The sequence below is a fragment of the Humulus lupulus genome, chromosome 5 (assembly GCF_963169125.1).
Source record: "Humulus lupulus chromosome 5, drHumLupu1.1, whole genome shotgun sequence".
Lineage (NCBI taxonomy): Eukaryota > Viridiplantae > Streptophyta > Magnoliopsida > Rosales > Cannabaceae > Humulus > Humulus lupulus.
This window is the reverse complement of record NC_084797.1, coordinates 116,184,506-116,256,594: the sequence shown is the minus strand read 5'-3', so window position 1 is coordinate 116,256,594 and position 72,089 is coordinate 116,184,506. Positions and strand designations below refer to the sequence as shown.

The window sequence follows — 72,089 nt, the reverse complement described above, 5'->3', positions numbered from 1 at the left end:
CAAAAGCCAATAGTTGGCTTGAGGAAGGAAAAGGTGAAACATTTGCTACATAAACTCACAAGTTAGAGCTGAAGTTCCCATATTCAGTGAGAAAAGAATATAGGGACAATAAATAAAGGTTTTGGAGCTGTGCTATCAATTAGAAAGTTGTAATACTTCAAGTTCAGACTAATGAACGCAAGAAAAATAAGTTTGTACACAATTGAAGTCCATCTAAAACATAGTTATGTAAAGACTTGAACAATATGCAACTTCAGAATGGCTAAACAAAATACAATTTCAGGATTTAACATAGCAGAGATGAGTGCCAAACTAAATTATATCTTGAAATTGAAACTATGTGGCAGATTTGGATAGCTACAAATTCAAAATCTTGGGAACTTACCAAACTCAAAACTCCATTAGATTCTTTGAGGGAGAAAGTCAGTTCTTCATTCCAGACTGGATTAAGGCAACTATTTATGACCTTTGTTTTTGCTATCTATTACAGAAATAAAGATTAAAAAAAAATACAGAAGTAAACAAACGTTTAAGTCATTCTTGTGCTTAAGAGTCTAGAGGATTGCAACAGTCTCATCAAGGCAAGGTAAAGAAGACCAAGGTCCCAAGTATTTTTAAACACCAACTATGAATAAAAAATGCCATTTTAGGTACTCAAATAAATAAATAATAATAAAAAAAATTTTAAAAAATCTAAAGCCAGGTTGAGGGTAGAGTAAAAGAACGATAAAAAATGTAGGCCCCTTGTGCTGTCATCTTCCAAAAGAATCAAGAATCAGTGGAGTTCAGCCAAGATTGGCGAGGAATATCAACATCATAGGACTGACAAAGTGTACCAGGTTGGGAACGAATCAAAAGAAGATTGTAGCTCACCTGATTGCCTAATTTGACTACAACGTAAGGATCACTACTCTTGAAATCCCGGATGACCAGTCTTTTCCCTTGCACAACAACAACTTTTAGCAGCCCCAATTGCTCCTCCATAATCTGCTTAATTTCCACACAAATAAAAGACTTCCAACTTAACCAAAGATTCAACCGGATTATGTAAAAAGAAAAAGGAGTGTCGGTTTGTAAACCAATGCCACATTAACTTGTAAATTTAGGAAAGCCTATTTTTTCGAAGAACCATATCATTACCAACTGAGAGATATATCAAATACATTCGGGTATATTTATATTGTGATACATCTCTCATATATATAAGTATACATGTATAAAGGAGAATGAGGAAACCTTAATGAGTGCGAAGCACAGAAAAAGAGGAACTTAATTTACAAAAATAGCCTCCTGATTATGCAGGAATAGCTTAAATTAGAGCAAAGCTTGGTGATTTTCCATGAAAACCAGAAAAGAATGTAGTCCCAACTTTGCAATAAATCAAAAGGAAGCAGATTTTATCACAACTCAAAAGCTACAACATATAAGATCTAAACCAAACCTTCCATAAATAATATCAAAGCAACGATAAAAGGCAACAGATTTAGCATAACTACCCCCAAATCCAGTTTCAGAACCGGCTCTTCCTCGTTCTCCTTCAATTCCAACCTCGCAAGCTTCTGATGAATAGAAGCTCCGCTTACCTCCTCTTCCTTCTCCTTCTCGACCGCCCCATGACTGAGATCAGAAGTTTCAGGATCGGAATCACCATTGTTATTAGAAGAAGAAGAGGAAGGCGGTGGCTGATACTGAAACCCTAACTGGGTATAGCTTGAGGGATGGTCAGTAGTGTGTTAGAAAACTGTTTAGAGCTTTGGAAATAAAAAAATAGAGGCAAAAAAAAAGTAAAAAGTAGAAGATAATTTGGCTCCAAATTTTTGGTACCCCCAATTTTGATACCGAGAATTTTTTTTCCCACATGTTATTTTATTATTTCATGTATTGTAATAATTTTTCAATACTATTATATTCATGTGTTATGGAAAGGGGTATTTGGTGTAGTGCTGATGTGTCGCAACCTCAAAGGAGGAGGACGACTGGAGTGATAATCAGGGAACCCTCCAGCACCCCTCGAGCAGCTGCTCCCCCTCCCTCTATGGGAAAGGGAAAAAAGAAAACTTTCGAACCCTTTACACCCATCAATGAGTCTTTAGATGAGAACAGTATTGTCTTCTCATTCATAGATAGTTTGCCAATTCCCTGTCACTTATTTGACGGGGATGACAACTTAAGACGTGTTCGATCACTACACCGCCGCTGCTACTCCCTTGAGTAGGAAGAAAGATAGGAAGAAGGTTTGCAGAGAAAGCAGCAAAACTGCTTCAAAGAAGGCCCGGACTGAGGGTCCTTCAGCAGCTGCTCCTTTGAAGGAAACCACACCACCTCCCACAAAGGAAACAACGCCGCCTCCTTCTCCACTCGACCAGCCGTCTTCAACTACACCGGTCGACCAGCACTCTACTCCTCCAACGCCTACCGACCAGCCACACCACACTCAACTCGAAGACACTCTGGCCAGCACCGTTGTCAGTTCGTCCAGGGAGAGAATATACAAACTCTCCAAGCACAAATGCAGTCAAGAGGCCATCGTCGGTACTAGCTCCATGGAGGCCAACCAAATAATAAACCGAGGCCTGAACGAGATAGCCAGTGTAAGTTGTTTTCTGTTGTTGAGTCATTTTACTCTGTTGATTTCTGCCATCATCTTATTTCTATTATATGATTACAGGGATAGCTGACTATCGCAGCTGGTTGGCGCCGCACGGGTACTTTGGTTACCCAAACCAAAGACTTTGACATCAGGCACACTGAGGCAGTGACGGTGCTCAAGGGGAAGAATGCTTACCTGCTCGAGAAAAACACAGAACTGACCAACCAAAACGACGAACTCGCGAGCAGAAAGCCCAGTTGACCGAAGAGTTGTTGGAGTGCCAGGCTGCCCTGAACAAATCTAATGAAGATATAGAAAAATTCAGGGAGAGTGCCAAACTCAACTTCCAAGAAGTCAAACAGCTTAGGCTCGATCTGATTGCAAGTAGGAAGGATATGGAGGAGCTGGAGGGGCGCATTAAGGAGCTTGAAGAGACTAATGCCAAAAACTTGGAGAAGTATAGGGAAGCCACCCACCTTTGCTTCTACAAGTTTTGGAAGCATAATCAAAAGGCCGACTTCAGCTATCTTTCTGAGCGCTTGAGACGAACTCAAATAACCTGATGCACCATTCGCCTGGAGGAAGAAGAAATAGCCAAAATTCCTGCTTCCCTAGAGATTTCCTTGGCAACGGGGATTAACGACGCGGACAATGAAGCTGGCGCTACTGTCGACCAGAACACTCCTCAAGATCCTCCAGCCTTGTAGTCTTTTATTTTTCTTTTTATTTTATTATCTTTTGAATACGCGACCTACGAGTCATGATGTAAAGACAATTTCTTTTTAAATTTTTATTGTTGCATGGGTAGCTTTTACTTTTAACAAACAATTACATCCAAGCAGTTACTGCTCGCAGTGTAAAGGGATTACTTTTGATATCATAATATTTGCATTTTATTATAACATCTGTTCGCATGACCGAACTTAGCATAGTACTTTGGTTTGATTTAACAAAATACAAAATTTTGAAAAATACTCTAAGTACCCTAGCATGTTTTCACTTATTTTGCTCATGTGTTTACATACCTTTCGATATGCTTTTCTTACTAGATGCCTTATATTCCCCCCAAGTGATTGATGAGCTTTAGGTCCTCGATCACTTGCCTTGACCAAAACCTGTTCGAACATTTCTGCTCACAATAGAGAATTTAAAACGATAATACAGCAAAACAACACACGTAATGAGCAAATACTAGTAATAAATACAATAATTAGCAAGAATGACTGGCTGCACATAGTCCCTTATATTTCTCGTAATAAATGGACAAATCGTGTCTGTACGAGTGATCACCGAAATGATCTTACACTTATAAGCGATCAGTCACACAAAATGACCAACCCTTTTTCATAACATGTAAAAAGTAAAATTAATACAAGCCAATTCTTTAAGAAGAATTGTTTATTGATAGTACTTGCGTAGGTGTTCTCCATTCCAATAGCGAGGAATGAGATCTCCATTCAAGTGAGCAAGTTTATAGGTGCTTGGTTGAAGGACTTCCTCAATTTGGTACAGTCCTTCCCAATTTGGTCCGAGTACTCCAACGGCCTGGTCGCGGGTGTTGAGGAAAACCCTCCAATGTACTAGGTCTCCGACATTGAACTTCCTCTCAGGTACTTTAGAATTGAAATACCGGGCGACCTTTTGCTAGTAAGAAACTACTCAAAGTTGGGCTTGCTCTCGCTTTTCATCGATCAAATCCAGAGACTCCATTAATGGCTGGCTATTAGAGCCTTTATCGTACGTCATTCTCCGATGCGATGGCGAATCTAATTTGACAAGCAACATAGCCTCATATCCATAAGCTAAGGAGAATGGAGTATGTCCTGTTGCTGTTTGATGGGAAGTTCTGTATGACCAAAGGACTTCAGACAATTACTCTGGCCATGCCCCCTTCACTTCCTCAAGTCTTTTCTTCAGAGTATCCTTTAGCGTTTTATTGACTGCTTCAACTTGTCTGTTTTCTTGAGGATGAGCGACTGAAGAAAAGCTCTTGATAATTCCATGTCGTTCGCAAAAATCTGTGAACAGATCACTATCAAACTATGTGTCGTTGTCTGAGACAATTTTTCTTGGCAATCCATAGCGACACACGATGTTTTTAACCACAAAATCTAGCAATCTCTTGTTCGTTATGGTTGCAAGTGGCTCGACTTCGACCCATTTTGTGAAGTAATCAATGACCACCACAGCGTACTTGATGCCACCCTTTCCTGTGGGTAGAGATTCGATTAAATCTATACCCCAGACTACGAACGACCACAGACTTTGCATCTGCTTTAGCTCATTAGGGGCTGCTCGTGGAATTTTTGAGAACCTCTGGCATTTGTCACACCTCTGCACGAATTCCATCGAGTCTTCATTCATTGATGGCCAGAAGTATCCTTGCCTTAGGATCTTTTTTGATAAGCTCTGCCCCCCCAGCATGGTCCCCACGAAAGCCTTCGTGGACCTCTTTCATCAATTCTTTGGCCTTCTCTTTCGAAATACATCTGAGGAGTGGCATTGAGTATCCCCTTCGATACAGGATTCCGTCGACTAGGATATACCTAGCAGCCTGCCGCTAAAGGGTCCTAGCTTTGTTTCTGTTCGTCAGTAACATGCCTTGTGTCAGGTACTCCATGTAAGGTGTCATCCATGTATCCACTGCCTGGATCACCAAAGAGGTCTCCTCTGCATGGATGCTTGGTGCAGATAGTCGTTCAACTGGCACTATGTTCAAAGTGTCACCATCCTTGGCACATGCCAGCTTGGCCAAAGCATCAACGTTTGAATTTTGGTCACGAGGTACTTGCTGGAGAGTGTACTTATCAAACTACACCAATAAATCCTTCACTTCATTCAAGTAAGCGGCCATTTTTAAGCCTCGGGCCTGATACTATCCAATCATCTGATTGACTACTAGCTGATAGTCACTGTATATGTCAAGTGACTTTATGTGCATACTCCTGGCTAACCATAATCCAACGAGCAGTGCTTCGTACTCAGCTTCATTGTTAGAAGCAGTGAAGTCAAACCTGATTACGCAGTGAAATCGATGCCCTCAGGCATTATCAAAATCACTCCTACTCCTGCGTGATGTTCATTAGAAGAGTTGTCCGTGTACAACTTCCATGAGGGAGTTTGGTTTTGAGGCTCAAGCTCTTCAGGCGCTTCTGGCTGCTCGCTATTTGGAAGCCCAGTGAATTCTGCGATGATGTCCGCCAGGGCTTGCCCTTTTACTGCTGCTCGTGGCAAGTAAGAGATATCAAACTGCCCAAGTCCGATCGCCCATTTCAATAGTCGGCCCGCGGCCTCTGGTTTCTGTAGAACTTGTCGTAGAGGTTGGTCGGTCAAAACTGTGATTGGGTGAGCTTGGAAGTAGGGTCGCAGCTTCCTGGAGGCTAAGATTAAGCAATAGGCTATTTTTTCAATAGGTGGATACCGCAGCTATGCTCCAATTAGCCTCTGGCTGACATTATAAACAACCTTTTGCATGCCTTCCTCTTCTCTTACTAGGACAACACTAGCAACGTATTTAATGATCGCCAAATAGATGAACAAAGTCTCTTTATCAACCAGTTTTGATAGAATCGAAGGTTGCGACATGTGAGTCTTTAAGGCTTGAAAATCTTGTTCGTACTCTTCAGTCCATTCAAATTTCTTTTTTCCTCTTAGTAGATTAAAAAATGGGACGCATTTGTTCGTCGATTTGGAAATAAATCTACTGAGATTAGCAATTCTTCCGGTCAAGCTTTGAACATCCTAGATCTTTGCTGGCGATTTCATACCGACCAGGGCTTTGATCTTCTCGAGATTAGCCTTAATTCTTCGCGAGTTTACTATGAATCCCAAGAACTTCCCTGATCCTACTACGAAGGAGCACTTGAGGGGGTTCAGCTTCATCTGATATTTGTTCAAGACGTTGAAGCATTCTTGCAAGTCCCCTATATGCCATTCTGCCTTCTTTGACTTAACCAGCATGTCATCGACATATACTTCCATGTTTGTGCCGATCAGCTCTTTAAACATGTGGTTGACCAGTCGCTGGTAAGTTGCACCAACGTTTTTCAAACCGAATGGCATTACTTTGTAACAGTAAAGCCCTGTGTCAGTCTGAAAGCTAGTGTGATCCTCATTAGGAGGATGCATACTGATCTAATTATATTCGGAGTATGCATCCATGACTGAGAGAATCTCGTGCCCTGCAGTGGCATCGACAAGTTGGTTGATTCTAGGGAGTGGGAAACAATCTTTAGGGCAGACTTTATTAAGGTCTGTGAAATCAACGCATGTTCGCCACATGTTCGCCACTTGCATCGACAGGAGGATGTATTTGTATGACCAGGCAAAGACTTCCTAGTTTTTCCTCAAAAATTCCACCAGTGCTTGCTTCGTTGTTTTCTCTAAGTTTTTACCGACTTTCACAACCCTGTTCGAATTTTCTTCATCGAGTTGGACCTGCTCAAGGTCCTCGATGGGTCCTATCTCTTCATCAAAATCCCCAAAGCGAGAATCTAAATCTCTATCCTCACTTTGGGCAACGCCCTATTTGGTGACATCATCACCTGATTAGGCTTGTACATCAATTTCCATTTGCAATTCTTTTCCGGCAACTTCCCTCGATACACCTTTCTTCGCCTTAGATACCGAGGCGTTGTAGCACTCCTTCATCGGTTGGGAACTTCATTGCAAGGTGCCATATCAAGGCAACGGCTCACAGGTCGACCAAAATAGGCCTCCTAATTACAACATTATATGTAGAAGGATAATCAACTACTATGAAAGTAGTGAGTAACGTCCTGTTTGCAGGTGCAGTTCCTGCTGTAACTGGGAGCCTAATCGACCCAGTTGGGGCGAGCCCTTCACCAGAAAAACCATAAATGGTTTGGTTGCACGGCTCCAGGTCCTTGACGGACAATTTCATTCTTTCCAGTGAAGACTTGTATAAGATGTTGACTGAGTTTCCTGTGTCAACCAACACCCTCTTAACCATCATGTTGGCGATTTGAACATCAACGACCAGTGGATCAGAGTGTGGGAATCGTATGTGCTGGGCATCGTCTTCATAGAAGGTTATCAATTCCTCCTCTGTTCGAGCCTTCTTTGGTGTTCAGTTCTCCACACTCATCATCTCCATGTCCTGGTCATGGCGTAAGGTTCGAGCGTATCATTCCCTTGTCTTCCCACTGTCCCTTGTAAGGTGTGGGCCGCCACAGATGGTAAGTAATGTACCAGCCATGGGAGCTGGCTGTAAAGGTGGCGAACACTGACGTGCAGGCGCCTGCTCCTTGCCACCTTGAGCCTCTCACTGAGACCCTCTCGCAGCACGCACATATCTCCTTAGATGTCCCTGCCTGATCAGGAACTCAATTTCGTCTTTCAACTAGTTGCACTCATTGGTGTCATGTCTGTAGTCGCTATGAAAATGAGAAAATTTTGTTGTATCTCTCTTGGAGATATCCTTCCTTATAGGTGCAGGTCGTTTATAAGGAACATTAGAGCTGGTCGCCTGGTAGACCTCTCTCAACTTTCGACAAAGGTCGTATAGTTGATGAATCTTAGCTCGTATCTATTGCCTTTGGGGCGTTTATTCTCAGATGTTGACGGCTCATTGCCTGCCCTTTTTCCACCATTTCTGCCATTTTTGTTCTCGTTGCCCTTGCCGTTGCCATTGGGTTTATCCGACCCGTTGGCAGCCTTGGCGAGTTCTTCTTTTGGTCCCTTGTCTTTAGTAGGCGATTTCCCCTCGTTGGCAATCACGTCTTCGAGCTTGATGTATCGATCAACTCGATCCAAAAACTCCTGGGTACTCCTTACCTCGTTCTTCCTTAGGCTGCTCCAGAGGGGAGAATGACGTCTGATCCCGGCAGTTAGGGCCATCATCTTTCCCTCATCGCCCACTGTTTTGGCTCAAGCTGCTACTCGCATAAAGCGTTGGACATACTCCTTTAGGGGCTCTCCCTCCTTTTGGCGTATCTCGACTAGTTGGTTGGCCTCAGTGGGGTGTACGCGACCCGCATAAAATTGTCCGTAAAATTCCTTCACGAACATTTCCCAGGATACTATGCTAGCAGAAGGGAACTTAAAGAACCACTCCTAGGCGATGTCAGCTCATCGTGCCTCTCACGACGGTCGTTGAGTACGTCCCTCAAATCATCATCCTTGCGCCTCTGTTCGCTAACTCCTAGCCAATCAAAGACATTATTTTTTCGGGGTTGCCCTCTAGCATTATCACTCGTCGGCCTATTTTCTCTAGGTGGGGGGTTTCTATCCCCACCTCTTTCTTCATTGCTCCGACCAGCATTAGCGCTACCCAAATCGGCCTCATTATAATCATGGCCGTCTCTAAACTGTGGTTGGTTATGGCGCGATTGGTTGTTCACACTCTTTCCTCCTCAGGCTGGCATCTCTCGAGCGTCAGGGGGAGGCCTGTGCTATTCGTTGGGTCCCCGGGCATTATTATGCCGTGGGGGGCCCTTGACCATAGAGCCTGACTTTTTGATCCTTCTATTGGCCGAAGGACGCTGCCCCCTGCTCGGTGGATTTGGCTTTTCGTCCCCTGGGCGTCTAGGGCTACGGGGTGGCTGCCCGGCCCTATTCTACCTCTGGCGCTGGGGATTGCCTCGACCAACTTGAGATGGAGGCTGCTGCTCAGGATCCTGAATTAGGACATCATCTTGAACCACAGGTGGCTGCTCCTACCTTTGAGGGCTTGCTCGCTGGAGTGGAGGACTTGGATTTGGAGCTCGCTGAGGTGGCACACTTGTTGGCTGGTCCAGTTGAGAGGCTGGTGCAGCCTGCCCTCGAGCTAATTGAATGGCTGCTTCAAGAGTGGCTATGGCATCCCTCTGCCGATGGTCCATGTTCGCCTGCTATTCATTCAGCTCCTGGCGCTGATGCTCAATCTCCCTTTGCTGCAGCACCAAGGTTTCCGCTGCAATCTCCTGATTGGCCTTTAGACTGGCCAACTCGTCCTGCAACACCCCCAGTGTCGCCCTCAGCGTCTCTGAATCTAATTCCTCCTCTTCGAATTCCAAATGTTGTTCATTCTCAGCCACATTTGGAGGAGGAGGTTGAGATGGTGCAGCGCCAGCGGTCGGTCCAGCTTTCTTGGATGTCTTTGCCATTTGATCTTCTTAAGACTTTTTGATCAAACTCTCAATGAAAGCACTAGAATGTTGACCCTTGATTTGGCCAACGACACGGAGTCAGAATTATGAGAAGAAATGAGATGATAGTCGAGAATGGAATCAAATGGTAAAGAAATGACATAGATGATTTATAGTGGTTCGGCCCCAATGAATGGTAATGACATACGTCCACTTAGTGTTATTATTGATGTTGAATCCCAATGTCGTGATCAAAGAACTAGGCTTCTTGAGTTTCACAAGCTGTATGAGAATTACAACAAAAATGGTGGATAATCACCCTTACGCTCTTGCTATGAGTATTCAGAAAAAAGATTCAAAAGTCCCTTCCTTGAGCCCTCTCATTCATATTTATAGGCTTAAGGGGGTTACATGGGCCAATGGGCCTTAATTATCCTTAATATCAGCGTATCAAGGCAATAAAGAGGAAATAATAAATGTAGTTATTACAAGATTACAATATTTAAAGGAAAGAAACCAAAGCATGCAACTAGACTGGCCGCATCTAACCGCGAGATCTGATGAAGCGACAAGGAGCTGGTCGATAGGCGAACAACACCTCTGCACCGTGACGTTGCCACGTGCCAACCACGTGTAATAAGTTCTTGCCACGTCATCAAGAGCCATTTTTGGGTAAACAGTGTCTATCTCATTAATAGAACTCCATCTCATCTATTAAAACACAAAACCCCTTTTGAGTTACTTAACAAAAACCTCCATAATTATGAGCATCTCAAAGTTTTCCATTGTCTTCCTTTTGCTTCCACTTTAGATACAAAAAGACATAAGTTTTCACCTAGATCTAGAGCTTGTGTTTTTATTGGCTATCCAAATGGAATGAAAGCATATACATTACTAGATATTCAAACTCAATAGATATTCTACTCAAGAGATGTTGTGTTCTATGAAGATAATTTCCCTATCAAGAATATTGAATCTTCTTTTTCTATTGATGATATATTCTCCACTTCTTTGCCACCAACTAAAGGTTCAACAAATGACTACGCTCAAGAAATAATTCCAAACAATGACAAACTAGATTTGTTGTTAACTCATCATAACTCACCCGTCATTGAAACTACAACAATTTCAAACGCTGGAAGACATTTAGTTTGACCAAAACATCTTTGTGAATATCAATGTTCCTTTTCTATAGTTTCTTCTTCTACAACTCACCCTTTATCAAAATTATTTTCTTATGATAGATTTTCTTAGCCTTTCACTGCTGCCATACTAAGTGCCAATGATATTTCAGAGCCTACCAACTTCAAGTAGGCCAGTCGAATAAAAGAATGGCAAGAAGCCATGCAAGCTGAAATAAATGCTCTTGAACAAAACAATACTTGGAAAATCGTTCCTCTTCCACCTGGTTGTCACACGATTGGAAGTAAGTGGATATTCAAAATTAAATACAAGTCTAATGGTGCAATAGAAAGATATAAAGCAAGGTTAGTTGCAAAAGGCTGCACTAAAAAACAAGGTATTGATTATCTTGACACTTTTGCACCTATAGCTAAATTTAATACTTTAAAAATACTTCTAGCAACTACAACCATTAAACAATGGTAATTACACCAATTAGACATTAATAATGTTGTTCTTCGTGGAGATTTATATGAAAATGTCTACATGAATACACCAAAAGATTTTCATCCTAAGGGGGAGATCCCTAAAGATGTTGTATGTAAACTTAACAAAAGTCTATGGCTTAAAATAAGCATCTAGACAATGGCACGCTAAACTTAGCACTACCCTTCTTCAAAATGGCTTCAAGAAATCACACTCTGATCATTCATTATTCATTAGAAATATTTCAGGTGTGTTTATTACTATTCTAGTCTATGTTGATGATATTTTGATAGCAACTAACAATAATACAATTGCCACTAAATTTATCAAACACCTTAACTCTATCTTTCAATAAAAGGATCTTGGTCCTTTAAGATTGTTTCTTGGGTTAGAAGTTGGTCATTCTACTAATGGCACATTTGTGTCTCAAAGAAGTTTTACTTTACAACTCTTAAGTGAAACATGTTTTTAGGAGCTAAAGCTTCATCAACACCTATGGAGCCAAATACAAAATTGAGCAACGATGAAGGAGAGATACTTTCTGATCCTACAACCTACAAAAGTATCCTTGCCAAGCTTTGTATGATCTAGGAATTTAAATCTAGATGCATGCTTCCTATTATTTTTCCAAACACATAATAGAAACATAGAATAACATGACATACATATGAACATCAAATTTGTAAATTAACATAAACACAAAGATGTAGAAACTTAGGAATACGTAGCGGAACTGGAACAACTCCTTCCTTCAACCTCTCTAACCCTTGATTCCTTTCTGTAGCAGAGTATTATCAATAGATTGAATTAGATCAGTAAAACAGTCTTCCTCACCAAGCCTTTGATCAACCTAGAACTAGTGTGGGCTGGTTCTCAACACATGAGATAGAGATTTAGAAGAGAAGAAGAGATAATGGCTAAGAAAGGATTAGAGTGTCTAGGTTTTTACTTACCCAATGAATCAACTGAGACTGACTTATGAAAACCTTAGACATCACATTCCTTATATAGACAACTTAATGGGCTTTATTTAAATTTAAATTAATTAATATAATAAACAAAAAGATAAAAGCCTTGGGCTCCGACAAATGGACTTGGGCCCAATCTCTTTGTTTTGAATTTATATCCTAATTGGGCCTAAATTCAAAAACTTTTATTTATTTATTTTTTATTTAATTAATTAAATCCTTAGTCAAATGAACTAATTATAATTTAAAACTTGATTTAATATTATTTATTTATATTGACACCAATTTATCAATATTAATAAATTTACCCAAAGATTCTCTTTTATTCTTAAATTCTCATATCTCTGTAAATTTTCCAAAATTGACCTAGTCAACTTTAAAAAATCCTAATTGATAATTAAATAAATTAATTGAGACATTCTAGATGATTTAATTAAAGGTGATGTGGGGACCATGGATCCATGAAATCAAGCTCCAATAAGTTACCGTGAATTTATTTACGAATAATTTCACTACCGCATTAATTCCTCGTGACTCCACTATAGAACGTATTTTCCAAACCATAAATACGTTATCTGTTGTTATAACCATTACAGTTAGTCAATAATCTATCGATGACTTACTAACGAGTTGGGTGTAAATTACCATTTTACCCTTCATTAGTATTTTATCCTTAACTCCCACTAAGTTCCCTATAAATGATATTTCCGTGAACTTAATCACAAAAATGAGATCTCAATCATTTAACCTTTTGAACAAAGCAATTAAGGAAATCATCTTTTCACTTCTCATACAGAAGTTATAGATTTCATATTTATGAATAATACTCCCACTCAATTACACTACTAAATCTCTGAGATGTAAGTATTGGCTAGATCGTAGGGTAAGCTGGTAACGAACAAGTCAAAAGATTTAAATAATATAATTAGCAGAATATTATCACTCAGAATTAAGATCGACTTAACCTATGGTCAACGTTGTGACATTGATTAGAATCGATAACAACGATACTTATTTATCAATCAATAATCAGTATCGGTCCTAGTCCGATGTAACCAAATACATCCGATCATATCTACTTGGTCAATGAGTTGGACAAGACATCACAACCTGAATGTGTAAGTAGATCATATCGTAGATTTCCTAATCAGCGAAAATCCAATGCCTGATCTAATCTAAGGAGTCGTTCATTTGAATATATAATTACAACTATAATCCACTAAGACCTAGTAACTATAATTGTAACTATCAATATGTTTGATATTTTATGAATGTTTGTATTAATTGAATAAACATGTAATAAAATAAGCGAACAATGTGATTCAATAAACAAAATGATTTATACTTCTTTTATTGATAATAATAACTTGTTACATAAGAAATATTGTTTTATTAAGGGCATAAAACCCCAAAAGCTCATCTATTTGACAATTACACGGCCTGATATAATAATTGTTATCAACAAACTCAACCAATACATGACTTGTCCATGACTTCCTCATCTTCAAGTTGTTGACCATGTTTTACAGTATCTAAAAGGTCTCTTCTTCTATTCCAGTCTCATGCTCAGATAAAAGCCTATGACGAGTCCAACTTCTCAGCTGAAGACATTCCTCTTAAAAAAAATTCTGATGCTAATTAGGGTGCTTGCGTTGATACAAGGCAGTCTGTTTCTGGATATTGTGTTTTCCTAGGTCAATCTCTTATATCTTGGAAATAAAAAAATAGCCCACTGTTTCTACATCTTCTGTTGAAGTCGAATATGGAGCGATGGCCAATGCTACTTGCAAAATTACTTGGATCATAGCTTTCTTGAAGGATTTGGGAGTTCAACATCACACTCTAGCCATTCTATATTGTGACTATAATGCAGCAATTCACATCTCAAAAAATTTTATTTTCCATGAAATAACTAAACATGTTGAGATAGACTATCACATTGTTAGGGAAAAAGTTCGAGTCGACATCCTCAAGCTCATTGATGTCTCTTCCAAGCTCAACCTTGCTGACTTACTCACTAAACCACTCTTTCTAGCTCAGTTTAGAGGCTTGTTATCCAAGATGAATGTTCAAAACTTATACATTTCATCTTGAGGGGGAGTGTTATGACATATATTATTTTATGTTAAGACATATATTATTTTCTGAGTTGTTATAAAAGACTTAATGCTATTTTGTTATTGGTTGGGCTTTCTCATATATAAGAGGCACAACCCTTTGTATTTGTAAGGTTTTTTTTACTGAGAATAAAGAAAATACACAAAGCTCTTTATCTCCTAATAATATATGAACACTGTATTATATTCTTGCACTTTTGTTAGTAATTTGGTCTCAGTTTTCCATTTCTAGCGCTATAACTATAATGTGTAATGCAATTATATTCAAACAACTCTAACTATGATCGAGAAACAGATTCTGTTAGAAATATATAAATATATATCGGTGACAACACTAGCTAGGCCTTCTATCGATGAGTTCCATATGATCAACAATTTTCTTGCAAATTCATTAATTTTTCTACGACAATTAATTATACTTCCACAACACAGATTTAATGATTACAAAGCATTTACGTGTCACCCATCAGCCTCCAAAAGCACTCTTCTTAATTATCATCAAGTTTTCTAGTACCCTCAAATCCTAGATTGAGCCTCGATCACCAAGTGTTGATCGATAGTAGAGGAAATCTGTTAAAACTTTATGCTCTTAATCATCATTTTATGATGCATTTGGAAAGCCACCCTATAATTGGAATTTGGTGTAATTGCTCAATTTGACGTGTTTGTGTGATCGTGTAATTACGAAGTAACTATGTAATTGGAGGTAATTGAGGGGTCCCAATTACACTCTCCAATTCTCATAGCCCCCATGAGAATTGGGTGTAATTACTAATTACTATTAAATTTAAATAATATTTACTACATACTATTATTTTTCTGGGTAATTACGAACAATTTTTTCAAACATGACAATATGAATTCATAGGTAATTGTCAGTTGACATCCAAACACATCTTGTATTTTAAAATATAGTGTAATTACTCAGATATGTAATTACTACCCTTGTAATTACATGACCTAATAATTACATAGTATTAAAACTAATGAAAGAAATCAAATCTTTGTGAAGAAGTATATTATTTCTAACCATGTAATGTGTACAAGAGAGTATTTATACAAGAGAACAAATGAGAAAACAATTGCAACTAATTACAACAATCTATAACAGAAAACTAAAGAACTACTAATAGCTCTAACAAAATCTGTTAATGAGGTTTCTTAAAAGCCCCCCTAAAACTCATGGTTGAAAGAGACTCAACTCTAAGTTTGCTTCTAAGAACTGGAAATTGAGAGCTTGAAATGGCCTTGGTTAAGCAATCTGCCACCTGATAAAAAACTGGAACATGAAAAACCTCCAGTTGTTTGTTGGAAACTTTCTCTTGTACAAAGTAGAGGTCGAGCTCGATATGCTTAGTCCGAGCATGGATAACTGGGTTAGCAGGGAGCATGACAGTGTTGAGGTTATCACACCAAACCACTAGGGGTCAAGGCAAACCAACTCTGAGTTCATTGAGTAATGACTGTAACCAAGTGAGTTCAACTGTGATGTTTGCATGGTTTTGAAACTCTGCTTCAGTGGAGGACCTTTATACAGTCTACTACTTTTTAGACTTCTAGGAAACAAGATTGTTGCCAAAAAATATACAAAAGCCACTTGTTGATCATCTACCATCAGTATTGGCTGCCCAATCTGCGTCACAGAAGCCCACAAGCTCAAGAGATGGACATTTCTGAATATGTAATCCATAGTCAACTATACCAGAAAGGTACCTTAGGATTCTCTTCACTGCTTTGTCCAATGGCTTTGCAAAGGATTTTGCATGAACTGACACACCGTGTTAAAACTATAAGAGATTTTTTGCCATGTTAATGTTAAGTACTGTAGGGCTCCAACTATTGAGCGATAGTAATGAGGACTCTCAATTGGGTCACTGTTGTAGGCTGAGAACCAAAGGCCTGGATTCATTAGAGTAGAGTGAGGCTTTGCAAACTGAAGCTTGGTGCGTGCAAGGAGATCTTTGAGGTACTTGGCGAGAAAGATGCATCCCTGTAGCAGTATGTTTCACTTCAATGCCAAGAAAGAAATTAAATTTACAATATCTTTGAGGGAAAAGCTCTTGTTCAAGGTTGCAATGAGTGAGGCATTGTATGTAGCAGAGCTACCTGTTATAAATATATCATCAACGTAGACTAAGACAATAATCATGTGAATGTTAGCAACACAAGTAAACATTGAATGATCAGACTTAGATGAAATGAAACCAAGAGAGTAGAAGCAAGTTTATAAAACTAGGCCTTAGGTGCCTGTTTGAGACCGTAAATATCTTTGTGTAGCTTACATACTCCAATAGTGACAACTCTACAAAATAGAGTTATTTTACCACATTTTATACGCTAATTGTTGCTTAGTTCTTGAGTTTTTAATTGATTTATTAAGTTTTTATCTAATTTTGAATATTTTTATCCTTATTATAATTTTCTAGATTTTTATAAGTTATTATAGATATTTTATTGTAATATGTTGTAGTTTAATTATTTGAAATTAGTGTTGTTGGATTAAAGGTTAAAAAAGTGATTTTATTGAACTTTAATGTCAAAATAAATTAAATTCTAATTAATATATTCAAGGAATTTATGTGATATATTTTATTATTGAAATTATTTAATTTTGATTTAGTTTATAAATATTTCGTAGAAAATAAGATGCATTTTTGGGTTGAAAATTTAGAAAAAAAAAGAAAAGAAAAGAAAGCCGAAAAAAGAAAGAAAAGTGGCATTTATGACAACTCCTTTGGGTTCGACATCCTTGCTTACACAAACTTTATATTATATATACGATTCGTGCACTTGCGATTTACATATTTAAAACATACCCATTTTTGGACAAACAAGATTTTGGCGTCGTTGCCAGAGAGTTGCAAGAAGAGAAATGAGTTTTTTCTCAAGGTTAGTAAGTTCTTCAACTAGTTATTTTAATTTTTTGCACTAAAAAAAACTACAAAAATATAAAAATATAAAAAGAAAGGATAAGAAGAAAATTTGGGATGGTTCTACCACCCATAAAAAATCTTATATATTTATATATATATATTTTAACATTTTTTTAGTTGATGACACTTGTGCCTCCTAATTTTCTTTTTGTAACTTTTGTTGTAATATTTTTTATTCTTGATAAATTTTTGTTAGTTGATGGCACTTGTGACTCCTAACCTTTGCTGTAATTTGCTTTATTTATTTTTGTTGTTAATTTTTGTGCAAATTTACTAGTTGATGATAATTTTTGCCTCCTAGTTTTTGCTTTATTTTCTTTACGGTTGATGGCATGCTATGTCTCCCAACTCTTTTCATTAGTTCATGACACTTATGCCTCCTAGTTTTTTTTACCTTATTTACTAGTTGATGAAAATTTCGCCTACTAATTTTTACTTTATTTTTGTTATGGTTGATGACATGCTATGCCTCCCAACTCTTGTTCAATTTTAGTTAACATTATCTATTTTGTCTTATTTTATTTCTCTTATCATATCATTGTGTAATTGTGAAAAAGTACTTGAAAAAAAAAAACCAAATCTTGTCATTTCACCATAAGCGATCTTTGCTTAAAGGAAACTTGAAAAAAAAATCCAATCAGCCTCTGCTAATTAACCTCGGGTAGTTGTTACTAGTGTGCGAGTAAGTGGAATCAAATAAGCATGGAGACAAGTAAACCATAAAATTATATTGTTGTGAAATCTCTAAAAATTCTAACTGTGCTCTGTGGTTGTCGTTTTAACTGATCTTCCACATCAGAAAATTGTTAGCTTAAGATTATCTTTGTTACTTTGTTTGTGAAAATTGTATACATCATTGGGAACGTAATTCTAAAAATCGATTAGTAAAAAGACGTTAATCTTTATTTGAAATTGAAAGTGTTATTAAAAATTTAAGCATAATGGAAACAATTGCTAATATTGATAGAAATTCGGTTGATGAAAATGTTGTGCATGAAAAAATCTTACTTGAATATTTTGCACCTATTTGATCTAATGCTTCTTCATTTATTATTTTTCCTACAACTTCTGATACCCATTTTGAGCTTAAACCATCAATCATTCAATTGTTACCATCTTTTTATGGGTTAGATAGAGATGATCCTTACATGCATGTAAAGTATTTCATAGAAATTTACTCAACATTTAGATTTCAAAAAATTTCTGATGAGTGAGTCAAACATAGATAATTTAGTTCTTCATTAGAAGACATCAAAAGCTTGGTTAAATTCCCTTCCCACGGGGTCTATAATCGCATGGGAACAACTTTATAATAAATTTTTGTTGAAATTTTTCCTATGTCTAAAACTAATAGTCTAAGGAGAGAAATCTTCGAGTTTTTTCAAAAAGATAATGAAGAGTTTTATAATTGTTGGGAAGATTTAAAGATTTATGATTAAAATGTCCTCATCACGGTTTTGAAAAAATGTAGATGTAACGCCCTACTACCTTAGAGTCGTTACTAAGTGAGTTTAAAAGGTGCATTCAACTTGCTAACCAAGCATTAAGTTCAAAAGTGTAACTAAACTGTATTAAAAACCACATAATTTGAAAATGTAATCGTTCATTGAAAAATATGAGTGCTTTACATTAGGGATCCCAGAAGAAAATATTGTTTATAAATATTTACAACTCAAAATGTGTTTAAAGTCGGCTAAACGAAAAAATAGAATTCAGTACAAAACAACTCCCCAAAATACTCCTGGCCGCGGCGACCAGGCAGACCAGACATGTACGCATCGCCTCACGCCCTCTGTACTCAAGGTTGACCAATCTTTCCCTTGCCCTTACCTGCACCACAGAGAACCCGTTAGCCGAAGCCCAGCAAGAAAACCCCACACAAAAAGACAACATATGCATATAAATCACTCAGCATATAAACAAGCCATCAATAGGCTAAACACATACGGCCATGCCGTCCCAGGCGCTTTACCAGGCCCTGGGTTCGCGGTCCACACCATAAGGATATCCCAGGCATCCTTTAGGGTCTCGCCCTGGCAACTCACACTTCGTGTGCTAAACGCTGCTCCCGGCCCCTTGCCGCACTTGGCCTTCGCCATTCTCGGTCCTTTCCGTTCTCGGCCTTCACCGTTCCCAGCTCTTACCGATCACTCACATATTTACATACATAGCATAATTAATCAAACACTTAAACACGCATTCACATAATTAATGAGCTATGCCCTACACATAATCATATAGGGCCATGCCCTGCAACACAACTATATGGCCTCGCCCTGCTCTATGGGTACAGCGGTTTTCTTACCTGTGTCCCGAGCTTCTTGAGCACCAAAATCACGAGCACGGTCCTCTAATCCGAGCCTCGCTGGAAACCTAGTCACAACACATACATAAAACTATTATTACTAACCAATAATAACCATCTCCCGGAACAATTCCCGAGCTCTCGGGACCTCCCGTTTCCCCCCACAAGGTAGCGGAAGCATCCCCCGAGCCCCCTGGGAAAAAGCCTAAAAAATGAAAATTTCCCCTGTCCAGAAATGGCCTAGCGCCACGGCACTAACCCATAAGGGCCGCGGCGTCGAGAAAGGTGCCCTTCCCCTGATGCATCCTAGCACCGCGGCACGGAAGAACAGGGCTGCGGTGCCCATACGCGAACCCAGAAATCTAGGTTTTTCCCAATGTTTTCCTTGAGCCAAAACACTCCCAAATCAATACCAAAGCATACCTAAGTCTCAAATTCAATCCAAAACCCCATTTAGACCATCTAACAACTCAGAAACATCAACAACAAGCCTAGATACACATTCAAACCCATGATTCACAAATTGGTTCAAAACCTTATAAAACTTAAACTATAACAGAGCATAACCTCTAAAATGCATGGAATTCTTACCTCAAACAAGGATTTGACCTTGAGCTTCCTCCAATTCCAGCTCCAAGCTAAACCTCTTTTGATTCCCAAGCTGAATTCTCACACTAACTGACCACAAATCCAGCTTTCAACTTCCATTTTCAAACTTTGAAAATCAAGCTTGGAAACTTAAAGAAAACGGGGATGAATTCCTTACCTCTGAGCTTAACACACCCTTGAGCTAACTTTCATAGCCACAACAGCCAAATTCCTTCAATTCCTTAGCCAAAAATCCTCAAAACTCAGCAAGCTTCCAATAATCAAGGAGAAGGGAAGAGGAAATCGCATGGGAGAGAGAGAGAGAGAGCTGAGAGGTTCTATTTTTTTTCCTTTCCTTAGCCTTTTCAAAACTGTTCCAATAATTCCCAGCCTTTATCTAATCTTAACCAGCTGCAAAAAAGACCCAATTACCCCTTAAATTAGTCTAAGTCCTCTTATGCCACCAAGGGTGATTTAGTCTTTTAACACATCCCGCTAAATCTTCGAGTGTGCCTAAAAATCCCTGTTTTTGTCCCAACATGTCTAAACTATTACTATCACTAACCGCTACTCAATAATTCCCGAACACTTTACAATATTCCCAAAATACCCCTAAGCTCCTCCCGAGCCGGGTATTTGGCCTCATTGTGACTTTCCTAGCCAAACAGCTCACTAGATTGTCTCGGAACGTGCATCACAAATATATCACCATTATATCACAAATATCACATGTATCACATTTATGCCCTCAACGGGCTAAAATTACAAATATGCCCCTAACAACCAAATGGGGCCCACATGCATATTTAATCGCCTAAACATGAACTCTAATCACATATTCATTAAATTCACATATATTAATACAATATAACAATTATTTCCCTCCAGGCACACTAATCAAGGCCCCAAGCCTTATTAGAAAATTACGGTCGCTACAACTATCCCCTCCTTACAGAAATTTCGTCCTCGAAATTACCTGAACAATTCGGGATACCACTCCCGCATGTCTGATTCAAGTTCCCGTGTCACCTCTTCAACTTTGCTGTTCCTCCACAGCACTTTCACCAAGGCGATGGTCTTGCTCCGCAAAAGTTTATCCTTCCGGTCAAGAATCTGAACCGGCTTCTCCTCATAAGATAAATCCTGATCTAGCTCCAAATTCTCATAACTCAACACATGCGATTAATCTGATACATACTTCCGGAGCATGAATACGTGAAATACACCATGAACCTATGATAAGGCTGGAGGCATTGCCAACCTGTAGGCTACCTTCCCAACTCGCTCCAGAACCTTGAAGGGGCCAACAAACCTAGGGCTCAGCTTGCCCCGAACGCCAAACCGTTTCACTCCTCTCAGAGGTGAAACCCTAAGAAACACATGGTCACCAACCTGAAATTCGACGCCCCTGCGTTTCACGTCTAAGTAACTCTTCTGGCGACTCTGGGAGGCGAGCATTCAAGCTTTAATCTTTTCTATCGCTTCACTGGTCCTTTGAACCATCTCAGGTCCCAAAAACTCCTCTCACCCATTTCATCCTAGTGGATAGGTGATATGCACTTCCTTCCATAAAGCATCTCATATGGAGCCACTCCGATGGTCGCCTGATAACTGTTGTTGTATGAGAACTCGATCAATGGGAGATACTTACTCCAAGATCCACCAAAATCCAGTACGCAAGCTCGCAACATATCCTCCAATATCTGAATCTTCCTCTCAGACTGTTCGTCTATCTGAGGATGATAAGCGGTACTAAATTGTAACTACGTGCCCATAACCTTCTGCAGACTCTCCCAGAACTTGGAGGTGAAGGTGGGGTCCCTGTCAGATACTATCGACCTCGGATCCCCATGAAGTCGAACAATTTCCTTCACATATAACTCTGCATACTGCTCCACAATATAAGCCATCCTAACCGGTAGAAAGTGGGTGGACTTGGTATACCTATCCACAATCACCCACGTCGAGTCATGCTGTCCCAAGGTCTTCGGTAACCCAACCACGAAGTCCATGGTAATGTCCACCCACTTCCACTCTGGAATCCCTAGAGGCTGTAGCAACCCTGCTGGCCTCTGATATTCAGCCTTAACCTGCTGACACGTTAAGCACTTGGCCACATAATCCACCACATCCCTCTTCATGCGCGACCACCAATATAAAGCTCTCAGATCTTGGTACATCTTCGTCGTACCAGGATGCAAGGAATAGGGAGTAGTGTGCGATTCATCTAAAATCTCCCGTCGGATATCAGAATCCATCGGAACACAAATCTCTAGCGGATATTCAGATCCTTCTGAGTAAAGAAGCACTTCAAACTTTTATGGTCGGTGTATATCTCACACTTCTCACCATATAAATAATGTCATCGCTGCCAACTCCAAATCATGCGTGGGATATCTCTGCTCATACTCTTTTAACTGCCTCGATGCATAGGCTATAACCTTTCCAGCTTGCATCAGCACACACCCTAAACCCTGTCTGGAAGCATCACAGTAAACCACAAATTTCTCATTATCTGTCAGCAAACTCAACACTGGCGCGGTGATCAGTCGCCGCTTCAATTCCTTGAAACTATTCTCACACCTGTCTGTCCAAACATACTTGGTCTTCTTCTTTGTTAGTTCTATCAATGGCGTAGCTATCCTGGAGAACCCCTCAACAAACTGTCGATAATATCCTGCCAATCCAAGAAAACTTCTAACTTCAGGAATGTTGCTCGGTGTAGGCCAATCTCTCACTGCCTCAATCTTACTTGGATCGACTAAAATCCCCTCCTTACTGACAGTATGGCCCAGAAATGTAACCCATGATAACCAGAATTCGCACTTGCTAAACTTAGCATATAACTTATGCTCCCTCAACTGCTGCAATACCAGCTGTAGATGCCGCTCATGCTTTATCTCTGCCTGAGAATACACCAGAATGTCGTCGATGAACACGATCACAAACTTGTCCAAATAGTCCTTGAAAACCGTATTCATCATATCCATAAAAGCTTATGGCGCATTGGTTAATCCAAAGGACATAACCAGGAATTCATAGTGTCCATACCTCGTGCGGAAAGCGGTCTTTGGTATGTCCTCCTCTTTATTCCTTAAATGATGGTAACCTGACCGGAGATCAATCTTAGAAAACACCGTACTTCCCTGTAACTGATCAAATAAGTCGTCGATCCTAGGTAGTGGATACTTGTTCTTGATAGTTAACTTGTTTAGCTCCCTGTAATCAATACACATCCTAAGAGATCCATCCTTCTTCTTGACGAACAACACCGGAGCACCCCATGAAAAGAAACTTTGTCTGATGAACCCCAAATCCAATAACTCCTGTAACTGAATCTTCACCTCTTTCAACTCTGCCGGAGCCATTCTGTAAGGTGTCCTAGATACTGGCTCCGCGCCTGGTGCCAATTCTATAACAAAATCAATCTCCCACTGCGGTGGCAACCCTGGTAGATCTGCTGGAAAATAAATCTGGAAACTCACACACCAATCTAGTCTCTCCCGGCCCAACCGACACAACCTTGGAGGTATCCACAACACTTGCTAGGAATCCTATGCAACCTTCCTGCATCAGGTCTCTAGCCTTCAGCGCTGAAATCATAGGTACCCGCAGCCCACTGGCTGTTCCCACAAATACAAAGGGTACCTCCCCTTCTGGTTCAAAAGTCACCATCCTGCGCTTGCAGTCAATCGTCGCCCCATACTTCGATAACCAATCCATCCTTAGGATCATATCAAAGTCATCCATCGCAAGCTCAAACAGATCAACAGACAATTCCCTACCATCTACCTCTACTGGTAAAGCTCTAATCCATCTCCTAGAGACTACCAATTCCCCACTTGGCAACAAAGTTTGAAAACCCCTAGCATACAAAGTACTAGGTCTACACAGTTGATCTATCACTCTAGCAGACACAAATGAATGGGTAGCTCCCGAATCAATTAATGCAGTATACAAAGAACCAGCACTAGAAATCTAACCTGTCACAACTGAGGGGCTAGCCTTCGGCTCAGTCTGAGTCAAAGTAAACACTCTGGCAGAAGCGAGACTGTCACCTTGCTTCAGCTCCTCCTTCCTGACTTGTGGGTCGTCCTTCTTTAAATGATTGGCGCTCCCACAGACAAAGCAGGCCCTAATCCTGCACTCACCCTGGTGTCGTCGTCTGCACCCAAGACACACTGGAAAACTCCTCCAGTTGTCACTTCCGCCCTGACGGCCACTAAAAGCACCCCGTGCCCTCCTATTAGAACTGGGAGGAACAAAGGAATCTGGGGCCTTCCTCTTCTGCTCACTGGGGCCACTACCCCGACTGGATCTAATAAAAGGAGGCATCGTCCTCCTGGCCTCGCCCCTAACAGTGCTCTCTCTCCAAATCTGGTCCTCGGCCCCCTCAGCTGTAATGGCATTGTCCACAACCTGAGCACAGGTAGTAGTCTCTGGATCCAAAGTGATCTTCACATCACGGGCAATCATAGCGTTCAATCCCCGTACAAACCTGTCTCTTCTTACCGCATCAGTCGCCACTAAATCTGGCACAAACTTTGCCAATCGATCAAATTTTAAAGCATACTCTGTCACGGTCAACTGGTTCTGAGTCAGGTTGAGGAACTCGTCAACCATTGCAGCTCAGACTGCTACACTGTAGTATTTCTCGTTGAAGATATTCTTGAATTCTTCCCAGGTCATGACTGCCACATTCCTTCTCTGAACCACTACATCCCACCAGATGCGGGCATCCTCTCTAACCATGTAACTGCCACAGGCAACTCTCTCGTTCCCCTTAACCCTCATGAAATCCAGGATAGAGGAAACAATATTCATCCATGCCCTACTCGCAGTGGGTCTGGTCCACCCTTGAAGGTGGGAGGATGCTGCTTCCTAAACCTTTCATACAAATTTTCCCACCTGTTTTACATCACAGGCTGAACCGGCACTGGTGCCACAACCTGCTGAACTGGCAACCCAGTGACCTGTGGAGGGACCTGCTGCCTCAGCTGTCGAAGTTCTTCTTCTGTTTGTTGCAATCTCGCTTCCATTTCGGTAAACATCTGTTGCCAACTCTGTGGGGCAGGTGGAGGGTCCTGACCCTGATTGTCATCCTCAGCCCGACTACCGCAGAGTCTAGATGATTGTCAAGGCATCACAACAATATGCCTGCAATCAACGACGTCGCTCATTAAGCATGATAACAAAATCCAAAACCACCTCCCAATTCACATTAGCCAACCATAACAATGATCCACATAATACACGAATAGCATATAACACTCAACGGGCCATGCCCTGGCATCATGCATATGTTAACTCATTCATCATGCTCTGTATGAAATAAGCAGGCAAACATGCATATAAACACATATTCAGCATATAAGTCAATCATTACCAACCAACCCTAAGTCGAGCATGTCACTGACAGCGAGCGCAATGTTCGGTCAATCTCCAGGAACCAAAAACCTTGGATCGCTCTGATACTATTTGTAACGCCCCACGTCACTATGGCTGCTTCCTGGAATGACGATTGGCCCTACAAACCAACACAAGTCTTTCCAGCGTGCTTTGTCCTCACTCGCACGCTTCCTAGGAAAAATACCCAGGAGATCACCCGTCTTGAGACTACTCCAGGTCAAGCACACTTAACTTTGGAGTTCTGAAGTGATGGGCTACCGAAAAGAAGATGCATCTTGTTAATATAGGTAGTACCCATCAATCTATTTAAGCCCTCTTCAACTGTGTAGTCCCATACTTACACAGTCTTAGAATCATCACACTTAACCATCCCCAGGCAGTGTGGGATTGCACAACTTTACCCCGTCTTTCCCCTCACGGATCACGGGATTCTGACTGTCACAATCACCCCCCTTTATAGACCCGACGTCCCCGTCGGCCACACTTCTGCCTGGGTCAAGGGTCTGATAACAAGTTGTAATGCCCTACTACCTTAGAGCCATTACTAAGTGAGTTTAAAAGGTGCATTCAACTTGCTAACCAAGCATTAAGTTCAAAAGTGTAACTAAACTGTATTAAAAACCACATAATTTGAAAATGTAATCGTTCATTGAAAATTATGAGTGTGTTACATCAGGGCTCCCAAAAGAAAATACTATTTATAAATATTTACAACTCAAAATGTGTTTAAAGTCGGCTAAACGACAAAATAGAATCCAGTACAAAACAACTCCCAAAAATACCCCTGGCCGTGGCGGCCAGGCAGACCAGACATGTACGCATCGCCTCACGCCCTCCGTACTCAAGGTTGACCAATCTTCCCCTTGCCCTTACCTGCACCACAGAGCACCCGTGAGCCGAAGCCCAGCAAGAAAACCTCACACAAAAAGACAACATATGCATATAAATCACTCAGCATATAAATCACTCAGCATATAAACATGCCATCAATAGGCTAAACACATACGGCCATGTCGTCCCAGACGCTTTACTAGGCCCTGGGTTCACGATCCACACCATAAGGATAATCCCAGGCATCCTTTACGGTCTCGCCCAAGCAACTTGCACTCTGCGTGCTAAACGCTGCTCCCATCCCCTTACCGCACTCGACCTTCGCCGTTCTCGACCCTTGCCATTCTCGGCCTTCACAGTTCCCGGCTCTTTCCGATCATTCACATATTTACATACATAGCATAATTAATCAAACACTTAAACACGCATTAACATAATCAATGAGCTATGCCCTGCACATAATCATATAGGGCCATGCCCTGAAACACAACTATAGGGCCTCGCCCTGCTCTATGGGTACATCGGTTTTCTTACCTATGTCCCGAGCTTCTTGAGCACCGAAATCACGAGCACGGTCCTCTAACCCAAGCCTCGTTGGAAACCTAGTCACAACACATACTTAACACTACCATTACTAACCAATTATAACCATCTCCCAAGCTCTCGGGACCTCCCGTTTCCCCCCCCCCCCCCCACAAGGTAGCGGAAGCATCCCCCGAGCCCCCTGGGCAAAAGCCTAAAAAATGAAAATTTCCCCTGCCCAGAAATGGCCTAGCGCCGCGGCACTAACCCATAAGGGCCGCGGAGCCCAGAAAGGTGCCCTTCCCCTGATGCATCCTAGTGCTGCGACATGGAAGAGCAGGGCCGCGACACCCATACGCGAACCCAAAAATCTGGGTTTTTCCCAACATTTTCCCCGAGCCAAAACACTCCCAAATGAATACCAAAGCATACCTAAGTCTCAAATTCAATCCAAAACCCCATTTAGACCATCTAACAACTCAGAAACATCAACAACAAGCCTAGATACACATTCAAACCCATGATTCACAAATTGGTTCAAAACCTTATAAAACTTAAACCATAATAGAGCATAACCTCATAAATGCTTGGAATTCTTACCTCAAACAAGGATTCGCCCTTGAGCTTCCTCCAATTCCAGCTCCAAGCTAAACCTCTTTTGATTCCCAAGCTAAATTCTCACACTAACAGACCACAAATCCAGCTTTCAACTTACATTTTTAAACTCTGAAAATCAAGCTTGGAAACTTAAAGAAAACAGGGATGAATTCCTTACCTCTGAACTTAACACACCCTTGAGCTAACTTTCCTAGCCACAGCAGCCAAATTCCTTCAATCCCTAGCCAAAAATCCTCAAAACTCAGCAAGCTCCCAATCAATAAGGAGAGGGGAAGAGGAAATCGCATGGGAGAGAGAGAGAGAGAGAGCTGAGAAGTTCTATTCTTTTTCCTTTCCTTAGCCTTTTCTAAATTGTTCCAATAATTCCCAGCCCTCATGTAATCTTAACCAGCTGCCAAAAAGACCTAATTACCCCTTTAATTAGCCTAAGTCCTCTTATGCCACCAAGGGCGATTTAGTCTTTTAGCACATCCCGCTAAATCTTCGAATGTGCCTAAAAATCCCTGTTTTTATCCTGACATGTCTAAACTATTACCATCACTAACCGCTACTCAATAATTCCCGAACACTTTACAATATTCCCAAAATACCCCTAAGCTCCTCCCAAGCTGGGTATTTGACCCCGTTGTGACTTTTCTAGCCAAACAGCTCCCTAGGACCGTCTCAAAACGTGCATCACAAATATATCACCATTGTATCACAAATATCACATGTATCACATTAATGCCCTCAACGGGCTAAAATTACAAATATGCCCCTAACAACCAAACAAGGCCCACATGCATATTTAATCGCCTAAACATGCACTCTAATCACATATTCACTAAATTCACATATATTAATACAATATAACAATTATTGCCCTCCAGGCACGCTAATCAAGGCCCCAAGCCTTATTAGCAAATTTGGGTCGCTACAGTAGACCTGTAAAATATTTTTCTGATTGTTTGACTCCCTCTAATCATCAAATGATTCAATCTATGCATAGTGGAAATTTTTTTATAATTTCAAGGGCAAGAGGCTTGGGACGCCCTTGAGGATTTATCTGTCAATTCACAACAATTGATTAGTTTTGATCCTAGGTATAGGTCAACTAATTCACCAAAAATAGGAGGAAGGTATGAAGTAAAAGATGAATTAGACTAAAAAACGTCCTTAGACAAATTAGCGAGAAAATTATAAGATTTAGCCATAAGCCAAAGTATAAATTCTCCAATGCAACCCAGAAAAGATGTTTGTTCTATATGTTCTAGTCCTTGCCATAATGTCCAATCATGTCCTTCCAACCTAAAGGCCTTTTGTGAGGAGGTCAATGCTCGTCATGCTTATGGGAAACCAAATGTTAGCTCATTTTCATCAACTTATAATCCAAATTCGAGAAACCATCCAAATTTTTCATGGAGACAAAACCAGCCTCCAATGAATCAACGACACAAATACAACATGCAAAACCCCCATAAAATCAACCATATCCTCAACAAAGGAAACCTTCCATAGATTATACTTTACAACAATTTATGCAATCCACTCAACAAATCCTACAAAACCAGTCTTAATCAATTACCAAATTCGAGACATAAGTAAGACAACTCGCTACTTCTTTAGCTGATAGAGAAAAAGAACATTTCCTAGTCAACCTATCCCAAATCAAAAATTCCAATATGAGATACGAAAGTCTAGCCATAATGGAGAAGCCAAATCAATTTCAACTCTTAAGTTTGAAAAGAACATTGTCAAACCTGAGGTTGAAAAAGAAAAAGAAAAGAGTCAATCTTTCAGTTCTAATGCCAATGATTCTTCAAAGGAGGATACTCCAATCCATCATTTCATTGCCAAAGCCCCATTCCCACAAAGATTATTTCCAATAAAAAAGGCGTCCAATATAATGATATCTTAGATGTTTTTAAGCAAGTTAGTATCAATATCTATTTCTTAGATGCAATTAAACAAATTCCCACCTACTCTAAATTTTTTAAGGATCTTTGTACTGTGAAAAGAAACACTAATGTTCCCAAAAATGAGTTTTTAACTGAACAAGCTACTTCCATTATTCAATATAAGATTCTTGTTAAATATAAAGATTCTAGGTGTCCCACAATTTCATGTATTATTGGTGATCATTTTATTAACAAGGCTTTACTTGATTTGGATACTATTGTGAATTTATTTCCTTATTTTGTTTATAAACAACTTGGTATTGGTGAACTAAAACCTACTTCTATAACTCTTCAATTAGCCGATCGTTCTGTGAAAATTTCTATAGGCATTATAGAAGATTTTTTTATAAAATTTGATAAATTTTACTTTCCTGTTGAATTCAATGTTCATGATACTTAACCTGTGGAAAATGTGCATGCTCAAATTCCTATCATTTTAGGTAGACCATTCTTAGCTACTTCTAATACAATCATTAACTGTCGTAATTGTATTTGGAAATTATCTTTTAAAAATATGATTGTTTAATTGATTGTATTTAGTGTTGTTAAGTCTGTTGAGTGTGAGGAAGTGCATGAAGTTAACATGATTGAGAATATTTTTGAAGAGGATGGAAATGACTTTCTTGATTTTTGTGAAAAATATTTTGGTATGAGCTTACATGTTGATGATTCTATAAATGATGTGAATTCTTTATTAGAGTCTACGCCCTTAATTGATACAAAAGCTTAACCTTTTTCACCCCTAGAGCATATTCAATCAATCTTCAAGCCTCCAAAGTTAGATATGAAACCTTTGCCAGAAAGTTTAAAATATGCTTTTCGATGAGAGTTTGAAACCTTGCCTATTATCATATCTTCTGCCTTAGATAAAGAACAGGAAAATAAATCATTATATTTCCTTAGAAAAAATAAAGAAGTCATAGGTTAGACCATTGGGGACATTAAATGAATTAGCCCATCCATATGCATGCATAGAATCCATCTAGAAGAGAATGCTAAAACCTCTCTGGAATGTGAAAGAAGGCTAAATCCAAATATGAAAGAAGTAGTTAGAGAAGAGGTCATTAATTTATTAGATGTCACTACAAGAAATTCGGCCTTTATGTTGCATTGGTAGGTAAATGCATTTACCTACATATTTTGACCAATAACCTATTGGTAGGTAATAGTTAGTCGAGAAATGTATTATTACCTACGATTAGTATATTAGTAGATAACAATCACGTGGGCCCCACAAAAATGAGTCAGCTTCCTTGAGATAGTGTTTGACGTGGCATCATACGTGACAAGTGATGTGGCATCTAACATGGCACCTGATGCAACAATTATGTGTTAGATAAAGGATGACATGTCATCCGATGTGGCACGTGACTAGGCTTAGTGGTCATTTTTCTTACAAATGGCAGTAACCTATTGGGCCACGTGGGGTGCTCTCAATGGGTCATGTGACACGTGATCATTAGGCCACATGGCATATTCTCATTGGTCTACATGATTTTTTTATGGATTGAATACATGGATTTTTCTAGTTATGTTGAATAAAATTTTATATATGTTTAAGTCAATAGAAACTTTTTATTTTTTTTATAAGATTAATAACTTTAAAACTTTCATAAAAGCTAACAATAAAAATAAATATGCATAATGTACATTACATTAATTTGAAATTTCATAAAAATGGAAGTTTAAAATCAAATACAAAATTACAATAATATAAATTCTCAAATTAAAAATGAATAGCATAATAAATCTTTGTAAATACAAAGAATCTCCCTAATTCTCAACTTTAAATCAAACGTCTCTCTTTCTTTTCCTTTGCCAGTGTAACCAGTTTTGGTTTTATTTCTTCATGTTCTTAGTCTTCTGAACTATAACTTCTCCACCTTTTCTCCAACTGCACAAACTAAAATCCAAGTCTCAATTAGAGAAAGGTCATCATATGCAAACGGAAATCAAATAACTTGTCAATAAGAAAGGAGCTTCCCACTCTCCATCATGATAAGCAACATATTGAATACCTTTGAATGTTTGGTGGTCTCGAATCAGAGTAAAGAGTTAGATTGGATGCTTGTGGCAGAGGTGAAGAGTTTAATTTCAACACATTAAATATCCCCAATTTAATCATCATAAGGATTTCAGAAAATATATGACTTATTATAATGGGTGTTTATGACGCTTGACATACCAGCATATATTAAAAACAAATATACGAGCACATCAAATCTCATAATCAGCAACATAAAATAAGTACACTTATTCTTGAACATCATGGGAAAAATAAATTCAAAGTAACAATGACATAAATCCACAAACTAACTAACAAAATAAAAATCAGATTATAGACACAGAACCAGACCCTACAACCAAAGCAACACTAAATCTTAATACAAATATCAGAAACAAATTACCAAACAAAATATACTAAAACATATCCTAGCTCAAAAGAGATCCCTTCATATATAGATGTTATAACAGATTCCTTCCTCAAAACAGAACCAGAGAACCAGAACCTACAAGCAAAGAGAAATAAAAATGTAGCTGGTGAAAGGTGTTAGAACCAGACCCTAAACTAACTAACAAACTAAAAATCAGATTATAGACATAAAAAATGACTAATTAAGGTGTTAGAACTAGACCCTAAAATAACAAACAAACCAGGATCTAAACCCAGATTCACTCAAACTAAATGACTAGGTATTTTTCAATGAAATATTTACAAAAACAAGATTACAAATATTATTTATGCTTTAGAAAAACACTTGAAAAGTTGAGATTAATGCAAAACTTTTGAAATAGGGAAAAAATAAATAAATATTCTCAATGAACAATAAAACATGCAAACTACTCAATTCTTGAACATCAAAGCAGAGCATAAATTCCTCAAAGCATTCAACAATAATTACAAGCTTTGACAAATCACATATTCTTCACAAAGACATCTTAGAACCATCTCAAAAAATTAGAAAATAAAAAAAAAAGCCTCGGGACAATTTTTCATCATAAATCCTTCAGACATATGGGGATTAAATTAATAATAATCATACAAATATACCTCAAAAATTAAGGCAGATTAGCTCAATAAATGGAGAGAGCTATAGGCCAAGGGTGTTACAAAATACAAATAATAAAATATCCCCAAATTTAATCATCATAATGATTTCAGAAAAAAGAAACTAATATGACTTTTTATGGGCATTTACAACACTTGGTTAGCAACATATATTAAAAACATATGAGCACACCAAGTGTCATAATCACCAACCTAAACTGATCATACTTATTATTCAAATATCATTGGCATAATAACTAAAAAACACATATATCTTCAAAATAGATCAAAAACCATTTTCCAAAGCAAACAGAAACACAATGACAAACAAAAACAAAAACAAGCCTGCAAGGACCAGCCAAAACAAAAATAGAGAGGCACTAAGGCACAAATAAAACAAAACAAAACAAACATTACAAAATGAAGGTCCAATCCCCAATACCAATTCTTAGTTTGTTTGCATAAACTTTAAGCTTCTGTTTCAGTGTGACTGACTTACAACTCGGAAAAACTGCTAATAGTCATACAAGTTAGAAAGAATCAAATCATACAAGTTAGTGATTTAGAAAGAACATAGAACCCACAATTTTTTTTAAAATCAAATAAAAGAAAGAAAAACATTGTTTAGAAACTATAGAAAAAAAATCAAACTATGAATGGTTTCTAGTTTCTAGAATTGAAACTATTTATTTAAAAAAAAAAAACACACAAAAATCCAAATCTATATACACAAAACATTTGAGGTTCAAACAGATAAAACTGCAAATTGAGATTAAATAAAAATAGCCAAAGCTAATATATATCAACCAATCAGACATGTAAACCAAAGGCACGCATTTAGATTAGATTAAAACACAACAAACCAGAGCAACAAAAAAGGATCGATACTTTATGTCCATATTTTTTCTAAGGAAATAACTTGCAAAACTCCCATGTACAAGAAATTCTTTTGATTTTTTAGTATAAATATGGCAGTATACAAAAAAAAAAGCAATATAACACACTGCAAAATAATCATAGAAAAACACAAAACAGATTAGAAACACACAAAAAAAAACTAAAACTAATATGGTATTTTAGGCACAATCAAGTTATAGCCAGAAATAAACCAAGCTGTAATCCAGAATATAGACACAAAAAGTAATACATTAAGATTAAATAACAATAAACAAAATTATATATAATCAAGCCAAGCTTGTAATCTAGAATATCCAAAGCCAAAATGAAACACTAATGAACAAAATGCAAACCATAAAGTCGATTATGGTAAAAACAAAAATCAAATTACAACTGAAGAACAAAAGTTGTAATGTCACTAATCTCAAAGTTAATATAGAATCTCCAACATAATAATAATTAGATTATAAACACATAATGACCCAAATCAGAAAAAAAAATTATAAGAAAAAACCACAACTCTAATAATAGCCAAAATCAGACATAATATATAAGAACGCCTTAAAAAAGCATAACAAAATGCCTCGGAACAATGATTCATCATCAATCCTTCAGATTTTTGGGGATTTAATCAACAAAAATCATACACATTTACCTCCAAGCAACCAGTTCAAAAATCTTAAAGCAACCAAGCCTAGTCCAAAAATCGAAGGGCCACCAAGCTTAATCCAAAAACTCAAAGACACCAGCACCAACTAAGACTCTTAAAGCAAATGAAACCAACCTGAAATAAAAAATCCTCTAAACAAATCAAACCTAATGAATCAATACACCTAAAATACTAATAGTAATCGAAGCAAAGCCAACATAATCTTCACGAAATCACAAAGCAAATAGAAATAATTTTAATCAAACAAAAAAATTAGAGAGGCTAAGAAAGGTTTATGGTTTACAAAGCTTTAACCAATGAGGGGTGAGAGAGGCGTGAGACAATGGCAGTGGCTCATATCGTCAAAGGATTCAATCGAGCTCATAAGAGTCATGGAATGGTCGTGGCGGCTCATATTGTTCTCGAAAGAGGTAGCCACTCACTGATTTCTGGAATGAGGTGGCAACTCCAAGCTAATCAAACCAGATAAAAATGAAGGCAGTAGTGGATTGTGTCTTCAAGAGGAAGAAGAAGAAGAACAACAACAACAAAAACAATAAGAGGGACGGCGTGAGTGTATGAGGAATTAGAGATTAGGTTTAAGTAGATTAGGTTTTAATTTTTAATTTTTTTTATATATACAGATTTATATATATAATATATATAAAATTTATTATTGTTTTTTAATCTGGTAATCTTTAGCAATATTGGTTTATGTTAGGACACCTATGACAATTTTAACACCTAAACATTTCATGTCATCAATAATTTTAATAAAAATTGACAAATTAATTAAAATTGGAGGGAAAGTTAAGCGCCACTTTCTAAAATTTCTCCCTCCAAAATAAAGGTAGTTAAAAGTATTTACCTACCAATTGTATTGGTAGAAAATAGTTTTTTTTTAAATTGTATATGTCATTGACCAAATATTTACCTACCAATATTATGTATCAAATATTATTTGTAGGTAAATATAGTCTTTACCTACCAATAAATATAAGTAGGTAAGAAATTGGTAGGTAAATGTCAGATTTCTTGTAGTGTGTGGGTATCATTTACCCTATTTCTAATTATCAATGGGTTAGTCAAGTCCAAGTTGTTCATAAGAAGTCGAGGAACACTGTTGTTGAAAATGAGAAAAAAGAATTAAATCCCTAATCGAGTACAAACGGGGTGGACAGTGTGCACAAACTATAGAAAGATAAATAATGTTACTAGAAAATACCACTTTCCTTTACCCTTTATTGATCAAATGCTTGAAAGTTTAGCTGGTCATGCATATTATTTCTTTCTTGATTGTTATTTGGGATATAATCAAATCCCCATCACCCGAGAAGATCAAGAAAAGATTACACTTACATGCCCTTTAGAAACATTTGCCTATCTTCGCATGATTTTTAGGCTATGTAATGCACCTGCGACTTTTCAAAGGTGTATGATTTCAATTTTTTATGATATAGTTGAAAGATTTCTTGAAGTGTTTATGGATGATTTCTCCGTATATGGTTCTTCTTTTGATGAATTTTTACACCATCTTTCTCTTGTCTTGATTCGTTTTAAAGAGAAAAACATTGTCCTGGGTAACCAAGATCGTTACACTGTGTGTTTAATTTAGTGCAAGACTTGCTAATCAAGTCGTTTGAACATAAATTTGTTTCTAAAGTCAACTGACAGGTTAGGGTTAAAAGATTTTAATCGTAAAATGGTTGACTTTCATTAAAATAAGAGTTTGATATATGGTATCCCAAAAATAATGTTTACATGGCAGTTACAACCCTCAAAAGTTAATACAACTGTAGCCAGCCTAAATGGCAAAATACAAAATTTGGCGCCGTGGTGGTCGAGTAGCAACCAATGTACATATCACCCCCAAAGCCCTCCAACTCATGGCTTGTCAAACTTTCCCTTGCCTTTACCTGCACCACGTAGCACCTGTGAGCCAAGGCTCAACAAGAAAACAAAATTGAACAAGCATAGATAGCAACAAAGTGCGTAAAACAAGCTTAGATCAACCTATTCAACCAATAGCAAAATACAAGAAATAAATTAGGCAAGAGTAAACAGATTCATCCAAACATATAATTCAATCTTAATACAATTTGTTAGGTGTCGGCCGAGCCCTCTAATTATTTAGCTGATCCCGGCTCGCTTAGGCTGAGCTGTGTTTAGTACCATAACATCAGTCCGGCTCCCTTAGGCTGGACCTTCACATCAAACATAACATACATACAAGCTGCGAAGCACGCAATCGAAAGTACCACAAGCTAACCTCCCTATCCAGATATTTCCAATCACAATTACATTTATAAACACACATACATTCATTAATAGGGGATCTCAGCCACACTTACAACTCGAGTGCAGTTTTGTTACCTCGGATCCCGAGCTGAAGATATATAGCGGCCCCGAGCACGATCCTTAATTCTGAGCCTTAACTCTAGTCACAAGAGAAAATGGATAACTATTAAAATCTAATCCAATTAAAAGCTTTGGAATAAAATACTATCCTCTAGGACCTCGAATTCTACTAAACCAGGTAGTAGAATTCATCCCAAGCACTTAGGTTTAAGTCCCTGAGCCCAAAGACCCATTTTGGCTAAGGTTGCCTACGTAGATCTATCTGTAGAATTCCTTCACGAACATTTCCCAAGATACCATACTAGCAGGAGGGAACTTGAAGAACCACTCCTGAGTGGTATCAGATAGTGTCATAGGGAAGATTTGGCAGCGGGCATCTTCCGACACTTTTTGTATGTGCGTTTGTATCTTGAACTTATTAACGTAAGCTACGGGGTCTCCGTACTCGTCGAAATTTGGCAACGTAGGAATTTTGGGGGTTTCGGCCGCAACAATCCTTTGTACAAAGGGGGTGCCCCTCCTTCTATCGTACTCAATATGGGATGTTCTTCCCCCAACCAGTTGCTGTACTGCCTGGTTCAGGGCATCAATCTGAGCGTGAACTGCCTCCAAGACTGCTGGGGTTGCTGGTTCTGGGGGAGAGTACTCATCGTGCCTCTCATGGCGATCATTAAGTACGTCCCTAAGATCTTCGTCTCTTCGTCTCTGTTCGCTAGCTCCTAGCCGGCTAAAGACGTTCGACTGCCTGGGTTGCCCCCCAGCGTTATGGCTAGCTGGCCTATTTTCTCTAGGTGGGGGGCTTCTACCTCTACCTAATTCTTCATTTCTCCGGCCAGCATTCCCTCTGCCAGAGTCAACTTCATTATAGCCATGGCCATCCCTGAATTGTGGCTGACTATGGCGCGGCCGACTGTTCGCGTATTTCCTCCTCGGGGTGGCATCTCTCGAGCGTTAGGGAGAGGCCTGCGCTGGTCGTTGGGTCCCCATGCATTTTTATGCCGTGGGGGGCCCCTGACCGCATAGCTTGACTCTGTGTTCCTTCTGTTGGCAGAAGGACGCTGTCCCCTACTCGGTAGATTCGACTCTTCATCACCTGGGCGTCTAGGGCTGCGGGGCGGTGCCCGACCCTATTCTGCCTCGGGCGCTGGGGATTGCCTCGACCAGCCTGGGAAGGAGGCTGCTGCTCAGGATCCCTAGGTGGGACTTCATCCTGGGCCATAGGCAGCTGCTCCGGCCTTTGAGGGCTTGGATTGCGACCTCTTTGAGGTGGTGCGCTTGGTGGCTGCTCTGGCTGGGAGGCTGGTACAACTTGACCCCTAGCCAGTTGAGTGGTTGCTTCAAGGGCAGCAATGGCATCCCTCTATCGATGATCCATCTCAACCTGTCGCTCACTTAGCTCCTAACACTAGCGTTCTATTTCTCTTTGTTGCAGTGCCATCGTCTTCGCAACATTCTCTTGATTGGCCCTCAAATTGGCCAACTCATCTTGCAACACTCCTAGCATTGCCCTCAACATTTTGGAGTCTAGTTCCTCCTCATCAAACTCCAAATGTGGTTCATTCTCGGCCATATTTGGGGGAGGAGGTTGGGATGGTGCAGCGCCAGCAGCCTGTCCAGTCTTCTTGGATGTTTTCGCCATTAGATTCTTTCACATTTCTTTCCCAAGCTCTCAATGAAAGCACCAGAATGTTGACCATAGATTTGGCCAACAACATGGAATCAAATGTACGACAAAGTATAAAGCAAGAATGAGAAAAATGATCAAACAGAAAGGAAGAAAACACCAAGGAATTATAGTGGTTCGGCCCTAAGGAATGGTAATGACCTACATCCACTTAGTGATATTGTTATTATTGAATCTCAAAGTCGTGATCAAAGAACTAGGATTCTTGAGTTTCACAAACCTTAGATGTCTTACAATAAGACGATGAACAACTCACTTAAGTTCTTTTTTCTCTCAATATTTTGCAACAAGATTCAGGAAAATGAAAAGCTCCAAAAAGTTCCTTCCTTGAGCTATTTCATGCATATTTATAGGCTCAAGGAGGGTTAAACATGCTAACGTGTCCTATCTTTCCTTAATAATTGTGTGTCAAGATAATAATGAAGAAATATTCAACGCAGCTATTATAAGATTACAACTTAAAAAGGAAATAACTTAGGTTATACGACCAGCCTGGTCGTATAAAAAATTAACCCTGACGATGCGGTGCACTTCTGGTCGATAGTCGAGCAGTACTTTCACCACGTGTCAACCACATGTGAGAAATTATCGCCACATCCTCAGCAACCATTTTTTGGGTAAACAATAGGGTCTTGATCTAAACCCCACTCTCAGGACCCCAAAATGTACCCACACGGTGAGTAGATTCGATCCCGGGCCTTAAGGATTGAAACCCCAAGCCAAAAACCCTTAAAAACACTCAAAACAGGATTTTGAAGAAGCATGGTAGCACTGTAGCGCTACCCCCCTAGCGCCCCCACAAAACCACCCCCAAGCATCCCTGGGTAGCGCTGTAGCGCCCCCTTGTGGGCGCTGTAGCGCTACCTCCAGCCTGAAGTTGCCCAGAAACTTCTCCCTTTGACTCCACCATTTCTAACCCAAACCAAAAGTTTCCAAACATCAACTTAAGTCCCAAATGAACCCAAAAACCATGCCCACATGTCCTAGGCACCACAACCCCAAGAACCCTACCCAAAACACCAATCAATTTCCAACTTTCCAACTCAAAAACCAGCTGAAACTTAACTAGGAAAACAGAGCAAGAACAAGAGTTTTAATGGCTGAAAACTCACCTCAATCTCACCAACACACCCTCTTCAATGCTAGAGCATAACCCTAGCTCATCACAGCTTGGTTCCTAAAAAAGAGCTTGAAAATTCAAAGAGAAATTGAAGAGAAAAACTTTCGGGAGGGAAAGAGGAAATGATACTCTATTTTTGGTAAGCTTCTACAACCTTAATGGCTAATATAAATCCTTAAGGGTGAAAAGACCTAAATGCCCTCAAGTCTAAAATAAACCTTAACAGCCACCAAGGGCACAATCGTCCTTTTGCACCTATTTCGTTAATCATAATCAACACCGTCCAATTCCCATTATTCTCAATATTCTCAAATACCAATAAATAATATCCCATTACCCTTTAATTCTTGGTAATGTTCTAACCATTAAAATCACCCCGAGACTCACCCTGAGCCCCGAACTTAAACCCGTTATGACCAGACCGAACACTTGCATTTCATGATCGTCTCATGCCGAAAGGCTCGAACAAATCCACATATAATGTGGTACCATTCATAACTCACCCACATGCACGTAAATACACAATTACGCCCTCAACGGGCCAAATTACCAAAATGCCCTTATAATTAAAAATAAACCCATATGCATGCATTTATCATAATATCGTAATATAATTCACATAAACATGCATATAATCATTTGATAATATAATAAATCAATTATGGCCCTGCCGACCTCCTAATGAAGGTCCTAAACCTTATTAGGAAATTTGGGGCATTACATTAGGAGTCATGCATATGACTATTCAAAAAAGTATAAGGATCGTATGAAATTTTACCATGACGAAAATATTTTTCTCCATGTCAAAAAGTCATTTTATATAGCTTGTGTTTGCATCTATTCCCAGGAAAATTATGCTCTAACTGGACCGGTCCTTATATTGTTCGAGTTGTTTTTCCACATGGAGCTATTGAAATTGAAAATCCTAACATTGGTGATATTTTTAAATTTAATGGACAAAAATTAAAACCATTTTTGAGAATTAAAAACTGATGAAGTGAATGAGATCCTATTTGAAGATCCTGTTTACCAAGCACTTTGATTTCTATTGATCTTGGTAACTTGTGTTTTATTTATTTTTTTTGTTTTATGTATGATATAATTTTTGTCTCTTGTAACTTTTACTCTCTTGATGATGCACCATATCAAGGTATGACCATTCTAAATTCTAAACTCTTTTACTTTTCAAATTATATTTACGTTTTAACACATTGAGGACAATGTTTAAATTAAGTTTGGGGGTGGTGAGTCTATATGGTTATAATTCTTAGGAGAGTATGTGTTATATTGTGTTTTGTATTGTTTTCTTTAAAAAAAAAAATTGGTGATATCTTTTAATTCCAATGAAAAGAACCTTGATTGTGTGTGATTGTAGTTCTCTTGAAAATTTAAAAAATTCTTAAGCTTTGTTTCTATTTATTGGGTAAATTTGGCTTAAATTGTATATATATATATATTTATATCATAGTAGAACACTTCTAATTTTTATAAGTTTATATGACAAATAATTGTTCTTAAAAATATATTTTAGAAAGCAAGATTGACTATTTGATTAAATACATAAGCTTAATCTACATTCATAAGTTTTTTAGAGCTATTATCATTGTGCAATTTTGTAGGAAATACTTAAGATATCACTAATAAAAAAAAATTATGTGTGTTTTAATTTTTCTTATGCTTGAGGACTAGAAAAGTATTAAGTTTGGGGTTGTAATAACTCTACAAAATAGAGTTATTTTACCACATTTTATATGCTAATTGTTGCTTAATTCTTGAGATTTTAATTGATTTCTTAAGTTTTTAAGTAATTTTAAATTTATTAGCCTTATTATAATTTTCTAAATTTTTATGTGTTTTTATAGATAATTTATTGTATTATGTTGCAGTTTAATTATTTGAAATTAGTGTTGTTAGATTAAAGGATAAAAATATCATTTTATTGAACTTAAATGTCAAAATAAACTAAATTCTAATTAGTATTTTCATGGACTTTATGTGATATATTTTATTATTGAAAATATTTAATTTTGATTTAGTTTATGATTATTTTGTAGAAAATAAGATGCATTTTTGGGTTGAAAATTTAGAAAAAAGAAAAAAAAAAGATAGAAAAGTGGAATTTATGAAAATAAACAGCAACCACCAGCAGCCCACGAGCCTAGGCCCACCTGCCCAGCTGCTCACCTGCAGCCCATGAGCCTAGATCGCTTGCCTCCCTACTTAGTTAGCTCCCAGGCCTAGCCAAGTCGAGATCTGCTTGGTCCCTTACCTGCCCAGCTACCTATCTTCGGCCCATCATGCCTCAGCCCAGTCCCTTAGGCCTGTCTACCTCCACCAGCAGCTGCCAATCCCATAAAACATTTGGGAGCAAATTTTCTTGACCCCACCAATGGTCTCCTTGTCCCCTTGTCACACAAATGCCATTTTTTTACCAAACTTTTCTAAATATTTTATCACAAATTTCATCACTAAACCCTAAAATTTACCTCTACATGTCATATTATTCTTCATTTAAAAATTAATTTAATCAATTTAATTAATTAAAATTGATTATTTTAAACACTATTTTGGCTATAAATAGGTAGTTTGAAGAGCAATTTAGGTGCATAATTTTTTGGGTTACTATCATATTTTCTACATTTTCTCTCTTCCTTTTGGAAGACCATTTTGTGCCATGTATATATATTTTTTGTAATATGTTTTGGATTCTACTTATGCACTTCTAATGTTTTTCATAAGATTGTTAATATCATGGTGAAACCACTTGTAACTAGATAGTATTTATTGTTGTATGTCGATTTCCCTTGTAATGCAACAAAGTTTATGAATTTTTCTTCTTCATTTATGTCTTTCATCTTTAATATCTTGTTTTTTTTTATTGTTAGATAACATTACACTTTTTTCTTCATTTTGTAAAACATAATATTCTTTGATTAAGATGTGTCATTAAATTGTACACATCAATTGCTTAGAACAAAAATATTATGTTTTGCCTTATAAATAATGTTATTTGATTTTTTTTTGTTTTATTAGGTTGATTCACATTAAATACTTCGAAATTATATTTTTGAAAATTGAAGAAAGATACTATATTTTTTAAAAATAATTTATGCTAAATCATAAATCTATTTGGAAAATGATAGTTTGATTTATTTTAACTATCACTAAAACTTGGGAATCGATATACTAATAAATATTAATAAACTTACATTTTGTGGATCTAGTATCATAATAATATTTCTTTTACAACTTATTTATAAATAATAATTGGTTTATTTTTCTTCTCTTAAATATCTTTATTTTCTATCTTTTATTTTAGTTTGTTGACATTAAATCTTATCAATCTTTGGAGCTAGGTTAGAATTTATTTAATTTTGGTTTAAAATAGTTTTTTATTTTTTTTTATTTTAAGACAACCCTTTGGGTTCAACATCCTTGCTTACACGAACTCTATACTATATATACGATTCGTGCGCTTGCGATTTACAAGTTTAAAACATACCCATTTTTTGACCAACAAGTAAGATTTGTGGAATCTTCGAAGCCAGGAGGTTGCTGCATAAAGACATCTTCCATGAGGTCCCCATTGAGAAATTTGTTGTTTACATCCAGTTGATGTACATGCCAGCCTTTGTACAAGGCAAGAGTGAGAATAACTCTGAATGTGATTGGCTTTACTACTCGACTAAAGGTCTCCGAAAAATTGAATCTTGGTTATTGGTGATACCATTTTCCTACAAGGCGCGCCTTGTACTTATTTAAGGTACCATCAAGATTTTCTTTGACCTTGAAGACCCACTTGCATTTGACTAGGTGCATCCACTCTGGAAGAGTGACAAGAGACCTTGTTTTATTGGTAGATAAGGCGTGTAACTCTTTTTTCATTATTGTTGTCCACTGAGCATCTTTCAAAGCTTCTTTGGATGAGGTGGGAACTAGGGTTGACAAGAATACCTTGGGTCGATGAATCCCACTCTTCGATCTTGTTTGCATAGCATGAGTGTTGACTGGAGCTAGTACAACAACACCTGGAATGATACATTCATCTGGAACATCAATAGTGGGTGAATAGCTAAAGGGTTAGAATCAACACTTGGAGAAGACGTATCAAAAGTGGATATTGCAGCATGTTGAGGACATAGAGTTAGAGGGTGTATTGTTGTAGAGAATAGGTGGAGAAGGTGGTGGAAGAATAAGTGGACAAGAGAAGAGAACTCGGGAGGTTGCTTTCTGAGTTGTGTTGGGTTAAAAGGGAAAAGAATGCTCATCAAATCTAACATCACGAGACAAATAGATACGATCCTCTTGACTCAAACATTTGTAAGCCTTGTGGACAAGGTTGTAACCATGGATAGTGCATCAGGTTGACCTAAACTAAAGCTTGTTTTTATTGTAAGGTTGTAAGTTTGGATATTAGGCACATCCAAACACTTTCAAATATGAATAATCAGGTGCCCTGTGGAACAAAACTTGAAATGGTGAGACAGATTTAGGAGTTGAGGTTGGTAATCGGTTTATGAGGTAGGCTGTAGTTCTAAAGGCTTCGTCCCAAAACTTAAGGGGCACGGATGCATGGGCAAGTAAGGACAGACCACATTAAACTAAATGTATATGTTTTCTTTCTACAGTACCATTTTTTTCATGTGTGTGTGGGCATGAAAGCTTGTGCAAAATGCCATATGACTTTAGGAAGTTATCAAATGCTTGTAACTCACCACCACCATCAGACTGAATGGCTTTAATTGGTGTGTCAAATTGAAGTTCAACTTGTTTTTGAACACTAGAAATGTATGAAAAGCTTCATATTTAGACCTTAATAGGTAAAGCAAAGTGTATTTTCTATATGCATCAACAAAACTAATGTAACAAGAATAACCACATGATGATGGGTTTGGTGGGGGACCCCATAGGTCCATATGTATGAGCTGCAATGGTTGAGTATAAACTATTTAACAACTAGAAAATGGCAATTTATGGGACTTTACAAGACAACAAGCATGAAAAAACCAAAGCCTGTTTTATTGATTACATGAAGATTACACTTGTTTAATGCTAATTTTACAATTTTTGAAGAAGGATGGCCTAAAAGACCATGCCAAAGCTAAAACAAAGATGGAGGTGCAGAAATAGAAAGAAAAGCATGATTTGTGCGTGACTATGGAGAGTGAGAGGACACTTGAGGAACAATAGTGGTATACTTGAGACTTGGAAAAGACGATTGCAGATCGATTTGAGAATGATCTAAGACATATAGGCCACGATCAACAATCCCAGTAAGTAGAGTCTTCCTGGTAGTTTGATCCTTCACAAAACAAGAATCAACATTGAAATCAAAGAAAACATCATTATCTTTGGAAAATTGAGAAACACTAAGAAGGTTCTTGGAAATGGAAGGAACATGTAAGACATTATGAAGAATACGAGAATGAGATTGGGAATGGGAAGGAAAGTAGAAGAACAAACATGATGAATATACAAACCTGTTCCATTACCAACAGGCATTTGCTCCCGTCCATGGTAGTCAGGTCCATTGTGAACATTGTGAACATCAGGTGTGAGGTGGTTTGTACCTCTTGAACCAGGTTACCAATTATGATCTACAATAGTATCAAGAGTGGCAATAACAACTTGCATAGATGTGCCAGAATGGGCACTAGTACCTGGAGAAGTGTTAGATGGGCCATAATAAGATTTATCAAATCTCTAAAAGCATTGGAGAACCATATGGCCTTGTTTTAGGTAAAGTTGGAACAAAGGTTTACTAAGAAATGAGGAATTGGACCAACGACCACCACGATTGTTGTTGGTTCGTCCACTTCTATTAGGGTATCCACCACAAGGATCACCATCAAATACACCATGTGGGTCTCTTCCATGGAAGGGTTGTTGATAATCCCCATTGAAACCACCACGAAATTGACTGTGGCCACCTCTAGGGTTTCCAAAATGGCGATTTCCAGCATTGTGAGCAACAAGATCGGCCTCGCCAACAACAATATCAAGTTCTTGGGTGCTTTTTCCATTTCGAACATCCTGGGCCATGAGTAGGCCTTCAATTTTAGCTACGGAGTATTCTTCAGTTCGAGTGTTGACTGAAGTGATGAAGACTTCAAATTATTTGCCCAAGCCATTGAAGATGGCTTTGATGTGATTAGAGGGAGTAATTTTGTGACCAATCTAGTTTAAGAGATCTACAAGATTCTTGATCTTGAGGAGGTATTGACTAATGGAGAGGGAATTCTTCTTTATATTGTGCAAATGTCTCATGAATTGACTGATTTTTGCTATAGTTTGAGCTGTATAAAATTCTTGTAGAGCAGCCCAGAGGTCAGGAAATGTGTCACTGCCTACCATTCGAGTGAGAATGGGCTCAGTCATGGATGAAAGAAGGAGCTTATCTTCAGCTTCCCAATATTGGTAGGTAGATGAAACCTTGTGAATAGCACGCTTTGCAGTGGGGGCATATTTCTCAGGAATAGAATGTTGATCAAAGTAACTTGTGAGACAATGTCCTTTGACTGTAGAAAGGACTTGATGCTTCCATGGGAAGCAGTTGTTATCATTGAGCTTGATGGAAAGAGAGCATGTTTTAAGTTCACTGTAGTTTTCGAGGTGGAAGCTTGGGAAGCTATGGCAACGAGGGAAGAAAGAAAAGAAGAAGAAAAAGAAACGAAGGGATCGACTTAGAAGCTTGAGAGCACTGATACCATATTAAGACTAACAAAACAAAGCAAATCTTTGTGAAAATGTATATTATTGCTAACCATGTAATGTGTACAAGAGAGTATTTATATACAAGAGAACAACTGACAAAACAGTTGTATTGTAACTAATTACAACAATCTATAACAGAAAACAAAAGAACTACTAACAGCTCTAACAACTCTAATAGAATCTGTTACTGAGGTGTCTTAACACACTGTTGTTTCCAAAACACACCATTAGAGTTGTTAATTTATTTTGTAAGCGAGAAACCACAAAAATTTCCTTGCATTTATATACGTGCTTGGTAATTGGTGCAATTATATCTTCAATGAATATCAAAATTTTGCATATTGTAAAACTCTCTCGGTGGCATGTTGCTCCTATATTTTTTTAGAGAGGCATATGCTTAATTTTCATTACTATTGTGTTTATTGAGTATTCTATTTGATGTAGTTTTTTTTTCCTTTTCGATTTTTCTTATTTAATCAAGTCTTTGTGAGGATCAGAGCAATATTTTTCATCTCCCTTTTCATTTTAGAGGGGTCATTCTATATTAATTACGTACGTACTACTTGGTCGGCAGTTTCTCCCACGAATTTGCTAATCGAGCCAACCTTCTTAGTAAAGCTTGAGTTCCGATCCCTTGATCCCACTTCTTTTGATTGTTATTAAGAAAATAATATATATAATGAGAAAGGTTCACTGCTATACCACTTAAAAATATTTTGGGACTGGAGAAATGTCGGATTAAGTAAATTAGTTTGTCGAGGATGTTTTTATAATACCAATAAGTAAAATAAAATAAATAATGTACATTTTCTTCAGTTTCCATGCAGCAAGCTACACAATTAATGAAAATTCTACCTTAATTTTCTTAAATAGAAAGTACAAAATAATTTTGATGTAAATTTAGAGCAAATTCATATATAAATTTTACAAAAAATTAATCTGCAAAGGATAACATTATTATGAAAAAAAAAAGTAACAGAGTATATTTTGCTCTTTATTTTCTTCTGTCTTTTCGTTAACAAAATTGTTCATCAACCACATCGAAATCGAAGATCTTAACAAGTCTAAGCACAGTGTTCATTGATATAGGGATCTAAACAGATCCCATTATTTATAAATATATCACTCTAATATAAATATACACACATGCATACACATACCACCCATAATAGCTAGATGGTCTCTGAGTCAATTTTTCTCAGAACTATGAATACATAATGCGTCAAAATTCGAGAAGTTCCATATACATGTAGAAAAATAACCTCTATCTAAAGAGTTAATCTAAAACGATGGATTTTAATGCTTATTTGTGAATAGAACTAGTTGAATTCATTCATTAAGAGCAAAACATTGGGTCTTGAATCGTACATGCGAATATGTGGTGTTGTCATATTCAAGGACTTATTACCCCCACACAGATTTATATATATAAATATATACGTGTATATATATATATATTTATATAAACGACGTACGTGACTAGGATACCATTAGCATCCATGTCAACTATCACGCTAACCCAAATCTTTAAAGTGCTTAACTTCATGATGTCATCGGTGATTGTGGGGAAGAAAATGATACCACGACCATTATCCTAAGGACTTGTGATTTTAATATTTGTTTGATATCTAAAAAGGCAATCCCAACAAATATTTAAAAAGAGAAATTTGAACTTTTATGCTTAATGAGGAGTATTAAGTTAAAAAAATGTTAGGCTCTTTAATCATTTTGAAAAAATATCAAAATTTTTTACTGGACCCAAAATGTCCCTCTCACAATTCACCTACCCTCTTCTCCCCCCTCTTCCTGCTTCCCTCTCTCTCTCTCTCTCTCTCTCTCTCTCTTGTTTCACTCTCTCTTACCTCACCTCACGGCACTAAGAGCATCACGGTCAATATCCTTGGTACTACCAACAGTCGAGCTCCTCCCTAAGAGGAAGCCATTTGTACAGATCATGACGATTTCCAAAGTAAATTTTGAGGAATCTTAGAGTAAGAACTTATGGGTAAGCAATTTTTTCTTAAATACTTGGATTAGTGATGTTTCCTTTAAACATTTTGGGCATTTCGAGCAATTCTGAGCAATATTTGCACATATTCTTAGTTTTTTTCTTGTTTCTTGTAGATCTGCGTTTTCTGCACTTTTTCTGGGTTTGAGTTGTGCTTGATGGTTTCTCGATGCATGCTCGATGGTTTCTCGATGGCACATTAATTTTTATGGTTACGTGCATGCTCGATGGTTGCTCGATGCTTACTTGATGCAAGCTCGATGGTAATGTGCATTCTCACGATTTCATGCGTGCTCGATGGTTACTCAATGCTGGCTCGATGGTCATGTGCATTCTCATGATTTCATACATGCTCGATATAAGCTCGATGGTAGTGTGATTTTGCATGTTTTCATGCATGCTCGATGTTTACTCGATGTAGGCTCGATGGTGTGCTTTTTCATTCTGTTTTTGGTATGCTCGATGGGTATTGTTTCTTGGTCGATGGCCACCGAGGCATACTCGATGGCATCCTCGATGCATGCTTGTTGATTTTTTTTCTAGTTTTTTCAGCTAATTGGATTTGTGTTTTTTTTTTCTGTTTACGTATTTGTGTCTTACAACGGTGTTTGGGAAACAAATTGTAGGAAATGGTACTTTAAGGATGCTGAAAGTGAAGTGATACCAATAGAGAATGATGTCACTTACTTGCAACTACTTGACATACTGCACGAGACATTTCAAGTGGATAGAGAGGTGTATGAATTGAAACTCGAGGTGTCGTACGTATGCGGCAGCCAACCATTTTCACTGGTTCAATTGAGGAATGATCGTCAAGTTCGTGTATTCTTAGGAATAAGCCCGAAAGAACGGATAGCCTTATGCGTGGTTCTAGTTAAGAAGATTGTCATATCAGATCCTTCTCCTAGTGTGAACAAAAAAGACACGATAAGTGTTGATCCATCACCTGCAGGTAGCAATTACACACATCTTAGCGAGGTGGGCACTTTTTTTCTAGTTACAGATCCGATGGCTACTGTTCAGCTTGATATATCACATGGAGGTCCCACAAGTGTGCTTGAGGCATATGAGTACGATCCCATGTGAGTGATGATCTAGTTGGTAATTTCTTTGATGATAATGGTGATGGTTCTGAGGATGACTCGTATTATAGTGCAGATGTTTCAAATGAAGAGTTAGACATTTCCCAAGCCCAACAAGTAGAAGAAGAGTCAGGATTGCCTCTTGCACAGGCACACCTCCCAACTCAAGGACGTTGAACACTTGCCAGAAGACGTAATCGTCCTACTAGGACAGAAGATAACACTAGGTGAAGGGAGACAATTGTATCAAGAGAGGATCACAGCAGATGGAGTGCCCCAATGTTTACAAAAGAAGATATTGAGGCATCTGTTAAAACCCATACCTCATCATCTGGTGCACCAATGGGAGATATATATGTTGCGATGACTTTTGAGGACAAGATTGATTTAAAAACAAAAGCTACTCTATTTGTAATGAAGAATATATTTGAGTATGTGGTGAAAAGTTCTGGAACTGATGTGTGATATATCACATGCAAAGATCCTAACTGTTGTTGGATACTGAGAGGGAAAAAACTACCAATGTCCCCTTGTTTGAGATCTCGATGTACAAGAGCTTACACACATGCTCACTAGAAGTGCGACAAAAAGGACATCGTCAAACCACACCGTGGATCATTGGGCACCTCATAAAGAATAAATATGCAGTTGATGGGACCAGATACATGGCGAACAACATAAAGGAGGATATGAAGAAAATTTTTGGTATTGGTATGAGTTATGAAAATGCATGGAGATGTAGAGAGAAGGCACTTGCGTATGTTAAAGGGACATATGAATATTCTTATTGTAAGTTACCATCTTCCTTGTACATGTTGCAACAAAAGAATCCAGGTACAATTACTGATTTTGTCACTGAAGATGGTCATTTCCTCTTTTGCTTCTTTTCCCTTGGAGCTTGTAGAAGGGGATAGAGATTTTGTCGTCCTGTGATATGTGTGGATGGCACGTTCTTTGAAGAACAAGCATAATGGCCATAAGCTATGTGTCATTGCGTTGGATGTGAATAGTCAGTTATATCCAATTGCGTTCGGGTTGGTGGATAGTGAGAACCTCAACTTGTGGAAATATTTCATGACGAAGTTGAAGGAAGCCATTGGGGACGTTGATGACCTGACTTTTGTGTCAGATAGGCACGCTAGCATTATTCATGCTCTAGAGACTATCTTTCGTGATGCCTAACATGGCACCTGCTACCATCACATCAATATGAATGTGAAAGCTAAGTTCAAGACTGATCACTGTCACAATGAGATGTGGGCAACAATCTATGCATGAAAGAAGACCGAATGTCTAAACCATATTGAAAATATTAAGTGAATGGATCCTCCCATAGCTTCCTATCTTGAGGGAATTGGTTTCGATAAGTGGTCTCGTCCTTTATTTCCTGGGAAACGATACAATATAATGACAGGCAAATATGTTGAAAGCTTCAACAATAAGACCAAGGATGCAAGAACCTTTCCAGTTACAATTTTTTTGGAATTCATTTGGTTCACACTACAGTCTTGGTTTTCTGAACGACGTAATGTGACAGAGAAGACTACTACAAAATTATCCACCCTATTGGATGCAGATGTATCGAACAATGCTGACAAAGGAAGGTTCATGAATGTCTATGCCCTTGACCGATTCGAGTTTCGTGTTACTGGTGTAGACGATGATGTTGAGGTGGATTTGATGACAAAATCATGCTCATTTGGGGTATTCCAGCTCATAGGAATACCTTGTCCCCATGCAGCTACAGCAACTATAGAGCGTGGGGTGAACCTTTACTCTTTGTGTTCACCATTTTACACCATTGAGTCATGAAGGAATTTTTACAAAGAGACCATTTACCCAACTGGGAACGAGGATGGTTAGATACTTCCACATGACATTAAGAATATGGTAGTTGGTGTACCCATAGAGAAACAACAAGTTGGTCATCCGAAGATGCCAAAGTTAGGAAGACTAAGGAAAAATCGTTGGCCAACCGGTGGGGAAAAATGATTTGAAAATGCGTAAGTGCAGTAGATGCGGTGGTCGTGGCCACAACAAGTCCTCATGCAAAGCTCAGCTCTAAGTATAATTTTTTTTCGTATTTTATTTAAACTTGATTGGTCAGGTTTTTTTTCTGTATTTTATTTAAACTGTATTTTGTGTTGGTCATTTATTCGATGCCTGCTTGATGCATGTGTCGAGTCCTGCTAGATGGCAACCAAGGCATGCTCGTTGGCCATCAAAGCATGCTCCATGATTGTCCATGTGTATTTCCTGATGCCTAGTAATTATGTTACTAGCTAAATTAACAAATAAAACTCGATGCATGCTCGGCGACTACTCGACACTTAAATTTTTAGTAATAATTGTCGTTAATTATTTGAATACTCGATGCTACTCGATGTTCTCATGATCAATGTATGTTCGACGCATGCTCAATAATTACTTTTTTTAATAACTTTAATTTTAAGCAAAGATATATAACAAAAAGATAATGTTCAATGCCTAACATTTTGATACCATACGTCAATTGTCCACTTGTTTCTAAACAACTCAATGTTTTCATCGCAGATCATGTCAAGTGGTAGCCTACCCAATAAGTGCTCGATGTGCTTGATGGCGTACACACCACAATCTCCAATGTGAACAAAATATAAACTGCATTAGTAACAAAATCAACATAAAATTTAAAAAACTGGAATAATAACAAGGTGCAAATAAACCCATCGAACCTACTTCGAACCCCTATCAAATCCTATCGAACCCAAATTAAGATAACTAAAACCAAGACATATACCTCTACCCATCGAACCTACATCGAGAAAATATTGAACCCACATCGAACCAATATATATCAGCCAAAATAGAAATAATACAAACATTTCAAGACGTAGCATATGCTCAACTGCATCAATATACTGCATGAAAACAGGAAAGAAATTGTTAAAACCAACCCAATCAAACCCATATCAAACCAATATCGAACTAGACAACAAACCACATCGAATATATATCGAACTAGACAACAAACCACATCGAATATATATCGAACTAGACAAAAGACCCCATCAAACCAATATTGAACCCAAATTGAAGCTACTAGAACCACAACATCTGTATCTATCCATTGAACACACCGTAAAACCCTATCGAATCACTATCGAACCCAAATTGAAATTACTAGAACCATAATAGCTCCCTCTACCCATCGATCCTATATCGAACCCTATCAAACCCCCATCCAATGAAACTTGACACTACTAGAACAACGTCATTTGTCTTCACCCATCGAGCCAATATTGAAACCTATCGAACCCCTATTGAACCTAACTTGAAACTACTATAACCACATCATTTGTATTCACCCATCGAGCCCCCCATCGAACAATATCGAACCCACATCAAACCCAACAACAGACCCACATATTAATTCCTGCTAGGTAACTATCGAACCCCTATCGAACCAAATTTGTAACTACTAGAACCACGTCATCTATCTTCACCCATTGAGCCACCCATCAAACAATATCAAATCCACATTGAACCCTACAACAAACCCACATATCAACCCCTGCCAAGTACCCATCGAACCCCATTGAACAAACATCGAACCCTATTTAACCCACATCCAAATTTTGGAAATACAAACCAGATACAAGATATTAAAAAATTACTTACCCCGTTATCGAATTAAAATTGGGTTGTCTTCAGCTTCAGAAACCATCTCGTACCATGCATCCCGGTTTGGACATCCCTCTTTGTCTTGTTCAGAATATCTCCAAGTAACAACTTGTTGACCACGAGGTTTCTTCCTGGTTGGGTCGGTGTAATCTTCAAATTTCTTAGGTTTGCATCTATTCCTCTTGGAAAATTCAAACTCTACCCCCAACAACATCCCTAGGTTCTATAATAGCAACACCTGAGGTCTCAGGATCTGATGTGAGTACTATCGGAGGAGGAGTGCCCATGTCATGTACGACATAATTGTCTGGTAGGTCAATTGAGTCAGTATCAAAATCATTCTCTGTCATGTCTTTCCGAAGATCTTGTACAAATGTCAAGATCTTATTGACAACATCCATGATGACCGCCTTGTTCAATAGGACGAAATCCTGATTACTGTCCACCTGCTCCACCCTCTCCAACACCTCCTGTAAATCAGGTTGATCAGGAGCTAGGACCGCGACTACTGATGGGGTTGGGGTCGAGGGTGTGGGGCTGGTGGGGACTAGGGTATCATCATCATTAAGGTCAGCATCAACAAAAATATTTATTGCCTTCGCAACCTCAACAACTATCTCCGCCACCTTCTCAAAATTAGTGGGAGTTTCATCCTCTTCATCTTGGCCCAACCCAAGATACAATGGAACATCACTTTCAGACAAAATGCTATAATAATATATCTTCGAAGGTTGGGGCTTCAACATGGACAACACAACCAACTGCATCAAACACAAAGCATTAAGTTAGTTTGAAACCACCAAAGAATAACGTATTTTGACATAATATAAAAGAACTTACACTCGTCTTCTTGAACATCGGTACAAGGTCGGCCTTCGAAATAGGACGCTCCTTATTGCTCGACCAACCGAGCATCCTTGGAAATCACTTTCCATGGTTAATAGCATACTCACGTGAAAACTGCTGGATGGCCTCATACGCCCAATACTGCAATGCAGGAACATAACCATACAAACTGTATTTCGCTTCTTTCTTTTTCCCTTTAACTTCATTCTTCTTATTCTCATAGTTCCTCTCCAGATGATGCATGTCTTTTTTAAATGCATCCATAAGCTTGTCCCCCATGGGTAAGTACAGAAGTACTCAGTGTCCTCCACCATCTTTAGTGAATCTATCTAGACATTTAACTTGCCCTCTCGTGCAAGTAAAAGCCCCTCAAAAAAGAAACATAGGCCCTACTTGTAGGCATCTTCAACTATAGTGCAGGTTTTTTAAAGCATCCTCCAAATGCATTATCTTTACCGTTTCTTCATCATTAAAGTATTCCTTGATTAAGCAGCCACTAGTCAGGTGATTCTTCAAATCAGTCTCAGATGGCCCAGCACTAAAGTTCAATCCCATAACCAAAGCAAACTCGCCTCTACCAAATCTATAGGGACTAGATCCCAAATGGAAATGCAACGCATCCTCTTTGTTGCACTGGATCTTGCGCAACATTAATTGTTGTATGAGAGATGTAGAGAAGTCCAACTTCTCAAACACGAAAAACTGTTTGAAAAAGTATTTCGTCACCATTTCTATCAACCTGAGCTTCTTAAACTTGTCCTTGATTGTTTTAAAGTAACCATTACCCCTATATATGACTCGACCGGGAAAGTGATTTGCCTAGGGAAAAAGAAACTTCGACATCTGTAAAATATATATATATAATACAGTTAAATAGAATCACTTGAAAATAAACATACATGCAACCATTGAACCCCTATCGAGTATCTTTTGAACCAGAAAACTAGAAATTTCCATAAAAAAAACTACCCCATCGAACCAACCTCTACCATGAATCGAATCACCATTGAGCTCGCTCCTGGAACCCCTAAGGCCCACCCTATCAAACAACCCTCGATCATGCATCAAACAACCATCGAACACCATCGAACCCAACAAAATACCCAACCCATCGAACACCATCAAATCCCTCAATCTTAAACCTGGAACCTCTAATGGGCCTACCCTGTCAAACCCAATGGAGCATGCATTGAACCTCCATCGAGCATGCATGACACCCACAAAAACATAAACCTGGAACCCGAAATGACCTAACCTATTGAACCCAATCGAGCATGCATCGAAGCCCTACTATCTCCCATCGAGTATGCATTGAACCCCCTAAATGCAAACCCTATAGAGCTTATATCGAGAATGCATTGAACCCTAGCGACTAGGTACCTGGAACCCCTCCTATCAACCCTAGTATCATTGAGCAAGAATCGGGTATGCATAGAACCCAACGAGCCTTACACATTGAAGCCCCCATCGAATCGAGCAACATAAAAAAATCCAAGCAAAACCCACTTTGAAATCAACATACCCATTACAAAATACTCAAACAAACCAAATCAATATGCTCAATAAAACACGTCTAGCTTAAAAATGATTTAAAGTATGCAATAAATGAAGAATGTCACATCATTCAAACAAAAAATAAAAAAAAATTAAAAAATCAATCAATATCGACCGTAACCTTAAGCTTTGTTAATTTCGTGGCCCGGGGATCGTTTATCAAAGGCGGAGGCAGAAAAAGACTGAGAGTTTGGGTTTTGGGTGCTTCAGGGTTTGAGAAGACACGAGGGTTTGGGTTTAGGTTTGGGTGCTTTAGGGTCTTGGTGAATCAACGGAAAAGTCGTCGTGCAGGGTCTCAGTGAATCGACGGGGAGGCTGTTAGGCGGGGTCTCGCAGAATCTATGGGGAGGTCATTGGGGTGGGTAGGTGCTGTGAGAGAGAGAGAGAGAGAGAGAGAGAGAGAGAGAGAGAGAGAGAGAAATGGTATGCTAAAAATGAGAGGGGTATTTTGGGTATAGTATCCATAAGTGGCATCATTTTGAAATGATCAAAATAGCTAGCATTATTTTTAATTACAACCCCCCCATTAAGCATAAAAACTCAAATTTCCCTTTAAAAATGCAAGTCAATTTTGCTTAGAATTCTAACAGTAAAATAAAATTTAAGATGATTAAAAAATGATGATAGTGTGCAAGCAAGCTATATGAAAAATTAGGGTGCCAATTAATTAATTAGTCGAACTTTTACACGCACTATAATTATACTTTTGGTCACGTTGGAGGAGAAGGATTTTGTTATGAAATTACATATTGAAAAAAAATTAATCTAATAACATCCCTAGTATAAAATAACTTAATCGTATTTAAAAATTAGGATAAATTTTATCATATTCAATTCCACATCATCAAATATTTTTATGGTAAGAAAAAAAAATTATATCTAACTCATTTTCTCTAAATTTTATTATCAACAAATGATGAATTCATTTCTTAATCATATCCTTTCTAATCTCACCTTAAAGAGAAAAAAGTGGCATTCTAAAATTGATAATACCTTGTAAAAGTGGATATTGGGCTGTGGTTAGAGAACATGGACTTGGGCAAAGTGACTAGTCTAATGGCCCCTTTTTCTGGTGGAAAAACTCTGGTCACTGTGCCTCCCACCAAATAATAAACTCTTTACCTAGAAGGCATCTCATAATTGGTTGTCTACCATGTAGAATCTCAACCATCGTGGGATGCCTTTAAGTAATGTTTGCCAATTATGTTCTAAAGGGCCCGAGATTGTGCACCATGATCTCAATGGTTTACTATGAAATTTTTCAGAAAAGGCCATCAACATTTGGTAAACAACTCTTTTGATCATTATACTTATTTTAATGAATTTATTTTGGGTCTCTCTGATTGTCTCTTCTTTGCAATGCCATGTTGGTGTGATCCTCCATCTCCCACTTACAAAATGAACATTGATATGACAATTGATAGGCAAAGAAGTATGGTACCCGTGGGTTATGAGAGATTGTAACAAGAGGAACATTATTTCTACCATTTGGCCTTTTGCTACCACTTACCGTCTCGACATAGCTGAAGATTTGGCTATCAAACACAATTTGATTTTGTGCATGAGTTTGGGATAATTGAGTATATCATTGTAGAGTTTGACTATCTCAACATGGCCAAGGCTATCCAAAACAAATGAAGTGTCCCCTCTTAGTTAGGCCAATTGTTAGTGACAATATTATTATTTGTAAGTATTCTTTTGAGATATCTTTTTGTCATTGCCAGAGAAATGGTAATAGAGCGGCTCACTCTTTAGCAAAATTAGCACTTTCTTTGACTGAGTATCATGTCTGGTGGCCTGGTCACCTGTAACGCCATACTTCCTTAGAGCCGTTACCAAGTGAGTTTTAAGACAAAACAGTGTGCAAAGACTCGCTAACCGAGGTTTTTAAAACGAAAGAGTGACTAATTAAAAGCTAAGGCTGTAATCCTTGAAAATGCGTCGTTTCATTAAAAACTTCTAGTATTAAACATTTGGGATCTCAAAATAAGGTTTAAAAATTGTTTACATCTTGAAATAAGTTTACAGTTGATTAGTTATAAAAATCGAAGATTATTACAGCCATTTCTCGAATAAACCCCCAACCAAAGCAGTCGGGCAGGCCAAACATGTACGCGTCGCTTCACGCTCTCCGTACTCATGGCTGGTTGACTTAATCATTGCCCTTACCTGCAACACAGAGCACCCGTGAGCCGAAGCCCAGCAAGAAAACTCATGCAGCTCATAACATATGCAAATTATACAGTTAATCATATCAGATAGTCCACAGATAAACAGGTCAACCATTAGACTAAGCAAACACGGCCATGCCGCCCCAGAAGCCTTACCAAAGCCTGGGGTCTCGGTCCTCACCGTAAGGATATCTCATGTATCCATTGGGTCCTACCCTGACCGTAAGCATCCCATGTGCTAAGTGGTACTACCGGCCCCACTTCCGTTCTCGGCCTTTCGCCGTTCTCGGCTCCATTGCCGTTCTCGGCTCCTTGCCGTATCATTCAACTACAATCACAGATATAGTACATCTCGAAATAACATTTGAACATATATCAATTCAATCAAGTCTACACCCTAACATGTAATGCAACATAGGGTCGTGCCCTGCAATCACACTATGGGCCCATGCCCTGTCCTACGGGTGCTATAGTTTTCTTACCTGTATCCCGAGCTTTCCGATGCACCAAGGCCACAAGCACGGTCCTCTAGCACGAGCCTCTCCGAAATCCTAGTCACAACACACATAAAACACTTTTTAATACTAACCAACCCAAAACCACTTCCCGGGACCAATCTAGCACTCTCGGGACCTCTAAATCCTTAAAACAATACATTGGAACCATCCCCCGAGTCCCCGGGCAAAAGCCCTAAAAACCAGAATTTTTGCCTGCCAAAATGGCCTAGGGCCGCGGCACTCCCCTCAAGGGCCGCGGCGCCCAGCGACTTGCCCTTCTCCTGATGCAACCTCGCACCGCATCGCCCAAGAACAGGGCCGCGGCGCTCCTTCGCGAACCCAGATTTTCTGGGTTTTCTCTTGCTTTTTTCCCGAGCTAAAACCCCTCCAAATCATCCCAAACAATTACCTAAACCCCAAAATCAATTTCAAACTTCAAATGAACCATCTAAAAACCTATAGACACTATCATCAAGATCAAAAACAAAATCACACCCCAAAATCCACACCTTAGATTTCTAATTTCAGCAACTCATACAAAACTTAAAAACTTAACTCATGCTTTAAATTTCTCAAATCCAAACAGAAACAAGCCTTAAATTTGCATAAAACTTCTTACCTCAAATGGAGAATTCACCCCAAGCTCCCTTGATTCTCCTCCTAAACTCCCACTTCAGCCACTTCTATTCTTCTTCTTCTTCTTCTTCTTCTTCTTGCCCTAGCTTTCTCCTTCTAGTTTTCTTTCCTTCTCTTCAAATTTTATCAAAACCAACAATGACCAAGCCCAAACCGTGTACCCCTATAACACAGCTCAAATTTGTCTAAACCCCTTGCCAAATGACCATTTTACCCCTCCTTACCTATCCTTTCATAACTAAGCCCCAAGGGCTCACTTGTCATTTCCTATCCATTACAATTCTACCATTTCTCCATCTAAACTTGTTACTCTCAGCAGTAACTAATGGTTACCCAGGTTACTCAATCACCAATAACCATTAACCGCTAAATCTCAACTTAGCCATAAAATTCCTAAGGTACCCCTAGGCTCCTCCCGAGCCGGGTATAAAATCCCGTTGTGACTTTTGAGTTAACTAGCTCTCCAGGACCGTCTCGGCACATGCAACACAATAATAACACCACACTCACGTAGTACAAATCACATAATACAATTATCACATATATGCCCTCAGCGGGCTAAAATTACCAATTTACCCCTATCATGCAAACGGGGTCCACATGCATATTTATTTCACCTAACATGCATACTAACCACATAGTCATGCATCTCGAATGTTCAATTAGTCATATAACATGCTTTAAATCATAATCACGCATTTACTCATGAAAATCACACATAAATCCCATTATGCCCTCCAGGCACACTAATCAAGGCTCTTAAGCCTTATTAGCGATTTTGGGTCGTTACATCACCCCATTGTATTGACTATATTATTCAAATTGATGCCTTTGATCAATGATATCTCATTTGTACTCCTTTTCCATTTTTGAGCTTTTCCCACTGAGTTTTCACTCTTGATGGTTTTTTATTGAGGCCAAGTTTTTACTAAAAAATGTCTTGTGAGAAAAAATAATTATTAGAAAAGCTATATGCAGTCGTCAACACTTTATTTGAACTCATAAAAAATTGTATTTGAAGTATACACACATATATGATATGATACTTAAAAATTGTATACATGTGAAATAATTGTACATTGTGCAATATATTTATCATGTTTGCTTGGATGTCGTCTACTTTTTTGAGTTTCGAGGATACATCACTCATACAAAGGAATGGTTAAACTACTTAACACTACAAGAAAAACACTCTGCTATCCGTGTTTTCAATAGAAGACACGTGGCATCATTAGAGGAGTAATTAAACTCCTTGAGCAATAGTGAGGTTTCATACTATGATCTGGCCAAACACGGATGTCTCCAAGTGAGGCCACGCCCTGAGGTCTGTGCTTGAGGCACGGATGTCTCCAACCGACCCATCTCCAAGGCTTGGATGTCTACATGTAAGGCCACGCCCCAAGGACCATTCAAATGGTCATCTCTCTCTAGATTTGCCAAGCCCCCAAGTCTAAGATTCTTGTGCTTGGACCTAGAGTAGTTGCTAAGTGTAAAATGCCGTAGTTGTGACCCACCAAAAGATCTTCTGACAACTTTTGGTTAGCCTTGAGTAGTGGCGTCGAGATCTTACAATCAACAATTGGCATTTCCCACAACACCGCTTGGCATGGGCGAACGTGCGCTGTATCTTGACACAGTCAGTTACCTGTTCCTCATGCAATCTGCATGTGCCCATGGTCTTTATTAGTGCATCCTTATGTAATTAATTAGTATTGTACTCCCCAAATAATGGGGAATGTTGTAATAATTATCCATTAAGGGCATTAATGACCCAAACCTCTATAAATAGGGAGGGATATCTCTTTGTAAAGGGTTAAGAATTTTTGCTAGTTAAGCATTGTAAACTCAAAGCAATACATACGCTGCCTGAAAGTCCATTGAAGCTTTCTAAAACAAGCTTCAAACTCACTAATACAAAAGACTCATGGACTATGGCTCTTTTATATCTTGAACCACGTAAAACCTCTGTGTTATTTTCCTCTAGTTTCTGTCAAGTTCTTAGATTAGGTTAATAGTAAAATAGGAAGTCAACATTTTGGTGCTTTCATTGAGAGCTTGAAGAGAATGACCATGATGAGCACTAGACGAAATGCATCAGACAATGCAACTCCTACCACCGGAGTCGAGGCAGGAGAAACCAGCCGTCCACCTCCACAAGACACCGCAAAGATGGTCCAGGAGGAATATGACGAATATTATGAGGAGGACTATCCTCAGCCTATGGATGCAGAGGACCCACCAGAGGTGGTAGTTCTCCTCGACCAGGTGGCTACCCAACAACAAAAATTTGATGCCTAGGAGGCAAATATTGTCGCTCTGTAGGAGATGGTTAATGCAATAAGGGTCACTCTGGCAGCTCAAAGGCTACGAATGGAACCACATGGCGAAGTACCGTCTAGGCTGCCAGATGGTGTGCCACACGTGCACCAAGCTGGTGTGCCACCTGTACATCAAGTTGGAGTGTCAGCTATTAATGCAGCAAGTGTGCCTCTCGAGAACCTCAGAGATGTGGCGCAAGATTCAACGACTGTTGTGCTACCTATGCACCCAGCTAGAGCTGGAGCCCCACCCGCGCAACAAAAGTGTGGCAAGGGCAGAGTCGATGACAACCCTGCTTCGGGAAAAAAGAAGGCTTGTTGAACCCCCGAACACAACAAGGACCCAAGGCCAGCAAGCAAGAAAAAGGGGCAAGGTGCTTGAGGACACTGCCATGCCGCTAACGCCCATGGTGCCACAAGCGTTCCACCTAGGCATGCCGAGACGAACCGCACTGGGCCTTGAGGAGGTGTCCCCCCATTACTTTGCCAGCCTTGCGGAACCCCTGGCTCAGGGCTAACCAGAGGAATCTCTTTGGTAACCGAGAGCAAGCCTTCCACATCTAGGTTATTAACTAAAACATCGAGTCCGACAGGGAAACTGAAGTAGGATATCCCCAGGACAGTGGTTGCCACCAGGGTCAACTAGATCCACGAGATGGCTTAAATGCTCGTATTGTTATATCAGCTGCCAGGGGAACCCTCAGGGGAAGAACTTAGCCAGATCTCTGGGAAAACGTTAGTGCCTAGAAGAGAGAACACCCAACACAGAGTACCAATCAAGACAATGACCCTCTCCACACGGAATTGGAGAGTTTAAAAAATATTATGCTTATGATGGGCCAAAGACATGGCCATGACTACAACTCGGAGGATGAGGATGGGGAAATGTGTGCTCCCTACATAATGGAAGCCTCGTTACCACAAGACTTCTAGATGCCCGCCATCACGTCTTATGATGGCAGCACGGATCTCACCAACCATCTGTCAAAGTTCAATCGATTAATGTTGTTACATCATGCCTCTTAGGACGCAAAGTGCCATGTGTTCCCGTTGACCTTGACAGGACCGGCAGATGAGTGGTTCAAAAAGCACAAAACGAGCTCCATTCATTACTGGCACAAGCTCTCCTCCTCATTCTGTAGACAGTTTATAGCGGCTAGGAAGGTGAACTTTATGGTCAACGCCTTGGCCAACATAAAGCAAGGACCCCTCAAAACCCTCAAGGCCTACATCAAATGCTTCAAGGAAGAAGCTGCTAGGACCAAGAGGGTCGACGACGGCCTACAATTGATGGCATTGCAGGCAGGCATCCATGTAGGGTCTCTGTTGTGGGATTAACTCTAGCAGAGGGGATGTTGCAGGCTCGACGAATTCATTTGCCGAGCACAAGAATATATAACCTGGGAGGGTGCCCAGATTTGAGCATTTAGCATACCCATCATGCTCTGTTGACTCCAAGCACCGTGGCTCTGGAGACCCAGTACCTTACACTCATGTCCAACAAAGTGTGGTCAATGCCTCGTAGTTGAACCCAACTGTCCAATCAGTTGGTTTTAGTTGCATGCCTCATGCTGACTTCAGTGCTGCTCTGACATGATATGGATTTGCGCCCACTAATAGAGTGCATTTCAGCCAGAAGAATTAAGTGCTGACATTGTGGCTCAAGCCCGGTTAGCTGCACCTAGCACCACGAGCGATCTCCTTGATGTCTAGTCGACCCAGATGGGCGGTCTCCTTGATGTCTAATCAACCTGGGCTTGACTCAAACTATCCATTTGGGTAATTGTACCTCATTCTTAGGACTATGAATAATCTTCATTAAGTGTTTGCCAGTTGTACCGCAAACAGGACTCGTCAACACGTATATTTCAGGTACAACATTTTCCCCCAAAGCCTCTGGTCGTATATGACGTCACCCCTACTTCTGACAAACACAGTAGAGGATTTTCCACTTCTGTCATGAGAAATGTGCCCACCTACCCTCTCGAGTATAGGACACGTGACTCATTTTGATAGGCGTCTGCTCGGGTTCCGAAGTATAGTGATAGTAGTCTTGTCACCTTTACCATCTTTTCATTCTTTGCACAAATTCCCTCACTTTCTCTCTCATTTTTCTGAAGCCTCCAAGTCATTTTTAGGATTCTATACCTTTGTCTTTCTAATTCTTCAAGCTTCAGGCACAATCACATCATCCATTCACTCTAAGTATTCACAAATCCTATTCTTTGATTTATTTTTTCATTTTTTCGACTTTCATTTCTTGGAATGTCCTTGCGTTACTACTTTTTCCACGTACTGATTATGTTTGAGGGATTACTTTAGGTTTTTCGTTCTTCATAAGAAAAGCATTTTAGCTTGGCAGTGTTATTGGAACTAAAAAAAATGCAATAAGCTATTTTTTCTGGCTATCTTGCTGGGAATTTGGGGTTCGAATCAATAGATTATGTCATTTTTATATGGTAATTTCTGGGTTTCTGACCACAAAATTGGGTAGCTTAGAGGCTACATTTCCTGGGAAAATTTGCATTAAAACCACTTTCCAAAACCAAACTTCTGACGGGCAATTTTTGAGGTGACAATACTTCCTGAGATCAGGGCACGTGAATTCATCCTATTTTGTAAGATTGCCTCCCATCTTGTAGGATTTTCCATCTCATAGAATTTGAATCCCATCCAAATATTTAGGTCGAGTTATCCAATAGCTTACTCCTGGTTATTAAGCACGACCGATTTACTTGTTACTTTTGAACCTTATCTCATAATTTTATTATTATGTTTCCCACTAACAGTTAACACTGTTCTATACCTAGACAAACTAAATTATTGTCATTATAATGAGTCAACCAAAGACAGTAGCTGGTTCTTCCTATTAAGGCCAGAAAGCTGCGGAGAACCCTATTCCCCACTTTGGGTCAGTGAGGATAAGAAGTTTGAGGAAACCGCATATAACTTTCATGAAAACGAGAGAATCATGTCCCAGAAAACATCTATGCCCTAGGTTAATTCCATAATGAAGAGCCATGGCATTCACATAGACACAAATTTTTATGCTTGCCCAACATTTGAAGAAAAGCGGAGTTTAACTTTTTTGGAGGATAATTTTCGGTCTTGGAGCGACGAGCACCTAAAGACGGGAGCCTTTTTACCATTGAGCTTGTATTTTTCAATTTTTTTGAATTATGTGAAGCTAGCTCTGTTTCAGCTCTCCCCAAACATGTATCGCCTCCTCATGGGGTTAAAATATTTATTTCTTAAAAATTAATGGTAAGACCCTACCTCAGAGGACATCCTTTACTTTTATTTTGCCTTAAGGCCAACCCCAACACCAAGCTTAGAGGTGAAGGGTTTTATTATCTCACCCAGTTTCCTAAAACTGCTACCATTATCGAGATCCCCTGTCATCAATACAATTTCAAGGACATGTTCATCATGTCGAATTGGTTTGCGACCTGCAAATAGAGATATTTCAGCGACCTTGTAAGTATCTTTACCATGATGATTTTGTAGGTATTTTTTCCTGCTTCACAATATTGAGTATTCTGTTCGTTTAAATGTGATACTACTATCTACAAGAGGTCTAAAGCTTCTATGATTTGGAACGACCAATATCAAAAACTCTCCACTATCATCATCGAAGAAAAAGATTGGCGAGTAATAATAACGGATGCCAACATGTTGGATTGCAAGCTAATTAGGAATGACCAATCTCTTGCATTCCGACATTGGGGCCTTAAAAAAAAGATGACCCTTGCCATTATTGGGTAGAGGAGGAAGAAGAGGTCGCACCTTTGGTGCGTAGACGCCCTTCTCAGAGTGGTTTAAGCGAAGACCTAGGCTAGTCTCAATCAGGGTTAGCAGCCAGCAGTTCCAACCAAGGTAACAATGGAACTGATATTAATTAGGGTATTGCTAGCTTGAAATGACTCAAGGACGATTGTGACCAGACACCTTGAGGATCCAGAAAAAAATGTCACCATCCAATAGTGTCTCGACCTTTTAGTTCCCTTACGACATGAGTCTCCCTAATAGGAAAATTGTTGTAGATGATACCATGCATAATGGGATTTCCATTTTCGAGCAATACGACACATTTATTTGCCCTGGAATAATTCTGGCCCCTGTATCTACGCATGTAGAGTATGACCCTGGCTTAGAATGATGAACTTGAGTCTGAAATCATGCCTGAGATTGTTCTGCTAGAGTCTCCTCCACCCCTAGTTATCAAAGAACTAGAAAATCATCCATTAGATAGCCAGGTCCTCAATCCAGGTCCAATTATTATGTCTCCTTCTCTAGCTCGGAGGGAAAGATACTTGTTCTTTTCCATGCTTGACTAAATTTTATCTAACCTTCTCTTGGTTACTTTCCAGAACATCAACGACTTGATGGCAGCCATTAGCAGCTCCGACCTGGCCATCAAAAGGCAAAGATTAATAAAGAAGAATGTATCTAAAGCTAAAGGTTCGTCTATAGGGGCCGAACCTAAGGTCAAAGAGCTACCTTCTTCCCAACCCTGAACTTAAAAGGAGACTGTGGTCTTGGTCAAAGATGCTCCTCCTCCAGCTCTCTGAGCTGATGGTCGAGTTGTTCCTCCAATGTAATGCCCTGGATGGCCAAGACCGCTACATTGTGTGTTTATAAAGGTGCAGGACTTGCTAATCAAGTCATTTAGTTAAAAACATGCTATTGAAATCATGAATGAGCTAGGGTTAAAAGGTTTTGGCCTCAAGAGATACATTTCATATAATTAAACATTTTATACATGGGATCCCAAAAGAAACAGCATTTAAAAGTCTGTTTAAAAAATTTCCAGTGTACAGACAATCACTAGCCATTCTAAAGGCAAAACAGATGTTTATGGTTCTCCTGTCCCTATCTCCCCTCAACTGTGGCGGCTGAGCAGCTGTTCATGTACATTCTGCTCCCAGAGCTCTCTAAATTAGGGCTGATCAAGCTTGCCCTTGCCTTTACATGCACCACGAAGCACTCGTGAGCCAAGGCCCAACAAGAAATCGTAATATCGTAACAAAAGTACTGATAATAATCATAAACCCTTTAAGCATGTTTAAACATTTAGCAATCCCTAATAAACATATAATTTATTGACATAAACATGAATTCACAAGCTAACAATTAGCCATTCAGCATATCATATTCAACAATCAACCACAACAACTAGATCGCACAATAAATAGGGTCGACACCCTTAGGTCGCACCCTTAGGTCGCACCCTCTGTTTACCCCACTGACTCTGGCCCGTTTAAACCGAGCTCAGTGCATAATAAGCTGTCCTCAGCTACCAGTGGCCGAGCCGCGCCCTATGTGCTAATGTAAACTCTGGCACTCTTAGGCCGTTTGTGTAATATTTACATGGCATAATACCATCCTCTATAAATCATACAAAACAGGGAACCCTTAGTCCCATTATGAATCCACAACCGAGTGCGGTTTTCTTACCTTTAATTTCCAAACGCTTCGATTACGAGAAATACCCCTTGAGCACAATTCGTCCCCCGAGCCCTAGCTTTTACCTAGTCACAACCAAGATAAGGGATTCCATTAATATTCAATTAAAGGTTTCTGGATAAAGTTCTAGATTCTGGGACATCGAATTCCACCAAGCACGGTGGTGGAATCGATCCGAGCACCCTAGGTTAGGTTCCCACGCTTAAAACCTCCAAATAACCAAAAATGCTCTTTAGGTTCCCACACATTATTTAGGTTCCCACACATTGAATCATACAATACTATGGTGTATTATGCATAATATTATCTAGAAACAAAGAATATAAATATGAATCAATATGTATTTCATTACTGTATGAATTAAGTTACAGAGTTTATATACAAGTGTATGAAAACAAAAATAACAACTTTTTTAACTAAATCTAACAACTTTCCTAACTATCTCTTACATCCCCCTCAAACTAAGTGAGGTAGAAGATACATCACTTAGCTTTTTCCCTAAAAAAAGGAAAATGAGAGCTAGAAAATGGTTTAGTGCGACAGTCGTCCAACTGATGCTCAACTAGAACATGTTGAAATAATATTTTCCATTGAAGCACCTTGTTCCTCACAAAATACAAGTCAATTTCAATATGCTTGGTGCATGCATGAAGAACGTGATTAGCAACCATCAAGACAGAGCTGAGATTGTCACACCAGATATGGAAGGATCAACAGTGTTGCGAACCTGTAACTCAATAAGCAAAGATTGAATCCAAGTGACCTTAGTAACTACACGAGCTAAGCTTTGAAACTCAGATTCAGTTGAGGATCGTGAAATAGTACTCTGCTTTTTAGACTGCCAGACCACAAGATTGCCACTAAAATAGGCACAAAAACTAGTAGTATAGCGCCTATCATTAGGGTCTGAAGCCCAATCAGACTCACAAAAGGCTTCTAAGTATAGATTAGGAGCCCGTTTGAAATGTAAGCCATAGTCTAAGGTGCCAGCCAAATACCAAAGAATTCTCTTCACACCTACCCAATGAGATTATAAAGGAAAATGCATAAATTGACAAACCTTATTGACAATAAAAGAAATTTCAGGTTGTGTAATGGTGGCATATTGCAAACTCGCTACAATAGAGAAATATAAAGTAGCATCAAGAACCGGGCCACTTCCATAGTTAGACAACCAAAGCCCACTATGCATTGGAATAGTCTGAGTTTTGACACCCTGCGTCTGATCTTTGCACAAAAGATCTTGCAAATATTTTTGTCAATATAAGAGAATACCACCAGAAGTATGGAAAAGTTGAATACGAAGAAAGTAGTCCACTAGACCAAGATCTTTTAAGGAAAAAATAGTACTCAGATCAGTATTCAAAGAGGAAACCAGCTAATCATTGCTACCTATAACCAAAAAATCATCAACATATACTAAAACATAGGTGAAATTTGTAGAGGTGACTCTAACAAATAAGGAATAGTCAACTTTAGCAGAAACAAGCCCAAACCTTATTAGTGCAGCAAACAACTTGTCAAACCAAGCTCTAGGAGCTTGTTTAAGACCATACAATGCTTTAGGAAGCTTATTACACACCTTGTGAGGAAAGGTAGAGTCAACAAAACTAGGGGTTGTGTCATGTAAATTTCCTCTTGAAATTGCCATTTAAAAAGACATTATTAACATTGAGTTGCATAATTGTCCAACCTCTTGACACAAAAATAGTAAGAATAACCCATATTGTAACTGGCTTGACAAAAGGACTAAAAGTCTCACAAGTCGAGCTTTGAACTTTGAAATAGAGCTATCATGATTTTCTTTAACTCTATAGACTCATTTTCATCCAACAGGAGCCCATTTAGGAGGCAAGTCAACTAAGGACAATGTATTATTATTCTTGAGAGCATCGAATTCAGTTTCCATGGTAGTTTTCTATTGTTGACACTTCAAGGCATCCTTAACCGAGGAAGGTTCAATAGAGGCAATGAGAACTTTTGACTTATGAATAACAGCTTTGACTCTTGTTTGCATTGGATGAGTGTTGCCAACTGCAGTTGAAACATTAGTAATTATAGGCATAACAGATTATGCATTTTCATTTAAAACAATTGGAACAATTTCTTGACTCTCACGAGGAATCGAAACTGACTTAGAGTTTGAAATTTCAAGTCGCACAATATGAAAAGTATCAGTTTCAAAATAAAAATAAGATGGACTATGTGGAGAAGAAGATGATACAAGAGTCAAAGTGACCACTGGAAGAACTGAGGAAGAGTGAGGAACCAAGGGCATAATAGGAGGCTAGCCAGGAGTTGTAAACAAATCAAACTTAGTAGAAGATTTGGAATTGCTGGAAACATGTTAAAAGGGGAAAACAAACTCATCAAATAGTACATCCATAGAAATATACACTATCCCATGCTCAGCTAAACATTTATACCCTTTATGAGACAAACTATAACCAAGTAAAACACAAGGGGTTGACCTGTATTGAAGCTTGACTCTATTGTAGGGTCGAAGGTTAGGATAGCACAAGCAACCAAAAACTTTTAACATAGTGTCATCTGGTTTGGTATTGAATGAAAGCTCAAGAGGAGACAAGTTTCAAAGTTGATGGGTGGACATTCTATTGATTAGAAACATAGTTGTATGATAGGCTTAATCCCAATACTTTAGTGGTAGAGAGGCTTGAGAGCAAAGTTAAACAACTTTCCACTATATGCCTATGCTTACGTTCAACTACACCATTTTGCTCATGGGTGTGTGGACACGAGACCTTATGTATGATACTTGTGGACTAAAGAAAGCTTGTAAAAGCTTGATATTCACCCTCCCAATCTATTTGAATAGCTTTTATTTTCTAACCTAGTTGAAGTTCAACTTGTTCTTTACAATTAGTGAATGTGGGTAAAAGCTTCAGACTTTTTCTAAGCATATAGATCTAAGTGTGCCTGGAAAAGGCATCAATGAAGCTGATACATATATGTATAATACTTGTACCTACTAGTTGAATTAATAGGGGCAGGTCCCCACAAATCAAAGTGTAATAGCTGCAAATGTGCAGTATACACAGTACTAGAGTTAGAAAATGGCAACTTGTGGTGTTTACCAATACAACACGCTGCACAAAAATTTGAATTTTTTTTATTGGTAAGTTTGATACTAGAGAACAAGGTTGTATTTATAAAACAATCAGTAGGGTGGCCAAGCCTATTTGCCACAAAGAAAAATTAGACTTATAAATTGACAAGTCATGATTTTAACAAGTATTATTGTGTGCATTATTGACTATGGAATCAGTAACTTCGGCTGACTTAGAGTGAGTCTTATGACACTAGGCATCTTAGTTGAATAGAATCAAACTTGTAGAATCTTTTATCAAGCCTCCAAACAAACAAGGCCTTCTGAGTAACCTGATCCATGACACAACAGTCGGCAGGATAAAATTCAAAGAAAACTTTATTTTCATTAGCAAACTGAGACACACTAAGAAATTTTTTTGTAATAGTAGGGACGTCCAGCAAGTTATTGAGGACAATTTTCTTGGAATGAAAAGGAGAAGAAAAGAAAGACTGGCCAATGTTTTGAATATGCAAACCTGTACCGTTCCCCATGTGAATTTGTTCCTGCCCATTGTACTCAATGCTATAGCTCAGATTGTTTGCATCAGGAGTAAGGTGGTTGGTGGCACCTGAGTATGGATACCAAGAAGAGTCTGCAACACTTTCTAGAGTAGCATACAAAGCTTGCATTTCAGCTACTGCAACACTTCCAGTGAACCTTGGGAAAGACCCAGATCCTAAGAAAGACTTATGGATCCTATAGAAGCATTGCTTTATAGTATGCCCCACCTTGTGACACATCGAACATTGAGGTTTGTGACCCCATGCTACAAACTGACCACGGCCAGCAGAGTGTCCTCCTTTGAAAGCATTTGTTGACCACAACTGGTTCCAGGCTATCCTCTGCTTGGTGCATGCTGAAAAGTCTGTGGTCCATACCCCAGTTCATAGCCTAGTGGTCGATAGAACTTCTGTCCAAACATAGGTGGTCCATACCCTACTTTATAGGCTCCATAGGTAGGGTAGCCGCCTCTATCATAGGCTAGTGAAGGAGGACCAAAATTACTATTTGGAGGAGGTCCTGGAATAGGTCCACCACGAGGTCTTGCTGGAGACTTCATCTAAGAGAGATTAGCTTCACCATTGTTGATTTCTAATTTGTTGGTTTTTCAATCCAAACCTCTTATATTTAATGAAAAGCCTTAGTCTTGGCCACGAAATAAGCTTCAGTTCTGGTATTGACAAAGATGATGACAACCTCGTAATCCTTTGATAAACCATTGAAGATTGCTTCGATGTGATCTTGAGAAGTGAGAACCTCATCGAGCTAGGCCAGAGTATCTACAACTAGCTACTTGTTGATCCTTTGATAAACTATAGTTTGATCTTCAAGAGATAGTCATCAAGAGAACGAGTCATCCAAGTATTGCGCAGAAGTATTTTGAGTTGACCGATTTTAACTCTATTTTGAGCTGTGTAATACTCACAAAGAGCCCTCCAGATCTGAGCAGTAGTTTCAGATTCAACCATCCGAGTGAGGATTTTTTCTGACATCGAAGAGAGAAGGCAGGTAACAAGAATGCTATCTTGTTGATCCCAATCTTCATACTCTGTACTCACACGATTCGCTTCTTGATCAGCCTCAGTGAGGTACTTTGGCGGAGTAAGTGTGGAATCCAGGTGCTTCAGGAGACGGCTACCTTTGATTGCATGGAAAACCTAGTGCTTCCATGAAAGATAGTTGTTCTTATCAAGTCGCACAAAAAGAAAGTGAGAAAAGTCACAGGAGAAGTTTTTGGTAAAAAAGTTCTTGTATGATTTTGTGATGATGTTGCATTGGTTGGCAGGGACGAATTGCCACTAGCAGTATTGGAAGAATCCACCATTGTTACACCGAAAAGAGGTCTAATACCATATCATGACGAAAGATCTAAATATGAATCAGTATGTATTTCATTACTGCATGAATTAAGTTACAGAGTTTTATATACAAGTGTATATGAAAACTGAAATAACAATTTGTGTAACATAAATCTAACAACCAATTAACTAACTCTAATCACTTTTCTAACTGTCTTTAACAAATATACATGAACTTAATAGCTTTAATGATACGTTTTTCGATCTGTATATGTACATAAAACAAATATATGCTTGATGTGCAAGAAAAACATAGCTCATATTATTATGCACAAGTAAATTTTGATTAAATATGTACCCATACGGCAATGAAATCTCTCTCTCTCTCTATAAATATAAAAGAGGCCCCTCAAATCTCTGGGGGTGTTATTAGAACAGATTAAAGCAGATATAGGAGGGATGATGATGCCCACTAAAGAAAAGGGTATCATGAATTGATCCACTAAATGACCCTTCTTCAGGGCACATATATTTATTATTTACGGCAAATATCCAAGATCGATAGCTTTCTCAAAGTGTCTCGTACGAAATGCATGTCACACTACATAGCAGTAGAGCGATGAGGAGCTAGGACCCAATGACTAGTTTACTAGGAAGCTGCACTCCAACTTTTGTAATCAAGTACCTGCTCAACCAAGCACTCTAATTCACTGCTTGACATGGCCACTAGTACGTACCTAAGTTTATTTCAACACCTGGATACCACATGTACAGTATATACACATATATGTAAACACAGTAAAGGCTCTAGTGGATCTCCTATCGTGAGGATAACAGGCACCGCGTGCGCACACTCCATCAGGCGCAAATAGCATTAGACAGTTCTGCAGTACTGTATTGCTATGTTTCTCGCTAGATTGAATCAAAATGTGCTATATATATATATATCACTACC

At 38.8% G+C, this 72,089-nt stretch overlaps 2 protein-coding genes and 1 non-coding gene across 3 annotated transcripts in view; 1 reads left to right on the top strand and 2 right to left on the bottom strand.

Annotated features, from left to right (window-relative positions):
* Positions 1–1,026, bottom strand: part of LOC133779402 (protein C2-DOMAIN ABA-RELATED 11-like) — a 1,417-nt gene extending 391 nt beyond the window's left edge. The window contains exons 1-2 of the mRNA XM_062219369.1: positions 874–1,026; positions 386–481 (exon numbers count right to left, since the gene is read on the bottom strand). Coding sequence (XP_062075353.1) covers positions 386–481; positions 874–984 — 207 coding nt within the window. The 5' untranslated portion in view covers positions 985–1,026. The remainder of the gene's footprint in view (positions 1–385; positions 482–873) is intronic.
* Positions 1,027–18,656: 17,630 nt separating this feature from the next.
* On the bottom strand, positions 18,657–18,762 carry LOC133780755 (small nucleolar RNA R71). The gene has a single exon (XR_009869573.1). It is a non-coding gene; the product is annotated as a small nucleolar RNA R71 (small nucleolar RNA).
* Positions 18,763–50,395: 31,633 nt separating this feature from the next.
* Positions 50,396–50,887, top strand: LOC133779401 (uncharacterized). The gene has a single exon (XM_062219368.1). It carries the CDS (start codon positions 50,396–50,398, stop codon positions 50,885–50,887), a length of 492 nt encoding a protein of 163 aa, XP_062075352.1.
* Positions 50,888–72,089: the final 21,202 nt, after the last annotated feature.

What these genes read in the sequence shown, in the direction of transcription:
- LOC133779401 (XM_062219368.1), top strand. Translation starts at nt 50,396, where the DNA reads ATGGATCCTCCCATAGCTTCCTATCTTGAGGGAATTGGTTTCGATAAG.